Genomic DNA, 72,089 nt, shown 5'->3' with positions numbered 1-72,089 from the left:
AAGACACAAGTGTGTTCACTTTGCAAACGCATTTTTGGAAAGAAGGAAACGGCATGCCCCTCTCCCACACCAAGGACCATATGAAGATTGATAATCCCCTCGGTGGCCATTTGTAGGAAGAGGTAGCAAAATCCATAGAGGCCATGCAACATAGTGAATAGGCATCTGCTATCATCTGCCAAATAAAGCTGCCCCTAAAAGTAGAATTAGCCATACAAGGTGTATCAGTGCCAGGGCAGTTGGAAACAATTCAGTTTGAAACATTTTCAAATTGAGCTGAGCCCTAGGCTTATTTTAGTCTATGCCTAGCAGCTAGAGCTGCTTTCAGACTCAGACGAACCCAGGAAGTCCTCTTCCCAAAGAGCTCTAACTGGGTACCACCAAAGCCGATGGAGAAACCACAGCCAGGGCCCTCTGGCTGAACTGAAGGGAGCCACCAGGTTAAGTTAGGGGCCGCTCGTGTGATAGGAAGGGTGAGCATTTCAATCTATGTCAGCTGTTTACCTGCTTTTTCTCTCCGCTCTAAGTCTACCCTTCTGGAGATGGAATTCCCCGGACTGGCTTCCTATCAGGTCCTGTCCATGTGAGGCAGAGAGTGAAACTGAAGATGGAAGGAGGTAAAAAGCACTTCCTTTCTATGCGTCCTGTTCCTATCAGGGTCACTCTAGCGGGGTGGTGGGCTCCAGGCCCAGCTTCTTGTGGCACTGCCAGTCCAGCCCTGAGGCTCTCTCCCGATAGAGCAGCAGAAATCTGAACACCACCTGGATGGGCCTTATGAAATCAAGCTCCTAGTTTCTGATGACTCTGCATCTTTCCTTTACTTTCCCTCCGTTCCAAGGTGGTAGCTGTTTCCAGTTATTGTCTCAATGTTCCCTTTTTGCTCTTTCAGCCTTTAACACCTGTGTAATGAATTCACAAGGTATTCCATTTTCCTGGCTGGATCCTGACCTGCACAGTAAAGCCTGTGGAGGGTGGGGGAGAGGAAGGAACTGGGTTTATAAGGTCTGGGTTTTCCACTTGTTGGAGGATCAATTAGAATTGAGGCTCTAACCCTGTGGCGTCCAATAGGGTAGCCTTTGAAATATGGCTAGTGTGACTGAAAGAATGAATTTAAATTATTTTTTTTGGTGTCCACTTTGGTTATTGAACAACTTTTTAGTATGTTTGGAACAACCTAGATAAGTAATCCTATTTTTTTAACTATAAGTTTTATCTAAACAGATCAATGATCTCTGATGAAAAGATAGCATACGAATTGAGATATGCTATAAGCATAAAATACATACCGCATTTTAAAGTCTTCATTTTTTAAAATGTAACATCACATTAATAATTTTATGATTCTATATTGAAATAATACTATGTTGGATATATTGGATATATTGGATATAATTCTTAAATATATTATTAATTTCACCTGCTTTTTTATCTTTTTTTAATGTGGCTACTAGAAATTTTTAAATTACATATGTGGCTTACATTCTATGTCTCTTAAACATTTTTTTAAATCCTCACCATAGGACATGTTTTCATTGATTTTTAGAGAGAGAGGAAGGGGGAGAGAGAAAAAAAAAACACATTGATGTGAGAGAGAAACATCAATTGATTGCCTCCCATACAGGGTCCAACTGGGGATCAAACCTGAGACCTTTTGGTGTACGAGACAACACTTTCAACCAACTGAGCTACCAGCTGGGGCACATTCTCTTACATAGCTCTGCTCTAGGCTATTATTCCTTTATATCCTCAATATCCAGGTTCTTCATCCAAATACATTGTGTTAGTTGTTAGTCGTTCCAAGCATGTAACAAAAACCAACTCTGGATAATTTAATGAAAATTAGGCAGCAGAGGGGAAACCTGAAGTTAGAATAGTAACATTTTAAAAAGTCTGAAGAACACAGCACTAGCCAGATTTTAACACCAAAGAACTAACTCAACCTCTGTACGCTTCCTAACCCTTCCCAACATGTTACTGTTTGGCCAGATGGCAAGCAAAATCTCAGAAACACATAAACAGCAAAAGCCAGATAAAAGAATATCCCTCTAAATTCAATCTAACGGTTGCAGATAATTAGCTTATGATGTCTGAGTCATTCAATATGCTTTCAAATTTCACAACAAAGCCATCCAGATGATTACAACTCATTTGTTAGGAGTCAAAGTCCACCAGTCAAATGGAGTGAACATTCTGAATTTGGGGTTGTGGAGCAAGAAATACAGCAAGATAGCATCAGCAATTATACCATACCCTTAAATTGTGCATTTCTGTGTATTTCCACAAGACAGGCTTCTTATTAATGTTTCTTCTCTGATTATAAAAAAACTAGTTTGCATACAGAAGTTTTCTATGTGATATCCAATATGTGTCCATTACAACTGTTTAAATCCTGTGAGAACCTACTGACCAATCAAGTAATGTGCAATTGCTTGTTAAATATCCACTACAAATAAAGCACAGAGTGAGGGCATATGGGCATTGAAGAGGTAACAGCGTCTTCTTGGCAATGAGCTTGCAGACAACTTTGGCTTTGAAGGACTAATACAATATTCTAGTCGGTGGATAATTCGACTCCTGCAACTCTCCTCAGGAGTGTTCAGATTCTGCTCAAAGCTTCTTAACTAAAGACAGATAACCTTGGGAGCTTATCCACTCCATTTTTGTATTGCTTTGATTTTTAAAAAAATACACCCTTATAATTTCTACTCACTGGTCCTTTTTGTGTCTTCCGCTACAAATAATAGCCCTTGAAGTATTTAAAGTCCTCTATCATACTCCCTGTCCTTTTTATTGCAGCTTTGCCCTAGGATGTTGGGTGTGTGGAGGGGGGAGTGGGGTTGGGAGAGGAGGAGGAAGAGTATTCCATAGTGAAATATTCTTAGAAAGTAGCATACTCTAATCTGGTCTTGAAAACACACCTTTTTATTTCAAAGCTCTGAGGATTCCAGCAATAAGGAAGCCCATCTAACTGCACCGTACCAAGCACTTTCCATACCTATTTTCCCACAGAAATCTGATTTCTTCCATTGCCACCCTATTAACATCACACAAGTCAATGGAAATTTTATCTGTCCATTCACTCATTTAATAAATATCCATTAAGCATGTCTTTTGCTCCAGGCATTGTGATATTGGCTGGAAACACTATAGTAGAAAAAACAGAAATGATTCTTGATATCCTAGAGCTTAAAGTCTCATATGAAAGATGAACTATTAAATAAACAATAACATAAAAGATTAATGCAGGGAGTGTTGGGGAACACACTTCAGGTCCTGCTGCTCTGGACCGACCAGTCTCAGATCTTTTGATGGCTCTTTTAACATCACAGTTCCCAGACTCTGGGCTTTCCTGGTCATCATCCTTTGCACATGGTCTACTTTGTCAATGTCCCCAAAATAGGGCCCCAAAATAACCAGAATGCCCCAGATCAGCCTCTGACAAGATAATATCCTCCTCTGTTCTGGGTATTGAGCCTCTATTAATGCAGCATGCTACACAAATATGAAACACTGAAAATAATAATAAAATAGAGAATAGCTTACTGCAATAAAATAAGAGCTGTTCCAAGAAGGAACTTTATATTAATTATCCGTTAAATGGTAGACCAAAGTGATCATCCAAGAAGAAAACTCATCTCCATCATAAGAGACTGGATAAGGCTTCAAGAAATATTTGGTTAGCCATGACTGGTTTGGCTCAGTGGATAGATCGTTGGCCTGTAGACTAAAGGGTCCCGGGTTCAATTCCAGTCAAGGGCATGTCCCCAGTAGGCGGTGTGCAGGAGGCAGCTGACCAATGTTTCTAACTCTCCATCCTTCTCCCTTCCTCTCTGTAAAAAAATCAATAAAATATATATTTTTTAAAAGAAATATTTAGTTAAATCATGATAAGAGGTAGAATTGGGGTAGGGAATACCTAAAATGTTCACAGAAACATAAAATTTAGAAGAGATCTTGGAAATGCAAGCTTAACCAGGGACCCCAATAAGCTGCTTAGAAAAATAAAAATAAATTCAGGATTCAAAACAAATTTGTGCCCTCACCGCTGTTGCCAAGTGGTTAGAGCATTGGCCTGAGCACCAGTGGGTCTGAGGATTAGATGCCAGGGCAAGGGCACGTACCTGGGTTGCATGTTTGATCCCTGGCACCAGTCAGAGTGTGCGCAAGAGGCAATGGATTAATGTTTCTCTCTCATATCAATCTCTCTTTCTTGCTCTCTCCCTCCCTCTCTTCCATTCTCCCTAAAAAAAAAAAAAAAAAAATCAATGGGGAAAAAAAGAAAAAATATACATAGATAGATAGATAGATAGATAGATAGATTATAGATGTAGATATAGATATAGATATATAGATATAGATATAGATATAGATATAGATATAGATATAGATATAGATATAGATAGATATAAAATCTTCAGGTGAGGGTTAACAATGAAAAATAAGCAAATTTGTGACATCTAATCACAGATTCAAAGCTTTACAAAGGTAACAGGTGGCATATCTGAGAATTATGTTTACAGTGGCATTGACTGAATCTTTGGATGTCCTTAGGAGATCAGAGAGACTGCCTTCCCTCATCAATGGAAACTAACAGTGAGTACCAACAGGGCTCCTCATCTTGTCAGTGGTTCGGGTGGGGACAGGAACACTCAGAAGTCACTGGAAAGCAGCATAACTAGAATCTATGCTGGAACAGAGATCTTTAACCTTAAAGAAGTGACTCTTTTATATATTGAGATGACATCATAACTAACATGTCACTGCTCTCAATATGTAAAGCTTCCTAGAAAGTGAAACCTGAAACCCTTGCAGACAGGGAAAAGGGCAGAAGGACTTTCCCATTGCCTACATATCCCTCTGGAACTCTCGGTGCAACCAGCGCTGTGCTTGCTAAAATCTCCCTCACAATTTCCAAAGGAAAGAATAGGTCATTCAGCCCACTCTACTCCTCTTTTGGCTCTGGTTAAATGGTAGAAATATTCAAAGCAATAGTTGGGATGCATTTTTCATTGTTCCTATGATCATTCTAGTTTTCATTCCTTCGTGCCTCCTGTCTCCCCATTAGCATGGATAATTGATAGCTGAATGTAGTACACTGCGCTGAAATCAGTAATATTTAATACAACTATCCTGATTCTATTGAGAACTCCTGACCTCACACTACCTGACTGCAGCTGGTAACATTGAAGGACATGAATGTCCTGTTATCATCATTGTTCACAACTCATTGGTTACACATGAGAAGCCCTACTCTGTTTACTTTTAATTTGAGTTTCAGAAATTATTCTATTCATCATCATCAATGGGGAATTCACAAGGGCAAAGCGAAAGCTATCTGCCCAACACCCTGATGAATAAAATTTTAAACAAGCATCTGGAAAGGTTTTCTGTATCCAGGTAAGCCTTCAAAAGTGTGAACTGGGTAACTGACTGAATTTTTCATATCTAATTCATTTATTTGACCACAGCATTAATTTACATTTCCCTAGCTGGATATGCCAGTAATCTAAATTAGCTGTGAAAATGACCATAGCAACCAGGTATAATTTATTTGCATCCTTCTATTTTACAGGTTTTATAGATATAGAAAAGGAAGGAAGGAAGGAAGGAAGGAAGGAAGGAAGGAAGGAAGGAAGGAAGGAAGGAAGGAAGGAAGGAAGGGAGGGAGGGAGGGAGGGGGGGGAGGGAGGGAGGGAGGAGGGAGAAGGAAATTGATGGAGGTAGATGGAACAGAGGAAGATGAAATGGAAGAATAATGGAAAGGAGAAAGAGAGTCAACAAGCAAAGTATAGAGAAAAACATTTGTCCCAGATCTGATACATGTATGGTACTACAATACCTTCATTAATTTTCCTGTGTTTGCTCTTTTGATTGATGAGCTTTTCTATTGAACTCCTTAATGTGTGAATCAGCAATGTTTTGAATAAATAAAAAAGAAAATTACAGTTACTATCTTGCAATTAGAAAACTGAAAAGCTAAGTGTTGGGGTTTGTATCCCCATGTGGTAAGCTGAAAGTGGCCCCAAAGATATCCAGATCCTAATCATGGGACCTGCGAATGTTACCTTATATGGGAAAGGGGTCTCTGTAGCTATGATTAAGTGCAAGATCTTGGGGTGAGGAGACTACCCTGGGTTATTCAGATGGCTCCTAAATGCAATCATATGTGTCCTTAATGAGAGGGAGATGGAGGGAGATTCTATTATAGACAGGAGAGGAGAAGGCAATGTGACCAGGGAGGTCGAGATTTGTAGTGATAGGGCCAGAAGCAAAGGAATACCAGCAGCCACCAGAAGCTGGAAGAAGTGAAGAATGGATTCTGCCCTAGATAGTTGTGTGGCTCTGTCAACACCTTGATTTGGGCCCCCTGAAACTGACTGAACCTCCAGAACTGTAAGAGAACAAATGCGTGGCGTTTTAAGCCACCAGGTTTGTGGTCATTTGTTGCAGCAGTAACAGAAAACGAATATACCCCACATTACAAACAAACAAAAAAAGTAAGCATCCAGTAGCTTCAAAAATAATTGCAAAATGCTAAGTGTCCCTGGAAAAAAAGGTCCCTCTCCAGAGCCTCAAGACACAGATCCCACGGGTTCCATATGCACCCACTTGAAGACCAAAAGGCCACCCAACTCCTCCTGGGGGAAAGCCGGTGTAGACAGCTATCAGGATGAAAATGATAAAGGAGAAGAATTTGTAACTACTGAGATTACACAGAATATATTTTCAAATACTGTTATGAGTCAAGAAAGATAAAATACCACCTAAAAGTTATGAAATAATGAAACTTCAAAAAAGAATAGAGAAATGAGGGAAGGGGAAAAGAAACGTCTATGAGTGCATGAAGTAGGAAAAGTAAACATCTGGACATGATTATGCTCAAGATAGAATTATGATCAATAATTCTGAAGAAATTTCCAATTTCCTCTGAAATCCTCCCTAAGGGTGAATCAGATTTTCTGTCTTATCTCCTCCAAAATGCACTGGAAGGTGGAAGTCAATGATTGAGAGAGAGCCCAATTAAAACGCTGGATGGAAAGTCAGAAAGCTGTGCATTTCGCCACTGGAGTTTTCAGTAGGAGGAAAGATGCCTGGATTTGAAACAAATCATTTTACAGAAAAGAAGGGTTATTTCCTGCAATAAATCCCCGTCAGGACGAGTTCTCACTGGTGCCAGCGTGGTGATGGATGACGCTCTCTAGGCCGGCTGTGTGGATTGGATTTGGATGGGCCACCAAAAGTGCAGATGCTTATCTAAAATGTATCGGAACCAGCCAATTCTCACGGGCCCGCAAAATTATGCTGGCAATCTTTCACGGTTAGTCTCTCCTGAGATTGCTGGCACTGGACCCTGGGGACTTGGCTGCATGTCCGGTGAAGATGGGTTTTTTCCTTCATATTTTTGGCATTCCTGGTGCAGGAAAACTAAAACACATGTGCACACAGACATACACAAGAAAGTAAATTGAAAACTAAATTACCAAGATTTTAAAACTACCAGCAGGTGCTTACAGAGGGCCTACTATGTGCCTATGGTTCCTGCTCAAAAGAGTTTATAAGCCACTATCAAATATTAAAGGACACTCAATTATAAATGTCATAAAAAAAGAGAATAATCAATTCTGGGCATTTGAAAAGTATTCTTCCCAATTGTGCAACTTAAACTGGACTATATTCTAGAAAAAGATTCAGTAGTCAAGGAACCTACTCATTTATGCTAAAATGAATCACTATTCTTTTATGAAAGCCTACTGTGTGCCAAGCACTATTTGAAAGCATGCATTATTTAATTTTTTTATTTCAACAACACTGTGTAGGTAAGAATTTTTATCCTAAAAACAAAGAAGTTTTATCCTCATCTTACCCATGAGAAGAGCCAAGATATGTAAAAGCTACATTTCCCGAACTTACTTAATAAAAAAACAGCAAAATCAGGATTTAAATCCAAGACTCAAAAAAAATTTATAAAGCTCTTCATCAGTTTTCTCCATGCAAAATCACAGTAGGTGGTTATTTCTGAGAACAAAATGTGAGTGTAGGAGGGAAACAAAAAAGGAAGCTAGTATTTTAGGGTTATTATGTTTTTCCTCTGAAATAATTGTCACGATCTCCATTCAGGAAGCAGGATATTTGGAGGAAAATCACCTTTTCTAAAATATACGTTTTTCTGACTAAATAGATAAAACTTTTTTTTTTGCTGCGAATACAAAGGAAGTCCAGCTTTACCACTGTGCTTGGAATGTTTGCTTTGTTTTAGTTCTTGTCGCATCAGAATGTTTTAAGGACATTCTTTGAGCGTCTCCAATGTGCTAGGAGTGGAGAATTCTTTCTGTAGTATTCAGTTCCTTGGCATTTGTATTCATTTTCTATTACTGCTGTAACAAATTTTCACAAGCTTTAGTGGCTTAAGACAATACAACTTTACTATTCACAGGACTGTAGGACAGAAGTCCAGGTTTGCTAGGCTGGTTTCTGCTCAGTCAGCTATCACAAGTCAAATCAAGGTGTCAACAGGGACTTGTTTCTTTGTTGAGGCTCTAGGGATAAATGAGCTTTCAAATGCATCCAGAATGTTTGTAGAATTCAGCTGCATGCTGCTACAGGAGTGAGGCCTCCATTTCCTGGCTGCTTGGTGGGGAAAGGGAGTTTTTCTCAGCTTCTAGAGACTGCCCACGTTCCTTGGCTCGTGGCCCTGGTCCTCAATCTTCAAAAGTCAAGTCCTCCTCACACCTCTAACCTCTATGCCATCCCCATTTCTGCATCTCTTCTCTGTTACTTCCTCTTCCACCACATCTCTCTAACTCTCCTACCTACCGCCCTTCCTCCTCTGCTTCCCCCCACCTTTTTTACATATAAAAAGCTCTACATAATTATAGCATACAAGTTGATGAGCTCGGAGATGAGTATACACCCATGAAAACATTACTACAGTCTATGCCATAAACCTATCCATCTCCTCCAAAAATTCACTACCACCACCACTATCACCACCACCATCACCACCACCACCACCACCCCACCTTATTTTCCTCCTCTGCCTTTCAAGGCTCACATGATTTTACTGGCTCCACCCACATAATCCAGGGTACTTTCCCTATTTTAAGATCAGCTGATTAGGAACCTTAACTCCATCAACAAAATCCCTTCCTAGCAATATCTAGATTAGCGTTTGATTGAATAACCAAGGGGCTGGACTTTGGGGAGGGCAAAGAGGGTCATATTTAGAATCCTACCATAGCATTTATCAGCCATTTTGTTAATAGCAAGTATTTTACTTTATTGATAACATAAAATTAATTGTATCAGCAACCTATGTGATTTCCACTTCCTACTACACACTTTCTATCCCTGTCCTGACTTCAGGAAGATTAAAACCCCTTCTATGAATAAAGGGCTTGAGTTTTAAGACGATGGGAAATCCTCAAAAACAAGTTAATATTATCAAATAAAAAATTGTAAGCAGATAATTCTCTAAAGAAAATGAAATTTCAAAAACCAGCTCCTATTTTAATTCTAGAAGCTTTCCATTTCCTCTCAGAGGTATTATTATCAAAATAACTCGCTCAATTTCTTCATTCTGTGTTCTTATTGAAGCCCATTTTAGTGCTTCTGTTGGGGAAAATGCTTGCTGTATTTAAAATTCCTCATTCTAAACCTATTAGATTTGTTTTGTTTCTATGTGAGAGGCAAGAGGATATATTTTTGCTTGAAGGGCTTACTATTTGAATAATCCTCTTCTGGTCATTTCTTCTAACATCACCACAGATAATGGTGAAAAAAGAAATTACTCTAGCAAAAATTTTGTTAAGTTCCAATTAGTTATTAAGGCATTGCTGTCCCCTGCTGATATAGAGTATAGACCCACCTCATGTTCACTGTTCCTGGAGTAGAATATGCCTCTCCTCGCGACCCCCCCTTGCTCAGCACACAGGTATTCTTGGAATAACCCCAGCTCACTGCTCAAAAAGGACTTCGCTTCAGCCTCTAATCAGTTTAGCATATAATTAAGAGAGCTTTAGAAATCATCAGTCATCTTGCTTAGGGTAAGTAATAATTTATGCCAAGGGAGTTGGAAAGAATGCTGATTTCATTTATTTTTATCTCCTTGGAGGGAAGGTGGACTGATAAAGCTATGTGCAAGATGGTAAATTTTTAGACATACTCATAAAGCTACATTAAAACAGCAGACCTATTGATGGTTGCTGAATAGTCTTTAATCTCTCTTTGTTCTATTCAGGGGGGGAAAAAAAGAGGTTTTACAGAAATATAAAGCCTGTCCCAATTCTCAACCAGCTGTGGTGATGGTTTAGTTTTTTAATATTTTTAATCTAAACTAGCATCCTCTTCACTTTTTTTTTTACATTCATGAATAAATAGTATGTGGATAGCAGATATTTGAAATGTAGTTATATTTTAGATTGGGTAAGTGTTGGTTCACCCACATATTTTCCTTCTAAGAAATAACACTGCAGCCCCACTTAGAAATGAGCTCTCTCGGTACTTAATCATTTGTCCAAGTGCAAGGTGTGGGCTGAGAGATAGGACGCACATGCTTCAGGACCCCAAGACATCAGGGAAGGCGCGGGCTGAGGGTTATTAATTTGCATTGAGTACACAGGGTGAGCAGGATGGGCCTACCTAATTAAACCATCTCACTAAAGTGGATTCAAAAATCAGCCTACTTTAGCCTTAAAATCAGCTTACCCTACCTTGATCAGGAGTGTGATGAGATCACTTCTACAATGTTAGAAATATAGAGACATCAGTTGTGCAACACTCTTTGTTTGTTTTTTAAAAAAGAGCTCAACTGAAATATTTAAGTTCAGATGAAATGTATCCTTTCATTTACTGAAACTGAGTTCAATGAGTAAGGAACTGTGCCCGGGGGTTATTCAAAGCTGTGGAAAGAGCAAGAGATCACGAGTCCAGGTTTCTCCACTGAGGGTCCTTGGACACTCAAATCTCTCACATCTCTCTTCATTCTTCTCTAAAATGAAAGTTTATGTCTTGACAGGATGCACATGCTTCAGATGCCTTGGGTCTGACAGAAGAACCAATTCAAACAGGCTGAGCAGAAGAGGCAGCTCATTAGTGGGGAGCTTAGGCATTACTTTGACATTGGGTTCAGTTTGACCCAAGGACTTGAACAAGGCCTTGTACTGCACTGTGTTATCTCCATTCTCAAGCACCAGATGGTGATCCCTGGTCTGGCTCACATCGTCTTCACTGCCTGCAGTCCCAGCAGAAAGAGCACCTACTGCCTTCTTCACTAATATCCATATGTCTCTCTGCATCTCATTGCTCTGATATGATCATGTGCTGCTCAGTGGACTAATCCCCAGAGCAAGGAGAATCTGATGCACATCCATGAAATTAGGGGTGATAACAATCCTCCCAGAGGATAGTGGGGCAAAGGTATGCAGAGAAAAACCAGCCCGCTGTGTGAGAAGAGTGAATGAATGCTGGTTTGCCAAAATGGAAGGTTCAGACTAGATCATCTCAATGATTCCTCAGGGCTACTCTTTGTTCTTCTGTTATGAGCTGAATTGTATCCCCCACCCCTTCTCTCCATTTGTTAAAGCTTAACCACCAGTACCTCAGAATGTGACTATTTGCAGAAGGCTCCTTAAAGAGGCAATTAGGGTTAAAGAGGCAATACGAGTGGGCCTTACTCTAATCTGACTGGTGTCCTTATAAGAAAAAAGAGATTAGGATACAGAGAGACACCAGGGATATGTCCACAGAGGAAAGGCTGTGTGGCAGGTTTCAGGAGAAAAAAAAAATTTACTAGCACACTGATCTTGGATTTCTAATCTCCAAACTATGAGAAAATAAACTTGTTGTTTAATGTCCAGCCTGTGGTAGTTTGTAATGGCAGCCCTAGCAAACCAATACATCATCTGAATAAGACACAACCTTTTCCTTCAACACACACACACACACACACACACACACACACACACACACACCTACAAGGCAGTTTTTTGATAAATGCTATGTGAGTGACACATCAGGCCAAGAGAAGGCACAACCCCTATTTCCCAGTGTTTATAGTTAGAGCTCAAGCTTAAGAAGAAGGTAAGGCTTTGTATACAGATTAAAGGAGTGGTTCTCAATCTTCTGGGGCTCACGGTACACTTTCAAACATTAGACTAGGCAGCCCTCATGAAAGATTTGAATTGCATTCACAGTCATCACACTGTTTACATGCGTCCTCCTTGAACACTAGGTCACCGTAGTTGACATTTGACCATCCTGCTTCTGAATCTTCTTGTATTTGGAAAATCGTCCACTTTATAAATCCCAGTAGAGAAGCTGACAATGGCAGGCATTTGCCTTCCCAGCCTTGCTTGCAGCTGGGTGTGGGAGGAGACCCACGTTCTGCTACCCAGACACACCTGCCTGGACTAAGTCTGTAGCTGGTGATAAAAACAAGACAGAACAAGAGGGGCCTCTCTGGAAGTGGTGGCAGTTACAGGCGGCAACAGAGGGGTGCCAAGGTCAACAATGGTGCGGTGCTGGGGAAGGCCAGATGACAGCCGGGTCCATGACATAAGCTGAAGAATCTGATCTCGGTTCTGACAGGATCAGCCCTGCTGTGTGATTCCAGGAAACGTTCCTGGCTGCTGCCCAGACTCTTACCTCCATGTCCAGGTTTCCAGGGGATTGCATGAGCTGCCCCAAATCCTTTCAACAAATTCATTTTGGGCTCAAAATCAATCAGAGTCCTTTTATGATTGAACTAAAAACCATGACTGACAACACTATTTGAGGTGAGCTCTTTACCACCTCGAACTGTGCAAAGTTCTCACCTATTCCAGGAAACATCCAACTTTCCATTGTTTCTATGTATTTTCCTTCTTATCCTCGCTGGGTCTCGCTCTACACAAGACCACATTAGCCACTTGGCTTGATGTTACTCTGCCAAACCAAGTATATATCATACATTTTATGTATATCCTCACTCAAAGATATATATATACATATATATATATACATATATATATATATTCTTCAATAAAAATATATTTTAAAAATATATTTAATGATTTAAAAATATTTTAAATATATTGTAAATATTTACTTTGATTGTATACCTATGAACCATGTGAAGTGAAGAAATCTGCAGAAACACTGAGTTAAAGCATGAAGGATAGATCTATTCCATTTCTGGTGGAAAAGGAGACATAGCCTACGGCAATGTTTACCAGTCTGGTGATCATTAGAATCTTCTGAGAGCTGCTATTTGTAAATATAGATTTTTTTTAATTTTTCAATTATAGTTTACATTGAAAATTATTCCGTATTAGTTTCAGATATATAACATTGTGGTTAGAAAACCATGTACCTTATAGAATAGTCATCCTGATGTTTCAAGTACCCACCTGGCCCCATACATAGCTATTACGATATTATTAACTACATTCCCTATGCTGTAATCTACATCTCTGTGACTATTCTATAACTACCAATTTGTACTTCTTAATCTCTTCACTTTTTCACCTAGCCCCCCAACCCCACTCTCCTCTGACAACTGTCAGTTTGTTTTCTGTATCTATGAATCTGTTTCTATTTTGTTTTGTGTTTTTTATTCATTTTGTTCTATAGATTTCACATATATGTGAAATCATATGGTTTTTGTCTTTCTCTGTCTGACTTATAAATATAGATTTTAAATACAGATTCCAAGTCCTACCTCAGAGAAACTCATTGTGTACATCCAATGCACAGCCCAGGCAGATAAGGTTTTATAATCCTTCTCCTTATCTAAAAAGATTGTACAAATGGCCCAAATAAGAACGGAGGTTCAAGTTACAAAGGGAAACAATCAAGGACTAAAGTATAATATAACTAACAAAACTTGAGAGAGGTGTGATAGAACAGGGGAGAATGACAAGAACTAAACACCTCAACTTTCATGATGAGGAATCAATAGATAATGATTAAAAACATTATATCAAGAAATGGATGTAGCCGAAACCGGTTTGGCTCAGTGGATAGAGCGTTGGCCTGCGGACTGAAAGGTCCCAGGTTCGATTCCGGTCAGGGGCATGTACCTGGGTTGCGGGCACATCTCCAGATGTGCAGGAGGCAGCTGGTCGATGTTTCTCTCTCATCGATGTTTCTGGCTCTCTATCTCTCTCCCTTCCTCTCTGTAAAAAAGCAATAAAATATATTTTTTAAAAAAAAGAAAGAAATGGATGTATAAGCTTTATCACTCAGAATATGGTAGTAGCCATCAAGAAAATTAAAACTGAAATGTTTCAAAGTTCTGGCTTAATTAGTTCCTTCCATTCACAGTCACTTCATGCTCATTATAATCTCTTTTTTTCTGTAACTCTTCATACTTTCTATCTGATACTATCTTTTTATTTATTTCCAAAGTTATAATTAGCCCCATTAGCCAAGGATCTTGTCTGTCTTGTTCATTGTGCCCCACAATTGGAATAGTGCCTGTAGGTGCTAAATAAATATTTGATGAGGAAAGGAGGAAAGAAAAGGAGGAAGGAAGGAAGGAAGGAAGGAAGGAAGGAAGGAAGGAAGGAAGGAAGGAAGGAAGGAAGGAAAGACAGGGATAGAGGGGGGAGGAAGGGAGGAATAAGTAAAGGTAGATATCGCTAGGGAATGGAAGAGCAATAGCAGAATTTTATATTTTATCTAATGTTCTTCTGAACCATTTGAACATTTTTTACTATTAAAATTTATGTTCTAATAAAAATTTTAAATGTTCTCCTAGTAATTCTCATGTGTAGCCAGGTTTGGGCATTGGACTAGAGCATGAAAGAAAATACCTGAAAGTTAAAGGAGAATTTAGAATCAGCTATGGATAGGTAGGGGAAGTGTTGCTAATTTTACTAGTAGGGTTTTCTGTTTTAATATTGTTCCATTTTTATTTTATTTTTGTTTTAATGCTAGGCCTTTCCCTACATCATGTGATGTGAATAACCTTAGAAAGTCGTACCCAGTCTTTGCCTAGCACTTTACAGTTATTCATTCCTTTATTGGAAAAACTTTTCCAGATTGTTTACTCTGGTTGGATACCCACTTCAGACCATTTTCAAATTCAAACACTCCGCAGATGGATAACATACATTATGTGATCAGTATCTTAGCATGAACCTCTTGCATTGTTTAATTACCTTCTCATTCTGCTTAAATGCCAAAACACGGAAAAGGGAGATAAATCTCTCTGCAGGACTCCAGCTATGGCTGTTTTGTGCGGTGAATGAATGATGAATTTGACCTTCTCTTTTCATCATTTGCAATCACACACAGGCTGAAAGCAAATATGGAACTTAAAGCTCCACCCTCTTTTCTCTTTCCAGAAGCTGATTTTAATATCCAGGTAGTGAAGCTCTTTACAGAATCTGTCTCACATCTGTAGGAATCCAGTTGGGAGCCACTGTCATATATTCAAGTGGACTGAGGACTCGGTATTTCAAAGGGAAGACAAAACAAGTGGTGGCATGCCTTGCTCCCACTGTGCACGCCTGCATCTCCTCCGCTCTGTGAGAGGAAGGCTGGATCTTACTGAAAGTGCCACCTCACAGAGGCTGCCTCGGTACATCCTCAAAATCATGCCCCTCCTGAGAGAAAGATTGGGAAGCTCTTCTGCTCACAGATTCAGGGCTCAAGACTCAGCGCAATGGAAGGCTCCAGAAGTACCAGGGTCTGATCTCAGGACTTACCATACATGGTTCCAGAGGTAACAAGGTCATATCACTTTTAATTATCTGTTTCATCCGTTTTCAGGTGAGCCACTTTTTCTTCTACATATGCTACTTTGTCTCACTTTGCAGCCACAACTGAGAAGATGTACACACTGCAATGATTCTTTTTAATTAAATATGCCTGCATTCTATATCCAAATAAGGTTTACCCACTTAAATACTGGTCTTGGGAAGCCAAAAGTTCATTCCATGTATGTGCCACATGTCAGAACCTTTTCAAAAGTTTTCCTTGGAAATTATTTCAGGGTCTGGAGTATTTTTAAAGAAGTTCCTATTGGCAGTGAGTAGTTCTTTAGAAATGTAATTGACTTAGAACAGCAATTCTCAAAGTTTTTGGTCTCTGAATCCTTGACACGGATAAAAATTATTAAAGATCCCAAAGAGTTTTTGTTTGTGTGAATTGTTTTATCAATATTTACCATGTTAGAAATTAGAATAGAAATTTAAAATTTTTATTTCTTTTAAATGACCATAGTAAGCCCATCAAATGTTAACATGGGTAACACATTTTTATGAAGATAATTACTACATTTTCTCAAACAAAAACATTTTGTGGGAAATGTAGCATTATTTTACATTTTTTGTAAATTATTGTAATGTCTGGCTCAATAGAACATAGCTAGATTTTTATATCTGTTTCTGCTTCCAATCTGTTGCAATGTCATTTTAATTGAAGTATATGAAGAAAATCCAGAATCTCACATATACATAGTAGAAAAGGAAGGGTTATTTTAAGAATTTTTTTCAGATAATTTTGAAATTCTTCTATTACGCTATACCAAAATTTAACAAATGTTAGTTTTTTAATGGTTAATTACAAAGTGAAATTGAAAACCATACCAGTTGCCTGGCCACTGTGACTCAGCGTTTGAGTGTTGACCTATGAACCAGGAAGTCATAGTTTGATTCCAGGTCAGGGCACATGCCAGGTTGCAGGCTCGATCCCCAGTAGGGGGCATGTAGGACACAGCCAATCAATGACTCTCTCTCATCATTGATTGTTTCTATCTCTCTCTCTCCCTTTCCCTTCCTCTCTGAAATTAATAAAAATATATTTTTAAAAAGAAAACCATACCAATTAACTTGTCATATTCTTTTCCATTAAATTTTATTGGTCTGTCTTGCACTTTGAAAGAACGCTTTTTCCATGCATAATTCTGTAACATCATGCATTGGTTATTTGGAAAATATTAATCCACTGAGTTGTGCAGATCTTCCAAATATTGACATATTTCATTATACAATCATATCATGCGCCATAAAACCTCTGGAAAACTCCACTGCACTCTCGTGAGAGAACTGGAATTTAAAAGGCAAATAACCTCTCAGTATTATTATATAAAATAGGTTTGGCTTCGTGGACCCCATGGAAAACTCCCCAAACCCTCAGAGTCCCCAGATCACACTTTGAGAACAATTGACTTAGAGGATGAGCTAACGGTTTTTCAGAGTCAAACCTTATACTGTATGTTGTGTTCCCAAGTTACATAACATGAAACATGTGGTTTAGGAACTTAATAAATGCAGCTACTTAAGCAGTTTTTATGGAAAAGTTAATTTTTTCTACTGTTGTCAGGTGTTCTAATTAACATCAGGTTTCATCTCCTCACATTATGTAAGAGAATTCATGATATTGGCACTCTTTAGGTGCCTGGACTGCCCTAAATAACACAGCCAGTTAGAAACAGCTAGGTCAAAGTCCACAAAACTTAACACAGACAACAAAAATATCTTCAGTTTCCAAACCCTAGATGGTGATCCATTTACTTTAAGCAATATTCAAAAGGACCATGTTTAATTTAAGAGATAATGTGGATATCTTAAGGGATTTACTGGAGGGAAAAAAGATTCTATAGTCCTAATACAAAAATTATATTTTTTAAAATATATTTTTATTGATTTCAGAGAAAGGGAGAGGGAGACAAAAACATCAATGATGAGAGAGAATCATTGATTACCTGCCTCCTGCACGCCCCGCCGCCCCCCGCCCCCCCCCCCCCCCCCCCCCGCCACACACACACACACACACACACACCAGGGACCAAGCCAGCAACCCAGGCATGTGCTCTTGACTGGAATTGAACCCAGGACCTTTCAATACTCAGACCAACACTCTATCCACTGTGCCAAACTTCTTATCTGTTCTCTCCTTTTAAACTGTGATTTATTATTACAAAATTTAAGAGCTATGAATAACTGAGGTGTTCTAGTTCAATAACCTAATTTTACAAATGATGAAAGTGAAAATCAGAACGTCAAAATTGAAGAACTACTCTAAGGCTGGGTTGAAACCTAAATCCAGGTTGCATGACATCCTATAAAGAGTTTTCTGCATAGTCTGAGAAGGTTCTCAAAAGAAAATTCCTCATCCTCCTTTTTCTCATTTATCGCTCAAACCAAATTGAAATGTGCAAAAAGGTAATTCAGAAATATTTTAGACTTTTTCCCTCTAAAATCAAGTACATACATCACTTTTCAATTTTAAGTTAAAATTTTGTAACCCACCAGAAGCCACAGGTGACATTTTATTAACAAGGGGCAAAGAAATGTTGAAATAATTTAGTGGAATGCCTACACACTGCAAAATAACCACAATCAGAAAATTACTATCTATTTTATCTGCCTTGGTGACATTCATCCAAATGTAATAAACTAAGGTTCAGGGTCTTGAAATAGGCAATAAAAATGATAGTTAAAAAATGACTAAAGATAGGTGGAGTGCCATTAATTAAGCTATAATCCCTTTGAAATCAGTCATTACCGGCAGTTTTTTGCTATGGGCCATTAACACTCTAACTAGCAAGTCATTAATAGTGGTAATAACCAATTCTGAGGGGATTAATGCTTGAATAAACTATATATAATGATTTTTAAGCTTTGTAAAAATTTTCACACTTTTGTGTTAACCTTTGAATAATAAGTTAGTATGTGAATTAGCTAAGAGTATTACTGCCTCACTTATTAAAACATAAATATTTACCTCTCTCCATCTGTCTATCCCTATTTGTCTATCATATCCTTCATGTTTGAGGATGGTGCTCCTGACATGCCAGGATGTTGAGGGTTTTGCTAGTCTCTTTTCATACAATGTCTATAAGGACTTGTGGTGGTTTGCAGCTGCCCTCACTCATTAAAAGCCCAACATTACCATTGACTTCATCTTTGAAAGTTCAAGTCCACTTGAAGTCATTTTTTTCATGACTTCAAATTCATCTGGGTCACTTGGCCAGTAATGTAGACAACCCCTGTAGTTCGCTTTGGGTGCAAAGGGCCACACCCAACACAGAAACAGACGCAATGTAGCAGAGCGGGTGGGTGAAATGTTTCCTGATTCTTTGATCTGTAGTGGTAGCCCAGGAGCAAACACCTTGGCCTACACTCCCTCCTGTTTTCCTTAGGCCACTAGGCTCCAGCAGCGATCTGGTAATAGCTTTTACCATAGTTGCATGATCATCGTAACTTGTTATTTTTCCTTCACTCTGGATCAGGGACAGGAGTTGGGGGTAGAGATATTGGACCTCTCTGATATATTTGATTAACATCACAACTTGACTTTTAGATAATGTTACAAATTATAAAGCAATATTGGGTAAACTTATACCCTCTCCCCTAAAAGAATGATCCAAATAAGGAAAAATTATCGGGTACATGAAAGGATTCTGGAAAGAAAGAAGAACAAGAGCCGAGAGAAGACAACCAACCTTCTTCAAAAGAAATACAACATCTTCTTTGCTCAGAAATAGTGTTAAGGCATAAGAATATTTTAAGTGTGAGATTAGTGTTATCTACAGTATTCAAGGATATTCTGCCTCTGTGAGATTGATAAAATATATGTGAACAACCCAAGATGAAGACTGCCACTTAGTCACAGTAAAATAAATGAAAAGTAAATTCAACACAAGAGAAAATTAACAAATGAATTAGAAGATACATTTGAAAAGTTTCTTAGATGAAAGGATAAAAATACTAAGACTAAGTAGATAAAGCTACATAAAATCTGGAAACTTTGGTACATAACCTACTTTCATAAATTGAATTTTTAAACTGGGAATATAGATGATGTATTATAAAATTATATAGCTGAAACCTATATTATTTTATTGATCAATGTCACCCCAATAAACTCAATTTTTAAAAAACTGGGAAAATATTTACCAAAGAAAATCTGGCAAAGAACTAACAGCCTTAACTTTAAGGAATTCATAGCAAATAATTAGAAAACACTGGCTCCTATAGGTTAGTAGACAGCAAGAAATTCAGAAAAGTGACAAACATATAAAACAATAACTACCCTTATTAGTAATCATAGATACAAATTAAATTAAAAGAAATATTTTCACTATCAAATTAGAAGAAATACAAAAACCTGTAATACAAGAAGCATAAATGCAGTCAAGAGCAGTCAAAAACATGGCCTCCTGGAGGAATGAAAGGAACCAACCCAATTTACCTTTTCTCAAAAACCCAATTTGTTGATTTGGAAATACAGCAATTTATTTTGAAATCAACGAATCTAAAAGTCTCTATGAGAATAATACAATGGGACTGACACTCCAAAGGATCACGCCAAATCTTTTGTTCCAAGGCAAAGACCAAAGGGACAAGCTCAGGCCCCAACTTTGCACACGTAACCAGGAACATAAAGACTCTATGCAACATGGGGACACCCCAGATCACTAAGTCTTGGAAGAGTGATCCCCTCAAATCCAGGAGAAGACTGGCCAGATTGGATGGGAGGATGGAGAGGAACAAAGTGAGTTTGTTATCTGCCACAATACACTTCCCCATTTCATTAGTTCTGTTCCAGCAATGGATACTATCCTCCTCAATCATAATAGCTCAATATGATTTCTAAATCTATCTTATATACCACTGTGCTCACATATAAAAATTAGAATACACTGTCCCTCTATTTATGAAGATGTTCAAATATTCCGAATATGGTTTCTAAATAGGATTTCATTACTAAAGAGAAAAAAACTTTTGTTTCTTGCAAGTTTTAAGGATAGAAGCTGAATACACCTTTGAATAGAAATTGTTCCTCCATTTGAGCTCAGCAAAAGAAAAAAAAAAAAGACTTGATTCCCTGATATGCCTGAGTGCATCATCTCTAAAAATCAAATGTTATATTACCATCTATTGAAAAACAATATTAATGAAGCCTTATCTTGTGAGCTGCAGGAAGTTTGAAAGGTCAATCAAAGCCATAGTTCAATACAAGATCACTTAGAAGTTCAAAGACAATATCATATTACTTACAAGTCACAATAATAAACTCGGTTGTTTCACTTATTTAAATTCTCTTTTATGAAGATCTTCATACATCTTCTCAACTATATTAGTCCCTGATGATTATATCTCAAGGATATTCAAATCCCAGCCTAACAAAATCACCAGAAAATAACTTAAAATGTACTCTTGGCTGTCTTTGTAATCCTGAGTTGGTAATGTGAAGGATTATTTATAGGTAGGATGCTGCATTTTCCACTTTGCAAATAAGCTTCAAATCAGTAGCCCATTTGCTGACTTGAATTGGGTGACTGAATCTTAAGCAAATTAGAACCATCAACCTGGAATAATTCTTGAACATGTTCAAAAATGGGAGCAACCTGAATGAATCTAGCAAACATAATGTTGAGTAAAAAAAAAAAAAAAAAAAAAAAGCCTGACCTAGAATACTGTATAATTCCATTTATATAAGTTACAAAGCAGATAAAACTCCAGTGTGCAATTAGAAGTCAAGAGCGTGGCCACCCCCAGCAGGAATAGTGATTGTAAAGAGGCATGACGGGGTCCAGGATGCTGGGAATGATCTGTTTCTCGCCTGGGGACTGGTTGCGCATGCATGTTTATTTTGTGAATGTTTATGAATCTGTCCACTTTTTCTGTATGTGTCTTATACATTAATAAAGTGTTTTTTTAAGAGCAAAATATGGACTTGGGCTGACTGAGTTCATACTTGCTAGCTGGGTTGATTTTGATCAAATTACTTCATCTGAAAAGCTCATGCCAGTAAAATGCAAATAAGAGTAGTATCTACTTCACAGGACTGTAGGGAATATTAACACTCAACCATAAGGTAATAAACAGGGTTCCCAAAATTCACCTGGGTATGAATTCACATGTCATGTTGAAAGGGTAATCAAACAACAGGGCAAGCTTGTGCCACTCACCAGCTGGGAGCTCTGGGAATCCAGCTATTTAAATCCACTTCAATCCTGGCTGTAGTTTGTCATCACTTGATGGCAAAGGTCGGCTCTGTTTTGAATATTAATAGCGACAATTCTAGATTCTATGGATTGCCAGGATTTCCAAGACAAAGAGTTAGTTGGTGCCCATTTTGTCATCCACAAAGAAACTGTGTTGGAAGAGTCTAAGGTTTCTACCTTACTGCTTCCTAAGCCAACATCATCTTCCATTTCCCAACTTAACATGACGCTCCCTTCCATTTTCCCCCTCTTTGAAGCGACCTTTAAACCTCTCTTGTTTGAAAAAAATATATACAGGCTGGGCAGAGGACAGGAGAGAAACATCAACCCTTGAATATCTGAGTTTGCAGTTTGGAGGATGGGAAGTTATTAAATACATAAATCATGTGAACAACAAGCACTTAAGGAATGTTAGCTATTTCCCCCCTCCTGCCTATTGCAAGACTTCTGAACCTCCTCAAGATTTTTCCCATCTCTTTCCTGTAGTCCTCAGAGTCCATGTGGGATTCTCTGCCACGTGCTGGGTCCCGCCATCCCTAAGACACGGGACTAACAAACACAGAAATACTTTGTGTTATAGCATCACTGTCCTTAGGAGTCCTCAAAATACTGCAGCCCGCTAGCTTCCCTGACGAAGAAAACATGCCTTGCTTCCCCTTTTTGATTTGAGAAGGAACCCTGCCCTGCAGAACAATGCCTTACAGAGGTTCGGGAGGAAAGCAGCTCTAAAGTCTTGGGGTATTTGGAGGACTTTTTGTTTTATTAATTTTTCTTCTTTTTTATGTGTACACCACTCTGTAGTCCAAAACATCATGGGGACTTAACCACTACACGGTAAGGGGCTCAGCCCCTTCTCTCAGATGGCTTGTATCTCATTACTGGCTCCAGCTAGACTGTTTCTTTTCTTAGGATAATTTCAGTTCCTGTTACAAACACACTCCTAGCAAGCTTGTCATTCAATTAGACACACCTAGTTCTGTCTGATTCCCAAGAATGAATGCACTCGTCCTCAAGGAGAAGTTTCTCCCCAAATATTTTACATGACGTACCGCTGGCTTTATAAAACCCAGAGCTTCAAGAACATGTCATACAGCTCTAAAGATGGCTATCTGAACCAGGTAGATCCAACGGAAAAATGGGAGGAAGACTCTGGGACCCGGAACAGGCTGCAGTACTCAGCAGCCTGAGTGCAATGGATAATCATCTGTTCTACAAGCCCGCATCTTCCTGATGCGCAGCACAGGATTCACCCAGAGTTCCCACAATTCTGAGGGCATCCACTGTACCTCCACCACATCTCTCCCCTCAAGGAAACATACTCGAATGTAAGAAAGTTTAAATGATGTTTAATTATAGATGTGACCTTGACAGAGCTCTAAGCTGCTAGAGCATAAAACATTCTCGAGTTTTAGTTCCTCCTCATTAAGAAAATATTACTTGCAACCCACTGCACCACCGGTGGTTTGGTCACTAAGTGCGTGACACTCCTATGACAGTCAGACCTACACCTGAACAAGATTCAATTCATCAAGATTCCTTAGGTAAAGGACAAACACCCAAATCAAACTAATGTGGGGGAAAGGGGTGAAATTTGCTAAAAGTATATGGGAGAATCTCACATGGAGGCAGGAAGGGCAGAGTAAAGCTAGGCCTCAGGGACAAGCTGAATGCTGCCTAGACTTTCTTGTTTTTGTCTTTCATATCTGCTTCTTTCTCTCCTGGAGATCAGTTTCCTTCACGATGTAGAGAACATGGACACCCAAGCTGTGTTGCTCTCACAGCCAGAGAGGGTTCTCTCCCCTTGGTTACCATGTAAAAAGCCATGGAAGAATAGTGATTGGCAGTGGTTCTCAGCAGGTGTCCACCCCCAAACCAATCAGCAAGGGCCATGGGGCCTTTTCCCTGGATACAGACACCCTTGCAAACCAGCCCAAGGCCAATGCAGAGAAGGGAAGATTATTTATATCTGTTACAAAGATACATTTCTGTCTGGATGTGGCATAGTTTCTATCCTGATTATGGCATTTACAGAATGCAGGTGGTGAAACTAATGGAAGAAATCACAAAGGAAGCCAATATTAGAATCAAAGAAGTAAAGACCAATAAGTGGTTTTCTCAGTTAAAAGAGCCAGGCCTTAGGCTTAAATCAGAATCGGATTGCGTATCACAGCAGTCTGAAAGTGAGTGAAAGGAAGTTGTTTGTGACAGTCTGATGACTCCCCAAGACAAGGCACTGATCCCCATCTTTAATAATAACCAACAATAAGCACACTGCAAGACGCTCTTCTACTCCTAATATTATGGGTAAAATTGTGCAGGCCAAATAAAATGCAATTACTGCTTTAGGCAGAATGGATGAAGCTCCTACACATTAAAAAGATTCAGTAGGTGAAAGACCTAAAGAAGAAAGATGTAATAATGTTTTTTATGATTATTACTTCCATTGTTATTATTTTGTTTGGGGTTATTATAATTATTATTATGATAATTACTTTTTTATTGATACTTCTCTTTACGTTTATCTTGAGACGGAAACAATAACTGCCCAGCTCCCCTTGTAAACGTGCCAAGGGAGTAGTTGGAAGTAATGATGAAAAAGTCTTTTTCTTTTATATTAGTCCAGCTATAAAAGGGGTGGTGACTCTTTGTGAAAAGGTAGCTTCTGTCGCATAAAAGAAAGTCAGATTTTTCTCCAAAGCTGTTCACTCAAATCTGGAAGTCACTTCTTCTTTCTTATGAAAAGGCATACTTGAGTGATTATCAATCAGATCTTCAGAACGTCCTTTCCTCATATAATATGCAGAGTTAATAAAAGGCAAGGCCTTGGTCTCCGTGCGGGGCCTCATTTTCCCCCATGTTCCAGTGCTCCGTTGACTCAGTTGATTAAAGAGCTCACGGAGCAAGGTTTCGTGTGATCCCGTGTTTTTCAGAAGAAGGAGAACAGGAATTAATTGATCTTTTGTCCCTGAATAATGCTATGTGATGGAAATTTAATAGGAGCTGGTAGATTTCAATATCACCAGGAAGCCACAGAGAACTTGACATTTCAATTTGTTTCTGAATCACTCATATAGGAGGAAAGCCAGGAATATACATACGTTAATAAGCTTTCTGACAGAGCAATGAGGAGGAGAGAAGGGAAGAAAGAACTACACGGGTTGTTCAGCCATAGGAGACTCAGCAAGAAATGAGTTTGAGCTGTATAGGGAGATTTCTTTTCATTTGTGTTTACGAGCTGGGAATAAATAAGTGTGTGACTCTGGAAGATTATTCGACTGAAAACCCAAATTTTAAAATAATGCAGATTTGCAAGATTTTAGGGGGTTTGGGGAACTTCCTTGATGTCACCCCCACCACCACCCCAGCTGTGGCATCAGTTAGCTACCTGACATGGGCCTGGGCGTCCCGCCCGCCAGCCTCCCGCATCCTCCTGATGAGCTCACACCCATCTCTGTAGCACTTTTCTCCTGCCCGGGTCTCAAGGCCACCTCAACGCCCAGCCGCTCTAATCACAGCAGGAAACAACCCAAGCAACCCCCTCTCTTCAAGGCAGTAGTGTCTGGAGTATTTGCGCTCTCGGTGGGGGGAAGACAATGCTTATTTATCAAGAATGACCTAGTTATGGATTTTCCTGCCTCATGCAGCCTCCTGCCTGAGCAGTCCTTCCACAGAGCACCCTGCCTGCCAGAACCCTGAGTGCCACGGAGTGTACTCGTTAGCAAACTACGACTCCTAAACTGAATAGAGAAATTGATTTGTCCTCATTTACCTTGCAGATCTGCCAGATAAGTCCTCCTTAACTAACCTGGATAATTGACTGTGTAGAAAAATTTGCTTCAAGGTTCTTATTATAGGGTGAGAGTCAAGAACATTTATTTAAGAGAGTGTTGTGTTTATTAAAATATTAATGTGCACACAACTTTTCAAGAAAAACCATCTCTGGCATAAAGAGAGCTCTGCCAAACATACACGCAAACACCCGCACTTGTTATACTCAAAGAGATGAAAAATGGACCATTCGACCACATCCACTTAAGATGCCTCCATCATGGAAACTAATAAACCGTTAATGCCATCTCTGTGCTGTGAGGTCTCTACACCTGGGACAGCCTATGTGGATCGTAATTAATCATCATATATCACCAAGCTCCACTCGCTCCCTAACAGATGAGCCCTCTGCAACCTTCATGCTTTCCCCACTTTTGTTCATCTGTGGGTATTTTCCTTCAGAGTACTAAACAATTGAGCGAGTCTGTATCTCAGGCAACTTTTCTTTTCTTTTTTTCTTTTTTTTAAATATAGAGCTGACTGGCTTTTTTAAAATATATATATTATTGATTTTTTACAGAGAGGAAGGGAGAGAGATAGAGAGTTAGAAACATCGATGAGAGAGAAACATCAATCAGCTGCCTCCTGCACACCCCCTACTGGGGATGTGCCCGCAACCTAGGTACATGCCCTTGACCGGAATCGAACCTGGGACCCTTCAGTCCGCAGGCCGACACTCTATCCACTGAGCCAAACCGGTTAGGGCACAGGCAACTTTTCTTACAGTTTTTCCTTTTTGTTTGAATTAACAGTAGCCATGTCCTAGATGGTTTGGCTCAGTGGAAAGAGCATCGGCCTACGGACTGAAGGGTCCCAGGTTCCATTCCATTCAAGGCCATGTACCTCAATTGCAAGCTCCTGGCCCTAGTCAAGAGCATGCAGGCGGCAACCAATGAGTCTCTCTCACATAAGTGTTTCTGTCTCTCCCTCTCCCTTCCACTCTCTCTAAAAATCAATGGAAAAATACCCTCAGGTGAGGATTAAAAATATATATATATATTGAAATATGTGTGTGTGGGTGTGTGTGTGTGTGTGTATGCGCACACATGCACGCGCGCCAGGTATAGCAAGCTGAATAATGTCTGCCCACCCCAAGATTTGTGTCTACATCCTAACCCCCGGACTCTGCGAGTATGTTTCCTTATGTAGCAAGGCAGTTTTGCAGATGTGAGTAAATTAAAAGTCCTGAGAAGAAAAGGAAAGGGAAGGAAAATTGAGTGTAATCATTTCCTCCTCACCTTTCCTAGTGCAAGTTCAATGGTTTCTAAAGTTGATGGATTAAGAAATAAAAGTAAAAGCAAAAATGGTTATGAGAAGTCACTTCTGTGAAGGACCGTTGTGGATGGGGTAGAATATGAAATAAGCTTATTTGTTAAACTCTTCTGAAAGGTTTCAAATTGTTTTGCACAATGTACCTTATACTGCTTTTAGTCATAAGACAAGCAACATAGAGAACATTGGCTAAAAATGAAAACTCCAGAGCCAAAACATGGGCTCAAATCTCAGCTCTGCCACTTCCGAGCTGTGGGGCCTTGGCCAAGGTTGGGCCTTAACCGCTCTGTGCCCCGTCTGGAGAATGGAGGCAATAAGAGAACCCACTTCACAGAGCTGTTATGAAGATTAACTTCCTTTCAGTGTGAAAATTTGAAAGCATAAAAAAGTATAAATACGATGTTACCCGCATACCCAATGTTCAGTTTTAATATATTTTATTTCATTTTGTTTCACATTGTTGGGTATTTTTTTAACAAAATAAAATAATACAGCCTGGCCAGTGTTGCTCAGTGGTTGAGTGTCGACCCACGAACCAGGAGTTAATAGTTCAATTCCTGCTCAGGGCACATGCCCAGGTTGCAGGCTCAATCCCCAGTAGGGGGCATGTGCAGGGCAGTCGATCAATGATTCCCTGTCATCATTGATATGTATATCTCTCTCCCACTCCCTTCCTCTCTCTGAAATCAATAATATATATATTTTTTTTAATAATAATAATAGAGATACAATAAAGACTCCTGATTGACCCTAGTACACTCCCTCCTTCCCTTTTGGAGGTGACGATCATCGGGAGTTTGGTATGCATCTTTTACATCCTTATTTTTATATTTTTACTACATATACATGAACAAAAACAATACATAGCATTGAATATATATTTATAAATTACATAGATTGTGTTTAAAATTCTAGATCCATTTTCAATTTGTTTTTTTCTTTATGTTTTTAAAGTTTATCCATGTCACACACACAGGTATAGTTTCAATCACTTTTATCTGCTTTATGATATTCCATCATTTGATTATACTATAGTGTATGTATCTATTGCCTTTTGGTGGAAATGTATGTTTTCCCTGTATAATCTCTTTCTGCTCTAAAATAGAGTTTTAGCAGTTGTCATTATGAGCACTTGCATCAAGTCTGTCCTAATTGATCTCTCTGTCTATTTACTTCCTAGCTACTTTCCCCAGTACCACCAGAGTGATTTTTCTTACATAGATCACACCCAACCACTGCTTAAGAGCTCTATCATCTTTTAAAATAAAATACAAGCTCTTTGGCTTTGCATATACATCCTTTCAGGGGCTGGCCTTTGCCCGGTCTCATTCCCTGCCACTCCTCTTATTCTCCCCACACATCAGTCATAGCGCACCAATGTGATTCTGAAAGCACCAAGCTTCTCCATTCTAGGCCTTTGATGATTCTATGCCCGTTTTTTCTATTTCCTAAAAAATTTTTCTCCTTTCTTTTTCCTCCTTCACCTTCTCAGATGTCATCATCACCATCGTCTTTTTCTCCTCTTCCTCCTCCTCCTTCTCTTTCTTCTCCTCTTCCTCCTCCTCCTCCTCCTCCTCCTCCTCCTCTTACATTCATTCATTTTATTTTTCCCTACACTGGAAGATTCCTCTGTCCTCTGCAGGCAGAACTAAATGCACTTTCTATTTTCTGTTCCCATAATAAATTGTGTGTAACTCTATTAAAGTGCTTATATATGCATTGTCTTTTTTTCCCAGTGTTCCCCCACTGATCTATATATTCCTGGTAGGGAAGGACTGCATTCTAGTCAACTTCCTGCCCCCAGCATTTACTGCACTGGAAAGAGTAGAAGCTTAATAAATGTTGATTAAAAGAATGAATTGATGAATGGAACTTGATGGCTATAGCAATTGAGAACAGTCAAATATTTTTAATAAAGAAAAATGGAGAAACCTGGTATCGGTGCTTGAAATTGCTTAAAATGGAGATCGGAGGCAGGAAATCAGGTTAAGAAGGTATTGCACTGTTCTAAAAAGGATTCACTTTGTGCCATTGCTTTATATCAAGGGATATGATTTAAATGATGATATGTCTTAACATGTGTAATACCAAGCTAAGCTATAACAGGCTCTAATATACTTAGGCAGGAGGCTGGTTACAATTATGTTCAATGTAATTGCCTTTCACATGGTAGTGTGTTGTGCCCCAAAGCCCCATCTTCATTCCCACCCTGGGACATGTGTCATTTACAGTTTCTCAGCCTTCAGAAAGCTATTCCCTGGCAACAGACTGCAAGCTTCTAGAAAGGCCTTAAGGCACTCATTCAGGGACTGCCGTGTGCTAATCAGTGTTTCTTAAAATGACACAGAAGCTTTGTATTAGAGAAATTGTTCACTTATTAATGAAGCTTTCCTAAATGCAAATGTGTCCACGTGTATGACATCAACTGGGCAACAGCTCAGAAAGTTTGTTGTTCATCCTGCACAGGAACAAATGAGAGATGACAGTAGATTTCAGAGCTAATAGTCTAAAACAGTTTTAATAATAATGGATGGCACTTATGGATAGTGCACCAGGCTTGGGTGAGAACTTCATGTACATTATTTCATTTAATCTCGACCACAAATCTCTGAAGCAGGTACCAATCTCTATTCTTACCAAGTGAGAAACTGGGGCCTTAATGGGTTACATAGCTTTCTCTGGATCACACAGCTCATAAGTGATAGAGCTGGATTTTCACCAGGTGTTTCTGACTCCAACACCTTTGCTTTTAGCTGCTATTATGACATTATGTTGGCAGCTGCTTCAACCACAAGGGTCTGCCTCATGTATGGGGTCAAATCCTAGCAAATGTTTTTCATCTTATCCATTCTCCATTAGGAAAATTACTGAAGCACGCGTTGGGCTTTGGATGCTGGGGCTTCATTTCCTCCTTTCTAACAACACGCTGGTTTTCCCAGTACTAAAGCCAAGAACTTCTGGATGTTCCTTCCAAGTCTTTCCTCTTGCTACGTCAGGGATGGCCATGAGCAAAGCTCAACTCAGTCAACTCCTCTCCCCTGGGTCCCTGAATTACCAAAGGGCCTCAAAACTAAAGATACCACTGATGTTCGTTCATTCTAGGCCCCGGGTGGGAAGATCACTGAATAGGTCCCCCAGGCCTGGTTCTTCATTCTTCCTGTCAATCTTGTGAGGGCTGCATATCCTTCTAAGGAATTCTATTTCTGTTTAGAATGTCCAGAGTCATCTTCTGTAACTTGCAGCCAAATAATGGAATCAGCTGAGATGATCTCCAATTTCTAGGAACATTTCCCTTCAATATCTCCTTATGGAGGACAACATACCATAAGGCAGACAAATGAACTTAATACTACCCACAAAGCTGTGTGAGAGTAAATTCAAGTTGTGAGTGTCCTGTTATGACATCAAAATCATAATCATTTCTACTGTGACCACACAGGGGTCTCCCTCAATATTAGAAGAGAATCCAACATCTACCTTCCCTGGCCCCCTAGCCTCTTTGCTGAGCAGGGCAATGAGGCTGAAACTTCTGTTGCCAGTTGCTTTGGACATGGGGGAAATAGGAGAGAAACAGTGGTGGTGATCTCAACTCTTTACTTTTCAGACTCAAGTAATTTAGATTATTGAGATAGTAAATATTTTATCACCTAAACCCTTAGTGGCAAATGTAAGTTAAACACATTGTCACTATTTGTTTCATATATATATATATATATATTCACATTCTTCTAGTCCTAACAAGAAGATAGCAAGAGTGAGTACAACCTGCATGCTAGTAATAATAAATCAATCTAGTAATCTAAAATAAGCTGACTGAAAAAACACTTCTCAGAACCTGGACTGGAAAAGTGAGGCAAGAAACAGGCAAATAGGCTGTGTACAAGAAGTAAGAGGGCCATGAACAGAAAGCCATTGGTGTCTGGATATGGCAAATGGTAGATATGAGAGTTAGAAGTTGAAACCAGTGATTTTGCTCTGTATCCAGGATAGCTAACACAAATGAAACGTTGCCCTCATCAGTTAGAAAATCATTATAAAATGACCAGTAAATGGGCTGAAAGACTGTTAGTACTAACACCAATGTTTTAACAATGGCCATTCCAAGTAATGAGTTCATAGGTGATTTTTATATTATTCTTGTATCTTCTGAATTCTACAACAGTCAATGTTCGATTCATTTTTTATGACTTCTTAAAATATTCAATGACAACATATTTTTGGAAACTGTATGTCATGTAACAAGCTGGTTCCAAGATTCTGTTATTGCTCAGCGCATCAGGATGGCCCAGGACTTGGGGATCACTGTGTGCGGAAAGCTCAGTAATGTCTACTCAACTAGAAACTATTTTCTCTGCCACCTTTAAAGTATAAAAATAAATGATACCATAACCTGTATTTCTCCTAATCCCATTCTGCAGCCCTCCCTCCAGGGATCTGCTGATAAAGTTGGCCAACTTACCCATCCTCATCCTCAACATTTACTCTACCAATATCTATAGAGTATGTTCTCCTTGAAATCATTGTCATTCAACACAGAAATTGGGTTTTGTTGTGGACAAATTTTCCTGGGCATCTTCAGCCTTAATTTTATGCAACAAACATTTGGGTCTTACAGTGGTTAAAGGAAGTTAACTTTTCTCTGCTACATGGCATAAATATACTGCTCATTGCCCTATTTAAATGGCTACTAGCTGGTTTGGCTCAATGGATAGAGCATCAGCCCGTGACTGAAGGGTCCCGGGTTCAATTTAGGTCAAGGGCAGGTACCTAGGTTGCAGGCTCTTCCCCGGCTCCTCCCTGGCCAGGGCCTGTGCAGGAGGCAACCAATCGATGTGTTTCTCTCACATTGATGTGCTTCTCTGTCTTTCCCTCTCTCTTCCACTGTCTCTAAAAATTATTGGAAAAATATCCTCCAGGTGAGGATTAAAATAATAATAATAATAATAATAATAATAATAATAATAATAAAATAATGGGTACTCCAGTGGCCAGAAAAAAACAATTTTAATTTTTTTTCAGCCACAAAGAGAGGGGAGATTTATGGTGTGAGATAAGGAAAGAGGTCCTATTACTTTGTCTCCTGGGCTACCTGGCTCAGTTAAATATGGTAGAAGCCTTCCTATCTGATAAAGTGGAACTATTATTTGGTGGTCCTACTGATGTCATTTCTAAATATACCACACCTGGCATCATGCTTATCTCTGACATTTTGCTTTTTTAAAATTGTAAGCAGAACTCAAGATACCTGCAAAGCTCTGGAGTACAATAAAATCTGTTACAATTGTCTTACCTACACTATTCCAATCAATGTTCTTTTATATTGATTCATCTTTAAGTCTTTCATCTTCATTAAGTTATTTAACAATAACACTGTTTGCTTCACTCTCATAGTAACCATTTTGTAATATTTAATTTAGCACATGTAGCGTTGATTTGTGCTTTGCCCTATATTTGGCTATAATGACAAGACTCTCCATTCATACATCACAACCACTCCAATTAGGCATCCAGATAAAGGTGATGCCTCTCTGGTTCTTCTTTTTCTATCTGAAGTTTTACTGTGATCTTGGCACCTTCTACCATTGCATCAACATGCCCCTCAAGCGTCACTCTTGGCCCCTTAATATGACCTTCTTTCTGTCCAGCTTACATTATAGAACATTGTGCATCCATACCCAGTAATCTCAAAGAGCTCTGCTCTTGTCCTCCAGGCCATTCAATCTGAACCTCAGCATAAGGCCTTGGATCCCTGGTTGAGGTTGGACAGGGAGATACTGGCCTTCGAGTCAGTATTTTTTTTTGCTGTAGGTTCAACCGCTTTAATAGAGGAGTAACTTTAACATCCTGGACCAGCACTTTGCATCCCCATTCTGTTCTGGCATCATTGCCCTTACAGGCTGGGATAGAGAACGGAACTGACAGACTGTCTTAGTGGTGGCAGCTGTTGGTACTACATTAGATTTCTCCCAACCTCTGTAACTTGTCAATAAATCTTTCATAAGAATCATATTAATTTTCTTTCACTTCATCCCAGGTTTTATAGCCACCTAAACAGTTATGCCTGATTTTTCCTTTCCTATTTCCCTGTTCCAAGAATCAGTTTTTCTCTCTGGCCATTTGATTTCTTCTAAATAGTCCCCCAAAAAATTTAATTGATTTGAAAGAGCGAGAGAAACATCAACTTGTTGTTCTACTTATTTATGCATTAATTAATTAATTCTTGCATGAGTCCTGGCCAGGAATGGAACTCAAAGCCTTGGTGTATCAGGATGATGCTCTGAGCTACCCAGCCATAGCTAAATAGTCCAAATTTTCTTTGGCAACTGCAAGAATAAAACTTCCATGCCTTTGTCTACTCTCCTTTCCTCTTAGTGGAGGGTCAGTTCTGGAGCCCAGATGGAAGGTGCTCCCCTAAGCACAGCAGGGCAACATTTGGGGCTGCTTATCTCTGAATTCGACATAACTCGTCCAGGGCTGCTGCTTCCCTACATGCCCAGTGTTAGCAGGGCTACTCCATTTCACCGCTAATAAGGATACCCGATTGGTTCCTGCCTTGACACGGGCTCCAACCCTCGCCCCCTCCTCACAGGCCTTACTCTGACCCCTGCCAGTAATTCTGAATGCTAAACTGCAGCAGGTTGTAGACTGGTCCTCTTATCTAACATTCCTCTCCATTCTGCAGACATTAACCTGACCATCCAGAAAAAATTCCCAGGCAACTAGTGACACTTTTCAGCAGAATGACCCAGCTCTTTTACCCTGCAGTGCCTGGTTTCCAAGAAGTGAGGAAGGGTTAACACCAGACTACTGAGAAATGACCCCTGAGGCCATCTTTTCAAAGCATTGAGGTTTTTTGGAAGCAGCAATGTTGGGATAAACATGGGATTTATCCTGTGTCTGTCTTGTTTGCTGTGTAAGCCCTGAGCCAGGGGTGTCAGGGGAGCTGTAATTTGGTGTGCGAGCCTTGAGCCTGCATGCTTAGAGAGGTATAAAAGGATGGTGGGGAATCACTTGCAGCATTCATGCACACTCCATGGGGGGAGGGGCAAAGAAAACGTGCCTTGGGGAGCTGCTGGGATTTCCAGGGAATTGAGATGCTCTGCTGCTGTATCCTGCCTTGTACCTTCTGTAAAGCTGAGTAGATGTGGTAGCAGATTAAACCCTATGTGTCTTGTGCCTCTGGTTGCCATCTTGACCTTGTATCAACCACTGTGGAGGAACAATTCAGTTATCAAGTATTCTATATATTTAAGAAATTCTTTTCAATGGAAAGTAATTAAACATCAGTGTCATAAGAACATTGGTTATATCTACATTGTGTTCCTATTGTCCTGCTGAGTTTTCTGCCTGGGCAACCAGCTGCCTTGGCCCCACTACCCATGTCTCCACCCTTCAGGGTAAGGCTGTCTGTCAATTTTCTACACTTTGATCAACCAAAGCAGGTTTTCTCAGAGCTCCTTATGGGACTTAGCAAGCCCTGTGTCATTCCTTAGGAACCAAGGCTAATCCATGGGCCTTCCTCGCCTCCCCTACCCATTCCATCTAGAGCCCTGTTTCCTGGCCTGTCAAATGAAGTAAGTAAGAATGATAAAGAAAAAAGAAGAAATACAGAACTGGAAATCAATCACCCTGGCAACCGTTTTGATAAAATTTGATTCATACAATTCTCTCAACATTTCTAAACTCTAATTTGATGTTTGTAGAGAGTAAGTGCCTCAAAAGCAGGGACCTGTTTTATTACTCAGTTTGTATGAATCTAATACCTAAATCAGCTGGTACTAAGGTAGTGGCAGGAGCAGGGGTGGGAGGCAAGGGGAGTGTTTGCTTCTATTTGGGTTTTTAGTTGAAGCCAAGGAGCTGCTGTTGTTGTTATACCAGTAGTCTTTAGGGAGATTCAATAAGTTACTTGTCTATGGCTGATGGGAGTTTTCTTCAAGACTATCAATATAATGGGAAAAAGTCTAGTGGAAATGATTCTAGATAACAGCCAAGCTGGCAATATTGTCTCCGTCAAACAACATCAGAAAGGTTCCATTTCCCTTTCTGTCAATAGCAAATTAAGCACCTTTATAGCTGGTCAAATGGCATTTATACCTAAGAAGAAAGAGAAGAGAAACACTAACAAGTTATTTCACTTGCTCTGGTTCCTGATCAATGTCTACACTTTTACCAGTTGCCACATAGATCAGAACCATGCCTTCAAACATTTTTTTTTACCACAACCAACTAAGAAAAACTTATTTTATATTTTTCTTTGCATTTATTTTCTATGTTTTCCATTTTTTTTATACTTTTCTTGGTTTTGAGAGAGAGAGGGAGAAAGAGAGAGAAACAGCGATATGAGAGTGAAATACCCGCTACCGGTGATTGAGCCCACAACCGGGAATGTGCCCTCACCAGGAATCAAACCGGCAACCTTTTGGTGCATGGAACAATGCCCAACTAACTGAGCCACACTGGCCAGGGCCATTTATTTTTTAATGCAGGCTGTGACCCTCTAAATCAGCGGTTCTCAAACTGTGGGTCGCGACTCCTTTGGCGGTCGAACGACCCTTTCACAGGGTCGCCTAAGACCATCCTGCATATCAGATATTTACATTACGATTCATAACAGTAGCAACATTACAGTTATGAAGTAGCAACGAAAATAATTTTATGGCTGGGTCACAACATGAGGAACTATATTTAAAGGGCCAGAAGGTTGAGAACCACTGCTCTAAATTGATTTCATGACCCACAAAATAGGGTCTATCCTCTAGTTTTGAAATCATTGCACTAGACCACATGAGAACTTTCCATACACTGTTAAAATTCAGTAACTATTCTTACCCAGGTTTAGTTTAGATGACTTAGTTGATTGACCTCTGGGAAAACCTCAAGACTCCTACCCTCTCATTCTAACACACTCCTCTCCAGAACAAGGCATTAGGACTCAGCCTAGTGAGTGGAGTGTCCTAATGGATTGAGTTCAGGTTTATGTAGGAGAAACGGAACTTCCCCTGGGAAGGTCTGAGACAAGCAAAGGGACACCGCCTCGCTAGGCCTTTGGGAAAGTCTCTCACCCGTTTCCCTCTGCTCTTCTCTGCTGGGGGATGTTTGGGGTGGTTCTTCCACACATTGGAGTGGCAACATTTAAACTTCAGATGGAGCAGGCAGAGTAGTGCCTTCAGTCCACTTGGGTTTTGGCCATCAGGTGGAATAGAGTAGGTATTGTTTCTTAATGTGGTGTTCTAAATGCCTGAGATTATGCTTTTCTCAATAATTCTTTTCTCAAACTGTCAGAATTCTATCAACTAAGGTCTTAACTTTCGAGGTTTCTTAAGTTTCTGTCCCACCCACCACCCCATCCCCAAAAGCTTCAAGGCTGCTGAGGACAGTGTATATGCATGTATTAGCCTGGGAAGTCATCTTATAATTATCCCCTGCCTCATTTTTAGTGAAGAAAATTATTGTTTTGGATGAACTTGAATGTGAGGAAAGACAAGAGAAAAGGGATATTTTTTACCTTTTAAAACCTGACATCTGTGGGTTCTTTATTTACATGGTCAACTATCTAAAAATTAAAGATCTCTAAGTAATTATGTTATATTCAAAGTTATCTCTATGGAGATATAACTTATTTAAATCCGAGACAGCTATCCAAGCTCAAATACTGTTCAATTTGACTCAAGCCCAAGGCACAAGTGGTTGAATAATCCTGTTAGGTTCTGATTTGTCCACTGGAGAAAATGTAAGCCTTGTGAAACTTCTCATCACTAAATGATAACTCACCATAGAGTATCTGCTTTAGAAAAAATGCCCACTAAATATTTGTTGAATGAATAGAAACAAGATAATAAATAAACAAGTAAGAGGTGCTGAGAAGGAAGGGGAGGAGTTGGCTCTAACAAAGTGTGACAATAACCAGGAGATACAGGAGCCCTGAGGGTCTATTGGACCACGACCCACAGACTATTTAAGAGCTGCCACTTCTACTGATGCTCCTACCTGGGTGGAACCTAGCAACGTGCAACCAGAGGACCAGCTGGGCATCCTGAAGGCCTCCACCGACTTCATACTCCTCTAAATAACTGCAACAATTGCAAACATTTATCGAATTTGAACGATGTATTGAGCTTAGCTCCAAACACAGAATTGGACTCAGTCCCCATAAAGCAAGTCTCATGAGCTACCAAAACACCATCAAATAATGACTTTCAACTTAATATCTTGAGACAAATATGTGTATGACCACAAAGGTTAAGAGCTCTGCTCCCAATTACTACAGAGTGCCAGTCTTCTTTATTTTTAATCATCTGTTTTACTGCTACTGTGTTGTCAGAGTCATCACCATGGTGCCTAGCACATTTGTTATACAGCTAATCCAGATCTTTATCAAGTGTGAGAAGTGTGTTCATTTCCCCTCTTAATGCCAGGCTCCCTCCATGAATTGTCTCTGACAGTTGAGATGGGATGAATGCTGGGTAGGTTTAATGAGAAGCCACCATTCCTGTCTGAAATCCTTTCATTTATGGACCAGCTTGAACATGAATATGATCAAAGCATTTCAAAGAAGCCAGGACCACTATTTGCACTAAAGCAAGAGTCAATCCAAGTAACCCATCCAAGAAAGAAGGGCTTTTAAAAACAAATGTAAGAGCCTGTCTCAAAATTTAAACAGAATGGCAAATCTTAGCCTCGCACGCTGTTTGTTCACCAAAGAATGAAGATAAAAAGGAGCTGCCCATCTAGATTCCCTAGTTTTCTTCACACAGCTCAAAGACCATTTTCGTTAGCAGTACTTTGACAATGGAGCTTCGTGTCATACTCAGAACACAGCATGGTGATTTCAAATTGGTAAATCATATGCATGTATTGGTATCTGAATGTATTAAATCACTAAAGCAAAGCAATATTTCAATGCAAGCGCATGAGTACGCTTCAGCAAAAAGCTGCCAGCAATCAGTACTACACACAAAAGGGAAATGTCAGGTTCAGAAATTTTTTGTCCTGTGTAATGATTGCGGTCTGTCTTATAAGTTTTTTGCATTTACCGTTTGGAGAAAATCCTACTTTGTTTAACTGGGTGACTTGACTCCAACTGGAGCTCATGATTTATTTTTTTTTTTCCTGAAGTTTTGTTGGCAGAAGGTAAACAAAGCTGTTATTTTTAAGTCTGCAAGTGGTTTTTCTACTTTTCTGGGAAATAAGTCTTAAATTCTTCGGGTGCGAATAGCTCTATGATTTGAGATCATTTTTTCAATTAAATGTTTGGTTATGCAAAGATCTTATTCTGAAATAGAGGTGACAGATTTGGTGTCACTACATTACTCGAGCTGGTCATTGTAATCGGCTTCTTTACAGGAAGCAGCATAGTTTAGTAGTTATACATTCAGATCCTGGAGCTATTACTGCCTACATTCAAATCCTAGCTTCTTCCATTCACTGGCTATGTGACTTTCTCACAATTTACTAATCTCCTTGTGCCTATAACACTGGATAACAGTCCTCCTCATAGGTCTACCTGGGATTATATGAATTGATATAGAAGACATTTAGAACAGAACCTAGAAGGTGATGACCTCTACATAAACACTAGCTTATTATTCTCCGTTGATCAAGTTTTATCCCACAGATTATTTCCTTTTAGGAAAGAAGAAGAGACAAGCTCAAGGGCAGGGAGATGAAGAGACATTGACAATGGGGCAGCAGTTTGGGGCTGAGGACAGAGTCATAGATAGTAGCCCAAACAGCAGACATGCCTGGTACCCGTTTAGATTTCCTCAGCTGCAATCACTTTTGATTAAAGTAGTCAGTTAAATTTCTTTAATTTTGCAGCCTCATCTCAACCATCATTGTGGGAGAAATGATCTTTTGAAGAAAGAAGCAAAGACCCAGAGCTGGACCATGGGCTGAGGAGGCAAAGAACAACCAAAATAAATAAATAAATAAATAAATAAATAAATAAATAAATAAGTAAATCTGAGGGGGCTGGGCATATGCCCTGAGGATTTCCAGGGATAGGTAGATTGAGGATTCTGATAGAAAGCTTAATAAGCAGGATAGTGACTTGTACCCTAAGAATTTGAGCATAAAATGGAAACATGGCCTTATTCTATGATCATGGTGGGTATTTTCCTTCTTGGCTGCCTAGTCCCATTTCCAATGTTTGAAGGATTCTTATAAACACTTCGAATGCAAAGAGTGCCCCACCCCTTAACTCTAGTGCCAAATTATATGTGACTTTAACTGTAACTCTTAATTTGATGATAAAGAAGCAAGGCAGGAAAGACTCGTTGTGGGAGAGGCCGCAGCAACACACACTGTTGGATGCCCAGGCTGCGGTGTAGGTGGCGGCAGATCCCCGACCTACAGGTCCAGGATGTGATTTAGGCTATGGTCCTAGTTGCCTGGCCTCCCTGCTTTACTATCCTTGTCCCAAACCTGGCTCTTGCGACTTCCTGTCATTCCTAAGCCCTACCTAATGTCCTCAAAATTTTTTTCTTGTCTACTTCGGTTAGTTCAAGTTGGTTTCTCTTGTTTACAACCCAGAATCTTAACTGGTGCAATCAAGTCACCTGGATTGTTCTTGAAACATGATAATTTATTAGGGGGCTTCCTCATAAACAGAAAAATAAAATACCAGGAGTAGAATATTTTGAAAAGGAGAATTAAATTTGGTTAGAAATTACAGCCTTACAAAGAATTATCCTGCCAATTAAATTGCCAGGTCATAAATATTTCTCTGGGCTCAACAATTTCCATCCACCTGCCCTTAGCAGGGCCATTGTGATGACATCTCTGATCAGAACATAATTAGCCAAAAGTATTGTACAGCTCATCAGATCCACAAATATGTACTAACTCCTGTTAGCTTTGACAGCCCACTGATAGCCACACTCCTATTCCAATGATGTCCTGTGAGCCCCAGAATCTCTGCCTGAGCAGCCCTCCTGCCACCACTGTGCCTCTCAGCCATCCAGGTCAGCACTGGAGCAATTACCCTATAGCTACTTGTCTCTGCCAAAAATTTCACTGTAGCAGAAAGAGAACAAAACAACAAAAAAAAAGATATTTTTATAAAGCTGAATTTATTTAAAGAATTGGCCTTTCCACTACTTTCACTATAGAAAACAGTATGGAGGATCCTCGAGAAATTAAAAATAGAACTACCATGTGATCCAGCAACCCCACTTCTAGGTATATAGCCAAAGGAAACAAAATCATTATCTCAAAGAGATATCTGTATGCCCGTGTTCACTGCAGCATTATTTACAATAGCTTAGATATGGAAACAACCTAAGTATCCATTGGTGGCCAAATGGATAAAGAAAATGATTCTACACTAGAATATTATTCAGCTGGACATCCTGCCATTTGCAGCAACATGGATGAGCCTAGTGAGCATTAAACTAAGTGAAATAAGACAGAAGGCAAATACTGTATGGTATCACTTATCAGTGGAATCTTTAAAAAACACACACAAAGTCTTACAAAAACAGAGAGTAGAAAAGTGGTTGCCTGTGGCTGAGGTTAGGGGAAATAGGGAGTGATTGTTAAAAGGATACAAACTTTCAGTTATAAGATAAATACTACCTGAAATCCAATGTAGTTCCTGGTGACTATAGTTCATAACATCGTCTTGTATAATTGAAATTTGCTGAGAGTAGAACTTAAATTTTCTCCCAAAAAAAGGTAAATATGTGTGGTGATGGATATATTAAAGCCTTGATGGGGGAATACTAGTACTTTCGTAATATATGTGTATATCAAGTTATCACATTGTACATTTTAACTATCTTACAATTTTATTGGTCAGTTATACCTTGATAAAGCTGGGAAGGGGAGGAATTTAAAAATTGACCTTTTTAAAAAAATAACTATGTTCCATGCTACTTTTTACTTCAAAACTGTTCTATTCTTTATGAAATAGTGATTAATGCAAGTGATCATTTGAACAGGATTTGAATATATTATTTGGCAAAGTAAAGAGTTGAAAACTCTATTTTTCTCACTAGCCCAAGGAATCCAGGAGACTTGGAGCCACTGATTCAGAGAACGCCCCCATCACTCCCCGCAAGTCCTCTCTTTCCTGCCATGGTTCGCACTCAACTGATTCCCCAGCACACTCCAACAGTGGAACTTTTATTAAAAAGAGAAATTCCAAGAGACTACTGCAAAGACAGTAATTAGAGACTCTAGCCATGGAGAAGCATATTGAACACAAAGTCCCTACTCCCTAAGGTTTTATAAGGGTGGAATTGATCTCCTTCAGCTGGTACCCTTACAATCATAATGTATAATCAATTTGAATAATGAAAAAATATGTAAATATTTATCATTCATTACTGCTTCAAGAAAAAAAAATCTATTCAATTTACATTCTAAATACACTGGCTAACGTTTGAAGACCCTGGAGAAAGATATCTGAGGAGAGAGCTGGCAGAGGGTGTGAAAGTTAGGGAAAGTAAAAATAAAGTAAAATCATGATTTGTGATTATCATCAGGGGAGCAGAAAGGAGGAAGAGCAGTGGTCAGAGAGAGGAATGAAGTAGCTCCAAAGGATATCTGCTCTTCTGTTATCCCTACATTTGAGCCAGGGAGAAAGGTAGATGGATCACATTGGGTGCTTCATTTGAACAATTACTGAAGGAATTGCCTCCAAAAGTGATGAGCCTCCCATTACTGGGATTGGTAAACTGAGGCCAGATGAACCCCAGCAGGGACAGTGCTAAAGGGACTCTTACTCTAGGTGAGAGGGTCGACAGCACTACCTACTTTTTCAGGGGTAAAAACACCAGCAATAGTGCCTGAAGAGTTAAACCAACTAATTTTACATTTTTTAAAAAATTGCAATATGGAGCGTTTTATAGTTATGAATAAAGAACCAGCTCGTTATATATCACCACCAAACAGCGACTCTCCCCAAGCGCTCTGCCTAACAGCGTTTCTACTCAAAGGCAGTGCAGACCGGGGAAGCCATTTATTACAGTGTCATCTCTTTTATGAAACAAATATTTTTCAGTATTCCTTTAATCACAAGAGACCTTCTTAGAACTAACACTTCAGTTATAAGCGTGTTAACTAAAGCCAGTTAAAGCCAGTCAGGGGCCGAGTAAAAGATTTCATTTTGTTCGCTAGTTGCTCTGTCCATTATCCCCTTCTTCACATCATTGAAACTCCTTACCCCAGTGGTTCTCAACCTTCCTAATGCCGTGATCCTTTAATACAGTTCCTCATGTTGTGGTGACCCCCAACCATAAAATTATTTTCGTTGCTACTTCATAACTATAATTTTGCTACTGTTATGAATCGTAATGTAAATCTCTGATATGCAGGATGTATTTTCATTGTTACAAATTGAACATAATTAAAGCATAGTGATTAATCACAAAAACAATATGTAATTATATATTCAATATGTGTTTTCCGATGGTCTTAGGCGACCCCTATGAAAGGGTCGTTCGACCCCCATAGGGGTCACGACCCACAGGTTGAGAACCGCTGCCTTGCCCAATTAGAAGACATTCTGTAACAGGGTTAGTTATTACATGGCTGAATCTGACAGTTACAGTGAATAAAAACAGAAGCTTTTTCAAAGACCTGCTATGTCCCAAAGAGCTCAGCATGGCTTAACTGATCATTAAACGCAGAGTAAAACCAACATTCATTCCCTGTGTAGTAGAAGGAGCTATATGATATGCCACTATAGATAAGATACAGAAAATGGATCGAACCATTTAGTACATCCCCATTACTCTGTGTGATTTTCCATTTTACAAATAACTCACTTTATTGTCTCATAAAATTATTAGAACAAAGCTATGAGTTGTCAAAACAGGTATTATTATCTCCATTTTAAGTCAAACATTGAGCAGCTGGTGAGCCCATGATTGTAAAACTATGAACACTTCAAACCCAGTCCATGGTCCTTTCCTCTGACCTTAACTAAAGAACCAGATCTGCATTTTTAAAAGCATTCCAAGATTTATGCATCTGAATGGTTATTAAATCTCCTTCCCAGCGGTCACAGCTTGATATTTAGACAACAGCAACTATCTGTGCTGTAGGAACAAAATTACATATTTGGAAGCCAGGGGCCCTTCCCAATCTCAAGGATGGTCTTTGGATTTTTTTCAATGGTTGCAAATCTTTGTCCATATTTCTAGCTGGGCAACCCAGGACTAAACACATTGCTGTTCAATGTAGTTTTGCAATTGGTAAGAAACTAAATAAATTACCACGTTCTTATTTTCCTGTTTCATTTGTTTTAAATCACAGAATAAAAGACCACAAGTTCTAAACAATACTCCAGTTGTTTTGTACATTCCTCTCCACTTCCAGTTTTCTACTAACTTCAAGCTCAGCACATATAAAATGCAAATTATCTTTCTTCCAAATCTATGAACCTTCCCTCTTTCTGAGAATAAACCCTCTAGCTTTCCAAATCCTGGACACTTTCATTCCCATAATTCCCCCTCCCCTTCCCATGCTCTCTTGACCCATGAAACCATCCATTCTAATATGTAAATATATTTTTATAAGTATATATTCCTGAAAGATATTTTTATTCATTTATTCAACAAAACATTATTAAGCACCCCTTTTATTTTCTGGGTACCGGTCCTATGAACTGGTATAGGAGTTGCCTTTGCTACATAACAAACTATCCCAAAACTTAGTGGCTTAAAAATAACTATTTGTTTTGTTCATAATTAATCAGTATCTTAAGCTGGGCTCAGCTGAGTGGTTTTCTGCTAGTCTTACTAGTCTTAGATGACCTCTGCTGGGCTCTGCCGTGCTTTGCCATGTCAGCTGGGGAGCTGGCTCTCATATCAATGGTCTTCAGCTGAGACAGCTAATCTCTGCTCCATCATCCAGGGTCTCTCATCACCCAGGAAACTAGCCTGGGCATCTTCACATGGCCATCTCAGGGCCCAAAGAACAGCAAGAGAGGCTAAGCCCCAATGCACAAATGCTTTGCACCTCTAACTGAATCACACTATTTTCCCAGTGGCCAAAGCAAGTCACATGGCCAAGTCCAGAATCAGTGTGGAAGGGAACCACCCACTCACAGATACAGGAAGATGTCATCAAATTATCATCTATGATTGCAAGAAATCTATTATATTGGAGATTGAATTTGTTATACTTGTTCTCCTATAAGCCGATACAGTTTAAACAGCTTTGGTAGACTTCCCTGGATGTTTTTCCAAGGGAGAGGTATTTGACAACTTTCTGTCTTCCATGATCTGGTTAGAGTCTCAATCCTTTTTGGAGTTATAAGTAAATTATATTTTCCTAGAAATCCCATTTTTATTTATTTTTTAATAATTCTTTATTGTTGAAAGTATTACATATGTCCCCTTTCCCCCACCCATGGACCCCTTCTAGCCCACCCCCGCCCCCCACCCCAGGCCCTCACCACCCCATTGTCTGTGTCCATGGGACATGCATATATGCATACAAGGTCCTTGGTTGATTACCTCCCACCCACCCACCCTCCCCCACCTATCCTCCCTGCTAGGAATCTCATTTTTAAAAACATTTTCAAATTTGTTTGTAGAAATTTGAGCAAAGTAATCTCTTGAGTTTTAAAATTTTCTTCTCGTGGTTATTTGCCCTATAATCACTGCTAATTTTTCATATTTGTATTTTCTCCCTTTTTTCTTGGTTCAATCAGCTTTAAGTTTATCAAATTTATAACTTATTTTTTTAAATGAGCTTTGATTTAATTTATTAGTTCTGCTACTTTTCTATTTTCTAACTCATTAATTTATTCTTGTATCTTTATTAATCTTTCTGTGCACTTTCTTTTCATTTATATTATTGTCCTTTTCAAAATTATTGAGTTAAATGCTTAATTCAATTTTGTTTCACTCTGATTTTTTTTTCAATGTATTTAAGGTTGAATCTCCTTCAAGTACCAACTAGCTGTGCCCCATAACACAAACATTTTACTATCGTTTTCTGAATGTTCCACAATTTTGATTTATATCTTGTTTCTGAATTGAGGTGAATTTTTAAAGTTTTTTAATTTCTAAGAGGTAAAGGCTTTTGTTTTGGGGGTATTAATTTCTAGTTTTTCTATATTGTGATCAAAGAATGTTATTTGTGTAATTTTTACTTTTTTACTTTATTGTGACTGTATATACGATATATACCATATCTTCTTGATCTATTCATCTGTTGACAGACACTTAGGTTGTTTTCATATTTAGGCTCTTGTGAATAAGACCACAAAATAAAGGAGGAGGGGGACAGATATTTCTTTAATACCTGTTCCCATTTCCTTTGGATAATAACTAGAAGTTGAATTACTGGATCACATGCTAGTTCTATTTTTAGTTTTCTGAGGAACCTCCATGCTGTTTTCCACAGTGGCTGCACCAATTTGCGTTCCCACCAACAGTGCACAAGTGTCCTCTCTTCTCCACATTCTCACCAGCATTTGTTATCACTTGTCCTTTTGGTAAATAGCCGTACTAACAGGTTGAGGTGAAATCTCATAGTGGTTTTGATTTGCCTTTCCCTGATGATTTTCTCTCAGGTTGTAGTGAGAAGGCAAATCTAGCAGATAAACCCCCTTCTTGCTTGTACAACATAACCACACCTTAGCTTCTGTAATCTCGCTTGCCTCTTGCATCAGCCAACCGCCCAAACTGCAACAGGTATGGAAAGTCTCCAAAATACCCAGAAGCTTTATTATGTACTAGTATAAAAGACAGTGGGACCTGAACAAGGGGCTCAGCCTTTGGAGGTGACTCTCCTGGGCCAGCACCGGTGCGGAATAAAACAGTATTTTCTGATCCTCCGAGTGCATGCAGTTTGTCACTTCCCACCTACAGAATTTCTGCTGTAACAGTAGCTGCCTTTTCATTTTGTTAATTACTTATTTTGCTCTGCAGAAGCTGTTTAGTTGGACGTAGTCCACTCATTAATTTTTGCTTTTGTTGCCTGTGCTTTCAGTCTCATATCCAGGAAACCATTTGCCAAGACTTGTGTCAAGGAGTTTTTCCATATGTTTTCTTTGGGAGTTTTACAGTTTCAGAACTTATGTTTAAGTCTTTAATCCACTTTGAGTTAATTTTGTGAATGGTGTAAGCAAGATAGAAAATTTTAATTTTCTGCATATGTTAGGTGAACACTAACATTTATTGAGTGCTTATTCTGTACTAGATAATGTTCTAAATATTTTAGCTAGATTATCTCATTATCTCCTAGTACTGTCCTTGTTAAAACCCTCATCTTTCACTAAACTACTACAATGGCCTCCTAATTTGTCTCCCAACTTGTCTATGTCCCACTCAAATTCTAGTTGTGCTCTGAAAACTTCAAACTATGTTACTGAGGTTACACTCCATCAAATCAAATTTACTGAGGGTAGAGCCCAGGAAACTTTACTTTTATAAAACACTAGAGGGCTGATGCACGAAATTCGTGCAAGGGGCTCGGCCTCTGCCGCTGCTGTGTCTGCCTTTGCCTCAGTCCCCACCGCCACTGCAGCTGCCTCTGCCTTGGCCCCAACCCACCACAGTGGCCACCACTGTCTCTGCCTCAGCTCCCGCTACAGTGGCTTCATCCAGAAGGTCTTCTGGAAGGACATCTGAAAGGGCTTCCAGTCTAATTAGCATATTACGCTTTTATTATTATAGATGGATAATCATTATGCAGACAAAGTTTTAGAATCATCAACCTACAATATAAAGTCATGACATCTTTTAGATACAGCAAAGTATTCCATTTTTAAAGAAAAATCTATATATATAAAACCCTAATATGCAAATAGACCGAACAGCGAAACAACCAAACAACTGGTCATATGACAAGCGCTGATCAACAGGGGTGTGCGTAGAACATGGCGGGCATCAACAGCAGGTGGCAGAGCACGGAACATGGAGGGCATCGGCTGCAGTGGGATGGTGGAACAGGTGAGCAGGGGCGCCAGACGGCACCAGTCGCTGTCATTGGGGTGAGCCTCTGGTGGTTACTGAAAATTCTTTGCTCCCACGTGCCGTAGTCCCTCCCAGCACTTGCACCTGCTGCCAGCACTGGCCTCGCTCACACCCACCACCAGCACCTGGCACCAGCCCCGATCGCTTGGCACTGTCAGCAGGTGAGATCAGCAGCTGCTGACCATGGTTGCCCCTCAGGGCTTCTCCATCTCCCCCTGCTCCTAAGGGGCGATCGGGGCCGGCAGCCACCTCTCGCACCAGCCGGCGACAGCCCTGCTCGCACCTGCAGCTGACACTGAGCCACTGCTCAAAACTGCTGCTGGTGCCCGGCACCAGTCCCAATTGTTCAGCACTGTCAGCAGTTGCTAGTGGTGGCTGCTGGCCCTGATCACCCCTGAGGGCTTCTCCGCCTCCTCCTGCTCCTGAGGGGCAATCAGGGCAGCAGCCACCACTCGCACCCGCTGATGGCACCAGCCCTGCTCACACCCACTGCTGGCACTGGCCCCAATCACTTCATTAGCACATGGGAGCAGTGGAGGCAGGAACGGGGCTGCCGGCAAAGAGGGGACCGGGGGCTGTGGTGGGAGTGGCCAGGCGGGGGCACAGAGGATGGGCCGAGACCTGCTCCTGTGCCCACTGCAGTCTCACGGCCCACAGTTCCTTTAAAGGTGCACGAATTCGTGCACTGGGCCCCTAGTATAGTTATAATTATCTAACTAATAAGTTAATGTTGGATAATATTACTTGGGTAATAAGTTAATATTACTTGAAAAGAACAGCAAAAATAATCCCCCCAAAAAATGAGGATAATTTAAGGAACCTCTGGGACAACTTCAAGGGCAACAACATTCCCATCATTGGGGGTGCTGAAAGAAGAGAGAAAGCAAGAAATTTTTTAAAGTAATGACAGAAAACTTCCCTAACTTGGTGAAGAAAACAGACATACAAGTCCAGGAAGCTCAGAGAGTCCTAAATAAAATGAACCCAAAGAGGCCCACACCAAGACATCATAATTAAAATGCAAAAGGTTAAAGACAAACAGAGAATCTTAAAAGCAGCAAGAGAAAAGCAGTTAGTTACCTACAAGGTAGCTCCCATAAGACTGTCAGCTGACTTCTCAAAAGAAACTTTGCAAGTTAGAAGGGAGCGGCAAGAAATATTCAAATTGATTAAAAGCAAGGACCTATAACCAAGATTATTCTATCCTACAAAGCTATCATTTAGAATCGATGGACATATAAAGAGCTTCCCACACAAGAAAAAGCTAAAGGAGTTCATCACCACCAAAACAGTATTATCTGAAATGTTAAAGGGTCTTCTTTAAGAAAAAGATAAAAAATATGAACAATAAAATAGCAATAAATACATATCAACAATTGAATCTATAAACAAAATGAATAAGAACAGAAACAGATTTCTGGATACAGAGAATATTTTGTTGATTGCCAGATAAGAGGGGAGTTGGGGGGATGAGCAAAAAGGTGTAGGGATTAAGAATTACAGATTGTTACAGAATAGGCAGGGGATGTAAAGTACAACATAGGGAATATAGTCAATAAAATTCTAATAACTAGGTATGGTGCTGGATGAGTGAAAGATTTATTGGGACCATCACTTATTAAGTTATGTAATATCTGGTCACTGGGGTGTACACATGAAATTAATATATGTATGTCAACTGTAATTAAAAATAAAAAATTAACCCTGGCCAGTTTTCTCAGTGGTTAGAGCATTGGCCAGAGGCCTGAAGTGTCAAGGGTGCGATTCCCGATCAAGGGCACATACCCCAGTTGCAGGCTTGATTCCTGGCCCTGGTCAGGCAACCAATTGATATGTCTCTCTCTCACATCAATGCTTCTCTCTCTTGCTCTCTTACTCTCTCTCCCTCTCCTCCATTTCTTCTACTCTCTCTAAAAATCAATGGAAAAATATTCTCGGGTGAGGATTAAAAAATAATAATATTAATAAATTAAAAATTGAAAATAATTTTAAATATTTTTAAATATATTTTTATTGATTTCAGAGAGGAAGGGGGAGAAAGAGAGAGTTAGAAATATCAATGATGAGAGAGAATCATTGATCAGCTGCCTCCTGCACACCCCACACTGGGGATAGAGCCCACAACCTAGGCATGTGCCCTAACCCGGAATTGAACCTCCTGGTTCACAGGTTGACATTCAACCACTGAGCAACACTGGCCAGGCAGATTTAAAATATATTTATATTATTTGAATAATATATAATACAGACATACAGAGTAAAAAATGAAAGTTCCCCTTCACAATCACCCAACTCTCATTTCCCTCCCTAGAAATGACTACTGTCAATATTTGGTTGGCAAACATTCAGTCCCCTGTTTATTTAGATCTATTTATGTGCACACAAATACTATAATATGTGTATATTAAAAGTAAATAGAAGTCTGCTTTGCTCTGTTTAGTGACTGTATCATGTTGCATGTGTGTATCTGAGATAATTTCTTTAATGACTCTGACTGATATTTAGGTTGTTTCTAATATTTTATTTATTATAAACAATACTAAAATTAATCATTCTTTTGCATGTGCCTAAGTCTTTCTTTACGTTTAATTCATAGGAATTAAACTGCTTAGTTAAAGCATATGTACATGTATCAATTAGGAATCTTTGGACTACAAATGATAGAAAATTAAGACCAGTGTATGTGAAGACGGAATTTATAGGCTGGTTTAAGTCAAACTCCAGGGAAAGAACTTGTTTTAGGAGAGGCTTGATTCAATGGATCCCATTTCTTCCCTTCTTTCTCTTTTTCCTTAATATTCACTTCCTCCTGAGGATGATTCACCTCCCTAATCCCAGTTAGCTGCCAATAGCTTCTGGGGAAATGTTTCTTCATTACATCCAGCAAGGAGTACTTTGGCCCTGAATGCTATGCAAAGCTCCTGAGTTTCTCTTTGATTTGATGAGCATGGGTCATATATCCACTCCTGCATCATTAATCATTGTGGCCAGAGAGAGACAGATTGTCCTCACTGGCTTAAGTCATATGTCACTCCTCTGAAGCTGTAAGTGGAACCACCTTACCTGGAAGTGCTTTGATTCCCAAACAGAAATAACAGATGGTTGGAATGAATGTCCACCAGAGTGAATTATTTATTTAGATAGATCAAGGTCAAACTGCCTTCCAAAAATTTACTCTACCACCAACCATGTAGGAAAATGTTTGCTTCTCAATATCCCAACCAAATGTTTCTATTATTTATATTTTATTTACATTTACTTAATTTGGTGTTGATGGCCATCTTTTCTTGTGTTTATTGGCCTTTTATATTTCTCCTGCAAATTATCTATTTCTAACCTCCACTGATATTTCTATTTTTGAATGATTTATAAAAGCAGTATATACATTCTACACAATAATCAGTCACCCATTAAATATGCTACAAATGATTTTCTCTGTATGTTACTTGTCTTTTAATTTTATCATGACTTTCAATGTACAGAGATAATTTTTAATTTTTATGAGGCTATATCTGTCAGTCCTTTTCTTTTATGGCTTTTGCTATTTATGTCTTGTTTAAAGAGGTCTTTTCCACCTCCTTATAAAAATGTGCTCCAATATGGTCTCCAAATATTTTTATAATTTCTTTTAGATTTGTCTGCTTAACTCATCTGAAGTTTATTTGTATGGATGGTTAATGTAATAGCTTACTTTTCCTTTTTTTCTGAATCAATAACTAATTTTCCAAACACTATTTATTGTGTAGGTTAGGCATTCCCCCATGGAATTGAAATACTACCTTTATTGTAACCTAAATTTCTACAGATGATACATGGATCTGTTCTGGTCCCTCTATTGCACTGATTTCCACTCCAGTCCACCCCCCGTTTTGATCATGTTTGTAGCACACCCTTTTACCATAGCATTGCGTAGCAATAATGTCCATAGAACATGCCTAAAACCTAACTCTTTAGAATGAGATATAAAACTTTTTTAAGATATGATCCCCCTTTATTTCTCTGGCCTCCTCATCCATCATCTAGCCCCATGCCTGCTAGATTTTAGTAAAACCAAATGTAAATAATTCCAAACAGACATGATTCTGGAGCACTGCTTGGTTCTTTTTCTTTCTTCTTCCTGGAATATCCTGTCCTCCTTCCTTACCTTATTGACTCTTCCTCGTCCTTTAGAACTCAGCTCAAATTACTTATTTACCTTTCTTGAACCCCCAGGTAAGCTTCTTTCCCCTCTCCTCCTGTTTTCAAACTGTGCCAAATACTTCTATTAGACAGAGATAATATCTTTATATGTGTCTTTCCCACCAGATTTCTTATTGCAGAGATGATGTTTATTCTTCTTTATACTTCCAGTACATAGTATAGTCCTTGTACAGAGGAAATGCTCAAAAAATAGTTGTTGAATTGAGCTATGTTCTTTTTTCATTTTATTATGAGTTATATTCTATAAAGACACACCTCTACCAGTGGAATAAATTTATCTTCTTGGAGACTAAATTTGCAAGACAAATTTATTTTTAAAAAATCATGTCAGCCCTGGCTGGTGTGGCTCAATTGGTTGAGCATCATCCCATGCACCAAAAGGCTGCTGGTTTGATTTCTGGGCAGGGCACATGCCTGGGTTTCGGGCTTGATCCCCAGTAGAGGGCATGCAGGAGGCTGCCGATCAACGTTTCTCTCTCACATCAATGTTTCTCTCTCTTCTTCTCCCTTCCTCTCTCTCTCAAGTTAATAAAAACATATTTTTCAAAAAAAATTCATGTCAGCTCCAAAAAAATATCTTATAGTTGAGAAAATTTCCTAGCATCTGCTACAGAAATAGGTTACAAACAGAGCTCTAGCTAAAGTATCTGATAACTGAAAGCAAAGACTTTATTTGATCCACATCATAACTGTTAAAATTCATTTTGTTTTTTATTAAATTGGAATTTACTTCTTTCTACATACTTCTCTTAAAGTTGTCTATGTGAAATTCATTACCTAGAAATTTTGAGAAATTCTAAAATTCAAATCAATTATTGATTATTTGCTAAGTTTCACATATATGGTACAACTATATCAGGGGCTTGAGAAACAAAAAAAATAAGTATCATTGTCTGTTAGGGAAAGAAACCTATGTGAACAATAAAAGCTAAAATGATTTATCAATACTAGACTAAAATTATATAGAGGATTCAGTGAGCATAAAGAATTCTTTTATTTGTTATAGAACTGGACCAGGAAAATATATTTTGATTACTTTTAATAATACTTGAAAAAACTAACATTAGTGCTCTTCTTTAACAAAAAGTTCTTATGGCATCCAATATTCTCTTCTTGCCTAAAATGCATGTTTTTAAAGAGTTTTATCACTGAAGCTTGAATTAAACTACATTGATTCTAGGATTCAGGCATATCCGAAGGACTGATGGGACAAACCCAGAAAAAGTATTTTATTATAAGAGAACCAGGAACCTCCTGAGTAGGGAATCCTAAGCAATGAGAATGAAGAAGCAAAGTTTCATTCATCCACGGACAAGAGGTCAGAGTGGGAGGGAAAGAGTGACTTTGAGCATCGCAGAAATTCTATCATTCCCACCCCCCTGCAGCCTCCCTTCCATTTGTGCAGATCCGCTTTCAAGAGTGTGAACCATTGTCCTTTCTGAGTCCTTTCAGAACAAGTGTCAATGCTCCTCTTCATCCCTTTTCCATCTCTCACCCCAACAGGAAGCCTTTTATGACTGGTCAGGTTCTTTGATGCTAATCTGTTATGTGACCTTGAACAAGTTACTTGACCGTTCTGTTCCTCAGTTTCCTCATATGCAGAATAAGGTTTATAATAGAACTTACCAACCAGAATTAAAAGATTAGTCAAAAAATTTTAAACAGAAAATTTAATCAAAAAGAGATTAGAATATTAATCAAGGATTAAAAGAATTAATACATAAATCGCCAAGAACAGGACTTGACACAGAGTGAGCTCCCAATAAATGGCCACTGTTATTACTACCCCTCCTCTCAGTAAATTTCTCCCCCACCCTTTACTTTCTCCTCTTCCTTTCTCTCACTACACCAGGCAAAATGGCCCTGGGGGCCTTTTCTGTCCTTCTGCCACCTCCCCCCTCAACCCGAAAGACTTGGAATGGGTGACCATCTTCGCTCTGCAATAGACTTTAGTGGAAACATATTCTTCTCTTAGACATTCTTGGCTTATGTTGATTTTAGGCCTCTGACGCCACTTTGTGAGGGCAGAGAGCATTCTCCAAGGAATCTAGCCTAGCTCTCGGTGCTGTGTCACAAGTTCTCTGTGAGGTTCAGCACCAAAATGACAGGAGGTTTAGAGAAAAATCACTTTGCCTGTTTAATTAGCCTTTGCTTGTATTCTTGTACAATGGCTCAGGGAGAGGGAGCTGATAAAGGGAAGGACCAGGTGTTTGTGAGTCCCTGAGCCTGCTATCAGCCAATTCTCCCACCTGCCATCCTCAACAATTCTGCTGAAATCATCAATAGGAAGAAAAAATACTCTCATAGTATTTAGAAACAATCTGGTTTCATCTGTTATTACTGGTTATAAGAAATATTGGTAGCAGTCTCCGTAGCTATTTATTGAACTGTATGTTTAATCCAATTTGTATTTCTCAACTATGCCTAATCAACTCCCCTGGCTCTACTAGACACTTTTCAAACCCAAATAAATTGTTTTCTGAATTGGGAAGTAAGAAAAATTTAGATTACTTACTTAAATATTCTATTCAAATGAAAAGTCTGGATTTATGTTGGTTACTACCTATCTCAAGGGTTCTAGTATAGCTTAGGAGCTCAGCTGAAAGTGCCCATCAAAGTGTCTGGTACCAACAGTGAGCAGGCATTGAGGACACAGGTAGACATGGCTTCTCCAAGTGCAGGACTTTCTTTACACTATAGGATAAGATAGAATATTTAAACAAGTAATTACATTACAATATGGCATATTGATACATAATACAGCGACGGTAATGTGCCTGAAACACTCAATACTTGTTGAATAAATGAATGAATTACAGAAGTATATTAAATACAAGAAATAAAGCACAGGGAAAGAAGTGAAGGATTCTGATAGAACATGGGGAGGATTAAAAGACAATATCTGAGTATAAAGGCCAGAAGCACTCAGGAGAATAAGGATAAGGTGGAGTGTTATTACTTTAGGAGACCACACATCTGAAAATACAGAGAAGCTTTAAGTAATGTGATGTGTACAGAAAATGACAAGTCTCTCAATAATGTTAAAGAAAAAAGTGCAAGAGGCATATGATGAAAATTGAGCTAATGAGACAAGAAGGGGAAAGAAGAGGGAGTGGAGAGGGGGGAGAGAAGGAGGAAGAAGAGAGCACCCAAACATTATTTGAGCATTTTTCATATATCATTTCATAAAAATATCATAAAAATCTTATCAGATAACTATTATTACTAATAAATTTCCTTTCACAGGTAAAAAACTGAGACACAGAAAGGTAAATTAAGTTGTTAAAGAAAAACAACATTAGTAAATGGCATGCTTGTTTGGCTTCTGAAATTTTCATGTTTAACAGGATCTTTCTATTTTTGCTATTTTTTATTGAGGTACAATTGACATATAACATAATTATTTGATATTTTTATATACTGTGAAATGATCACCACAATAAGTCTAGTTAACACCTGTCACCATACATAGTTACAACATTTTTTTCTTATAATGAGAACTTTTAAGATGTACTCTGTTAGCAACTTTTAAATATTCAATACAGTATTATTAACTATAGTCACCATGCTGCATATTACATCCCCATGACTAATTTATTTTATAACTGGCAGTTTATACCTCTTTGGCCCCCTTCAGCAATGTATTTTTAAAGTTTACCTTTCCAGCATTTTTAGGATGATTTTTCAGATTATCTTGTCAAATTGCTGGGAATTAATTATAATCACAGTTTAAAGGCTGGATTGCAGAGGTGGGATTCATTGTGCACACTCTCTCTCTCATGAATTATTAATTTTTCCTTCTCAACTTGGTCCTTCCCAGCTCTAAGAAATACACTATAATATCTCCTATCTTAAAATAAAATCTGTTGACCCCTATAGTGAATGTTGCTGGTTCCCCTCCTTGATCCTTTTCTTTTTCCTTGCCAAGTTGGTGGACCCATCTCCAACTGCTATGCTGACTGCTGATAGTTCACAGCTGCTCCATTCTTTGGAGCCCTGGCCTGGGCCAAATGGGAGCTGTCTTGCCCAAAAGGTTACACATTCCCACTGGGAACAGCTCAGATAAACTCCTTGAAATAATCATCTAAACTTGCTGTCTCAGACTCTTCAACTTTTGTTCTCTCTTGAACCTACACAATAAAATGTTCATGCCTATCACTCCATCAAAACAGCTCTTGGCCACAAATGATCTCCACCTTCCTACCCCAAAATGTAGTGTTCTGCAGCCACTCACTCAAACGGTTAGCTTACCTTGGGCATTGTTGATTACTCCCTCCTTAGAACACTGTCTTCTCTTTGCTTCCAGGACACCAGGCTCTCTTGTTCTTCATCCCTCACCCCTCCTTTACCTCATTTGCTACTTCCTCCTCTGCAATCTGAGCTCTATACAGACCTGGGCAAAAGTAGGTTTACAGTTGTGAGTATAAGAAACACAGTTTATTCTTGAATACATTTTATTTATTAATTATTGTATTATTTTCCATATGAATAACTATAAAACTACTTTCACCCACCCATGTACTTTGGAGCTTCCTCAAGGCTTAGTCCTTGAACTCCTTTCTTCTTCATCCATATTCATTCCTCGGATGGTATCACCCAGTCTCATGACTGACACTTCCAAACTTACATCTCTAATCCTGACTTCTCTCCAAATCCCAGAATCATATATCCAGCTCCCACTCAACATATGCATTTGGATATCTATAGGCACCTCAAATTTAATATGTTCAAAGCCAAACTTACAATTCATAACCCATACTCCAGCCCAGATATGCTTCCTTTCTCACATACACCCATTTCCACATCTCAGTAAAAGTCAATTCTTCTCCAGTTGTTTAGGCCATAAACCTTGAAGTCATTTTTTTTATTTCTGTCTTTCTCTTATACTCTACACATAGGCTCTGTCAAGAAATCAAATCAGCTCTGCCTTTAAAATATATCAAATATTAACCCTTCTTCAGTGGAGATCATTTGCTATTACTCTAGTCCATTACACCATCTTATTTTGCCTTAATTATTGAAATATTATCTAACTAGTCCCTTCCCTCCACCCTTGTACATTACAGTCTATTGTCCACAGAGCATCCAGAATGATATTTTTAAAATTTAGGTCCACTAAAAAGTAGCAAGATACAAAATAATACTCAAAAATCAGTGGCGTTTTTATACACCAATAATGAACTAAGAAAACAACCCCATTTACTATTACCACCAAAAATAACGAAACTAGAAATAAACTTAACCAAGGAGGCAAAAGACCTGTACTTAGAAAACTATAAAACTGTTGAAAAAGAAATGGAGGAAAGTACAAACAAGTGGAAGCATATACCATGTTCATGTAAGTAAATAAAAAGCAACCCTTCTTATCTGAAAGTCCTTTTCCACCTTTCCTTACTTTATTTTTTTCTCTATCTTGCTCATCACTTCCTAACATATTATGAATTTCCTTGTCTTTTTAATTGCCTCCCCTGCCTCACTGAACATAAGGTCTTTAATGTGGGACAGGTATTTTTGCTGTTTTGTTCACAGCTATATTTTGAGTGCCTAGAATAGTACTTGATACATAATAGCATTCAATAAAGATTTACTGAATTAATTAACTAATTAATAAAAGATCAATAAGGAAGCTCTTGAAATATTTCACCATAAGATGAATGCGATATAGATGAATGAGATCTAAATGAGGAAGGTGGCCATGGGAATTGAAGGGATGAAGTGGCATAATGACTGAGACACAGTAAACAGGATCAACAATATGAGGTGTAAAAGAGAATGAATGTGGGGAAATTATTTTGAAATATTTTCCAAGGTGAAAGGCAGAATAGGATAATGGTGCTCAAAAGCAGAATAGAAAACACAAAATTAAGAATCCAAGGGCAAACACAGCAAATCTACATTATAAGAAGCAGACAACTTCTATGTGGGCAGCAGGCAGTTGGAAATTGGACTTTATTAACAAGAAAGATCAGCTCTGGAACTGTGGTTTTGAAAGTCACCAAGATATGCCTGGCCAATGCAGCTCAGTTGGTTGAGCATCACCCTGTTGCCAGTTTGATTCCCGGTCAGGGTACATGCCCAGGTTGCGGGTTCAATCCCCAGTCGGGGCATGTGAGGGAGACAACCAATTGATATATCTCTCTCACATCCATGTGTCTTTTCCTCCCTCTCCCTTCCTTTCTCTGTAAAATTAATAAAAATATCCTATATAATAAAGAGGTAATATGCAAATTAACCCTCATGCCCTCACAAGATGGCTGCCTATGACCAGGCCGGCAGGGGAGGTTAGTGAGGGACAACCAAATGACTGAACGAGCAGGCTGCGTGGAGCGACCAAGCCAGCAGGGAAGTTAGTGAGGGATGAACAAATGACTGAACAGCAGGCTGCGTGGGGTGACCAGGTTGGTGGGGGGGGGGGGGAGGGTCATTAAGGGTGACTAGGCTGGCAGGGGGTCACTTGGGGGCAACCAGGCTGGCGGGGGGGGCAGTTGGGGGCAATTAGGCTGTTGGGGGGGGGGGGCAGTGAGGGGCGACTAGGCCGGAGGGGGGGCTGTTGGGAGCGACCAGGCTGGCAGGGGGGCAGTAAGGGGTGACCAGGCGGGCGGGGGGGCAGTTAGGAGCGACCAGGCTGGCAGGGAGGGGGCAGTTGGGGGTGACCTGGCCAGCAGCAAGGGGTAGTTAGGGACAATAAGGCAGACAGGCAGGCAGGTGAGGATTGCCAGCGATCCAGGATTGTGAGAGGGATGCCCAACTGCCGGTTTAGGCCTGATCCTGATCGGACATCCCCTGAGGGGTCCCGGATTGGAGAGGGTGCAGGCTGGGTTGAGGGGACCCCCCCTCCAAGCATGAATTTCATGCACCGGGCCTCTAGTATATATATATTTTTAAAGTCACCAGGCTAGATTGTCATTCAATGCCAAATGAATGCATGAAGTTGTCCAAGGAAAGAGAGTATGATCAAGAAAAAGGGAAGAAGAAAAAAACCTGAGAACAGTTATGTATTTTAAGTGTCCAGTGACAGAGAAACTAGTGAAGGAGACTGGTAGGAAAGAAATAAAAACAAGAATGTCTTAAAAATTATTGCAATGCGTGGAAAATAACAATAACTGCTGTATGAACTAGAAACTTTTTTAATCTCATCAAAAATCATTAAAGTAGAAGTGACATAGGATTTTCATACATTCTGAAAAGAGTGAGCAAATGGGGTACTTGTGCCTGTCAATCTAAAAACATGGAGATCCTGTGAGCTCCTCCCCCGTCTTCCAGATCAGTTCAGCCACTAATGCATTTTTATGACCCACAGGACTTCTGTACATTCCATACAGCCACTTATACTTCATTATATCATTACCCTTTGCCTTGGCTTTCAACACTCACTTCTCTAATAATGTCCTTCTAGTTTTACAAGGACTCATTTCATTAACCCTTTCTTGTTAGAGAAATATAATTATTTGTGGTCACTACTTTCCCACCGTCTTAGCTGAAACGTTTTGTTCTCTGTGTGTAATTAGCAGCATTTCAGGATTGAACGCCTCTTTCTGCCTCCTCCATCTTTGGGCATAAGAAATTATCTTTTCACCCTAAGAAGGTCTCCAACAATAAGTAATTCATGATGTTTAACTACTCATATATTTTGTACCTAACAAGCTCTCTTAAACAGGGATGGAAATGGTAATTATTTATCCTGGGAGTCCTGTCAAGGTTATTGTTAAATCATGGCCATACTGTTAAATTGGACCAAGAGGTTCCTCCCTTTTCCGTTATTGATCTTATGGGTAAATTACCAAAAGAAATCCATTGTGCTATTGGCTAATTTAATACCAATGCAATATATATTAAGTGGAATGTGAGTAACTTACATCTTATTTGTAATATGCTGCAGATGCAAAAATTTGAAATTTATAGCAATGTAATATAGATGAATAAATACAATTTCTAATGTAATATTCAGTATTCATAAATATGCCAACTTGAAAATTACAACCAGCAATTACAAATTTTATAAGGAAATCAACAGATGCAGGCACTAATACTATTTCTCAGGGAAAGGGCCTATCTTGTGTGGTCTATCTTCTGTCCTAACAAGGAAAGTTGTAGTATGGTGGGAAAAGGACCACACAATTTACAATCACTATATTTCAATCTCCTGGTTGTTGAATATACAGGTTGGGTGAAATAGACAAAAAATATATAGTTCTTTTTTAGAATTTCCAGATCTCTCCAAAAATTTCTTATCACTTTACCTATAGTAGATTTAATGGAAATGATGAACCTCTAGCAAGTTGGGAAAGAGAGTGTGAGTGAAAACAAACGATCAATATAAGGAATGAAATCAGGGACTTTGCTAAACCATCCTGCGAACATTAAGGATAATATTATGAACAATACTATGCCAATAAACTTGACAATTTAAATGAAATGTACAAATTTTTGAGAAACACAATTTCTAAAATCAACCAAGAACAAATACAAAATCTGAACAGCTCGCTAATTAATTTTTGAAAACTGAAGTCGTCATTTAAAAACTTCTCACAAAGAGAAGTTAAGACCCATATGGCTTCATGAACTCTGACGCATTTAAGGAAGGAATAATACTGAACTTAAACCAACTCTTACAGAAAATATAAGCGTGAACACTCAATTCATTTTAGGAGCTCAATATGCTGATGCCAAACCTGACAAAATTAATGCAAAAAAACCTACAGCCAAGGCCGAGTAGCTCAGAGTATCAGCCCTATACACCAAGGTGCAGGCTTGATCCCCAGTCTGGACACATGCAAAAATCAACCAATGAATGCATGGATGGGCAACACAACAAACTGATGATTCTTTCTCTCTCTCAGTTTTTCCCCTCCTCTCTCTCTCTAAAATCAATGAGTGGAAAAAAAAATTTAAATACAATTTATCTAAAAAATGAATAAATTCTATTAAAAAAGAAAAGAAAACCAACATACCTCAGATCGCATGTACAAAATTCCTCAACATTATAATTACAAATCAAATCTATCAATATAGAAAAAAATAAAATAAAACATGGCCGGTAGAGCTGATTCCCAATAATGCAAGGTTAATTCATCAATCAATGCAATTCATTACATTGCTAGAATTTAAAAGTGAAATAATCTCAATAGATGTTGAAAATTATTTGTTAAAAATTAACACACATTCAGATCTCATAATAAAAAATGAATCATTTTCCTTTAAAACTAAAACAAAGCAAGAATATCTGCTCTTGCTAATACTAGTATATAGAATTATTCCATTCATTTTGGGAAGAAAGTCACATACAGGAACCTTTATATATTGGTACCCACTGTCTATAAAAAGTATGCAGGGATGTTTTCTTTGAAGGTTACTACAGTAGTTCCCTGTGGCGAATGTCTGACTATTACTGGGTGTGCTAGTTATTGCCTTTCAGTATCTAATAACTACAATATGAATTGTTCTGATAATTACACCATCCCTTATAGTAACAGACATACTAAGGTACCAACTGGTTGGTTTCTGATATGTGGGGTAACTGTTTACTCATATACTAGAGGCCTGGTTCACAGATTCGTGCACCAGTGGGGTCCCTCGGCCTGGCCTGCGGGGATTGGGCCAAAACCAGCAGTCCAACATCCCCAGAGGCATCCCAGATTGCAAGAGGGCACAGGCCAGGACAAGGGACCCCACCAGTGCATGAATCCGTACACCAGGCTTCTAGTATGCATATAAGATCTTTGGTTAATCTCTTCCTGCCCTCCCCCAACCCCCTTCCCTCTGAGATTCATCAGTCTGTTCCATGTTTCCATGCCTATGCATTGAGTGTCTGCCCCTGTTGGTCAGTGCTCAAATGGTCCAATAGTCACTTAGGCTTTTATATATAGACTAGAGGCCCGGTGCACAAAAATTTGTGCACTCAGGGGGGCTGAGAGGGGGGTCCCCCAGCCCGGTCTGTGACCTCTTGCAGTCTGGGACTCCTCGGGAGATAACGACCTGCTGGCTTAGGCCTGCTCCCGAGTAGCAGAGGGCACGCCCAATCCCCCTGGTCAGGCTCAGAGCAGGGCCGATCAGGGGGTTGGGGCGCCGCCACTGTCACACTCAGGGCAGGGCCGATGGAGAGGTTATGGCTCTACCCTGCGTATGGCTCTACGCAGTCACTGGAGCAAGCAAGCCTCTATCACCCACAGAGCAGGGCCGATCATGGGGTTGGGGTGCCGCACCCTGTCACACACAGAGCCGCAGAGCGATCAGGGGGTTGGGGCGCTGCCCCCTGTCACGCTGATCCCGGTGCCAGGAGGCCTCACTGCTCCGCTGATCCCGGTGCCAGGAGGCATATTACCCTTTTACTATATAGGATAGAGGCCTGGTGCACGGGTGGGGGCTGGCTGGTTTGCTCTGAAGGGTGTCCTGGATCAGGGTGGGGGTCCCCACAGGGGTGCCTGGCCAGCCTGGATGAGGGGATGATGGCTGTTTGCATCTGGTCACACCCCCTTCAGGGTGGGGGTCCCCACTGGGGTGCCTGGCCAGGCTGGCTGAGGGGCTGAGGGCCGTTTTCAGGCTGGCGGGTGACTGAAGCTCCCAACCACTCCTTTTTTTCTTTTTTTTTTTTCTTTTTTAATTCTGGGCCAGCTTTAGCTCTGAGGCCTCGCTGCTGAAAACATTGATACAATGTTGCGGTCAGGCTGGCTGAAGCCCGGCTGAATAAAGCCGGTTTCTGGGGTTTTGTTTAGCTTCTATATTTGCAACATAGTTGCTTAGAGTTGCAGCTGAGAGGCCGGCAAGTCAGGCGGGGAAAGTTGGAGTCCGCAGTCACTGGAGCAAGCAAGCCTCCCTGTTCGCTTCAGTGCATGGCTGCCAGCTGCCATCTTGGCTGACAGTTAATTTGCATAAGGATATGCTGATTAGCCAATGGGAAGGGTAGCGGCCATACGCTAATTACCATGTTTCTCTTTTATTAGTGTAGATTCCTGCCAACAGCATTGAAAGGCCTTGTTCCTTAGGACAGCTTACTGCCCCAGAAACATCACAGAGTCAAAACTGAAAGAGACCTTCTCATGGCCCTTGCACTGGACTGCAATGACTATCTCCAACTGTGGAGCCCTGCTGAATATACTGCTTTAACCATTTTTGTTGTGCTGGTAATGGTGTGCTCCCTTAAAGTAGAAGTGACCCAGGTGGCCTGTAGCATGGTAAAAGCCTTGAATGCCACTTCCAGGGCTCTACGAGATACTGGTAAATCAAGATCTGAGCCAGGTTGGGAAGGCAGGTCTAGAGAATTGGGCAGCAATGCATTATTTGCTGTTGTGGCATATTCACGGTTGTGAGGAATTTAAAGGAATGTGTTGTTTTAATCTTTCTGGCAATTCTCAGTTGATAAAAAACATATCCAAGTTCCTGCATTTTGGTGTATCCCATCCCTGGGAACCGCTTTCAAGGCAGAAGCAAATGAAATCCAATAGTATGAGACTTTTCACCTGAAACTAATCTCATAGACATGAGATGCTAGAAATAGCAGTGAGGAAATGTTAGGGGCAGAAATAGAATACAGTAGGTCCTCAGGTTACGTCAGAGATCCGCTCCTACAGTGCGATGTAACTAGATTTTTGCTGTAAGTCGGAACCCACCTACATAAGCACCTACGTCACTCACATGGAGCACATACACAGCAGTAATGATGTGAAACAGTAAAAAAATTTAAAAGAAAGATAACAATTCCTCACCTTTACTTGTGGTAAATAAATAATAAAAAAAACATAAAGCACATATGTACATACGTTGAAATGACAGAACTTTCTTTTTTTATAAATACTGTAAATGGTAGATGGCAACTTAACCACGAAACGACATAGTAACCCAAAGACTGCCTGTACTGGGAACTAGTTATGGCTATGGGAAACCATGATTGCCTTGTGTTAATTAAAGAAAGGACATTCTATCCTGGCTGGGAGTTATACACCCCCAGGACCCAAGAGTCAACCTTGGACCTGGGAGTCGACCTTGGAATATGGTCCATTCTCATTCAAGAACTGCCTATTATCATGGAAAGATTAACAGCCTTACTGCCCAAACAATGGAGTCCCACTCCAGCCCGAATTGCTTACTTCCCAATTCCTGTAATCCCTACTTCCCCCTGTAATATTTGTCCTACCCTATATAAGCAGCTGGCTTATGGGGGGCTGAAGAGCATATTTTTGTGGATGACCTGCTGTTCTCCCATACTACTAGTGGTATTGGAATAAATGCTCATACATGATTTAAAAAAAAAAAAAAAGAATATCTGCTCTAACCAATTCTATTCCTAGATTAGACGGTTCTAGATTGAGAAATAAAGCAAGCAAAGGAAATAAAAATTATAAAGCTTGCAAATAAAAATAGAAAGCTGTATGTATGCGCAGACCATTTGTTTGCATACATAGAAAATTCTGAGGAACTTATATACCCTTAGAACTAACAAGTGAACTTAGGAAGGTCTCAAGACACAATATCAATATACACAAATCAATTGTATTTCTATAAGAGCAACAGGTAATTGAAAATTAAAATTTAATAAGCAATATTATTAGCAGTAGCATTAAAAACATACAACATTTAAGAATAGATTTAAATGTGCAATATCTTTACACTGAAAACTACAAAACATTTTGAAAGAAAATTTTTAGAAGTATAAGTTAGTATAGAGATATATAATGTTCTGTGGAACTGAAGACATATTGTTAAGATGTTAATTCTATGCAAATTCATCTATATATTCAATGCAATCCCAATAAAAATCCCAGAAAGCTTTTTTATAGAAATTAACAGGTGGATTTTAATATTTATATGGAAAGTCACAAAACAGTATAGTCAAAATTCTCTTGAAAAATAAGGATTTACAGACATTATAAAATTACTAGAGGCCTGGTGCACGAATTCGTGCACATTGAAAGGAAATTAATTAGAAGAAATATTTTGGAGGCCAGGGAGGGATCACGGGAGAGCTGCAGGGAGTGTCCAACCTGTCTCGCCCAGTCCCGATTAGCCGGACCCCAGCATCTGCCCCCTGGTGGTCAGTGTGTGTCATAGTGACTGGTCGAGCAGTTGACCAATCATTCGGAAACTTTGGCATATTAGGCTTTTAAATATATATATACTAGAGGCCCGGTGCACAAAAATTTGTGCACTCGGGGGGGAAAAGGGGGTCCTTCAGCCCGGCCTGTGCCCTCTCGCAGTCTGGGACCCCTCGGGAGATAACGACCTGCTGGCTTAGGCCTGCTCCTGGGTGGCAGAGGGCAGGCCCAATCCCTAGGTGCAGCCCCTGGTCGGGCTCAGAGCAGGGCTGTTTGGGGAGTTGGGGTGCCGCCCCGTCATGCACAGAGCAGGCAGATCGGGAGGTTGCGATGCCACCCTCAGTCACGCTCAGGGTAGGGCCGATTGGGGGGTTGGGGCACCGCCCCCTGTCACATTCAAGGCAGGGTCGATAGGGAGGTTGTGGTGCCACCCCCTGTCACACACAGAGCAGGGCCCATCAGGGGGTTGGGGCGCTGCCCCCTGTCAGGCACAGAGCAGGGCCCATCAGGGGGGTTGGGGCTCCGTACCCTGCAGGGACAATCAGGGGGTTGGGGCACTGCCCCCTGTCACGCACAGAGCAGGGCCCATCAGGGGGGTTGGGGTGCCGCACCCTGTCACACACAGAGTCACAGGGCGATCAGGGGGTTTGGGCGCTGCCTCCTGTCATGCTGATCCGGTGCCAGGAGGCATCGTGGCTCCGCTGATCCCAGTGCTGGGAGGCATATTTCCCTTTTACTATATAGGATAGAGGCCTGGGGTCGGCTGGTTTGCCCTGAAGGGTGTCCTGGATCAGGGTGGGGGTCCCCACTGGGGTGCCTGGCCAGTCTGGGTGAGGAGCTGAGGGCTGCTTTCAGGTTGGCAGTTGACTGAAGCTCCCAACTGCTCCTTTTATTCTTTCTTTCTTTTTTTATTCTGGGCCAGCTTTAGCTCTGGCTCTAGCTCTGAGGCTTCCGCTGCTGAAAGAAGCTATCTGGTTTGTTTGCGTTCTATAATCAAAACAATGTATAACTCCAGCTCTGAGATCCCGGCCGGCTGAAAACTGGTTTCTGGGGTTTTGTTTAGCTTCTTATTTGCAACATAGTACATAGTTTCTTAGAGTTGCAGCTCAGAGGCTGGCAAGTCAGGCGGGGAACATTGGAGTCTGCAGTCACTGGAGTAAGCAAGCCTCATGTTCGCTTCCAGCTGCCTGGCTGCCGGCCGCCATCTTGGCTGACAGTTAATTTGCATAAGGATATGCTGATTAGCCAATGGGAAGGGTAGCGGTCGTACGCTAATTACCATGTTTCTCTTTTATTAGTGCAGACTAGAGGCCTGGTGCACAAAAATTTGTGCATTGGTGGGGGAGGGGGGTGGGGGGTGTCCCTCAGCCCCACTTGTGCTCTCTCACAGTCTGGGACCCCTCAGGAGATAACCACCTGCTGGCTTAGGCCCACCCCCCCGGTGGCAGATGGCAGGCCCGATCCCTCGGTGCCTGCCCCGCCTCCCCGGGTCGCACACACGGCAGGGCCGATCCGGGGGTTGTGGCACAGCCCTGGGGTGGGTCGCACACGGGACGCCCAGGCGGGCCAGCTGATCACTGCTGCCCCACCCAGCCGCCCCAGGTCGGGTCACACACGGGATGTTTGAATGGAGGCCGGGCGGGCTGGCCAATTGCTGCTGCACTGCCCGGCCTCCCCGAGTCGGGTCACACAAGGACGCCCATCGCCCTGGGTTGCAGATAGCAGGCTCAGATGGTCGCAGGGCAGGCAGGATGGCGCTGTCCCGCCCTGCCTGCAGTATGCAAATTAGCTGCTATCTTTGTTGGTGGTTAATTTGCATATCGTGCTGATTAGCTAATGGAAGGCGTAGCAAAGGTACAGTTAATTACCCTGTTTGTCTATTATGCTATCTAATAATAGACAAACAGGGTAATTAACTGTACCTCTGACACGCTCCCATTGGTTAATCAGGGCGATATGCAAATTAACTGCCAACCAAGATGGCAGCCGGCAGCCAGGCAGCTGAAGCGGACAGGAGGCTTGCTTGCTCCAGTGATGGAGGCCAATGTTCCCTGCCTGCCACTGCCGGCCTCTGAGCTCCACTCTAAGAAACAATGTTGCAATTACAGAAGCTAAACAAACCCCAGAAACCTGCTTTCAGCCAGCCGGACTCAGAGCTGGAGCTGCAACAGTGTTTCAATTATAGAAGCCAAACAAACCCAGATACCTGCTTTCAGCAGCCGAGATCTCAGAGCTGGAGCCGAGCCTCAGAGATAAAGCCAGCTCTCAGTTCCAGTGACAGCCATAGAAGGTAAATAAATCCCAGAATAAAAAAAAAAGAAAAAAAGGAGAGGTTGGGAGCTTCAGTCACCCACCAGCCTGAAAACGGCCCTCAGCCCCTCACCCAGACTGGCCAGGCACCCCAGTGGGGACCCCCAACCTGAAGGGGGTGTGACCAGATGCAAACAGCCATCATCCCCTCATCCAGGCTGGCCAGGCACCCAAGCGGGACCCCCACCCTGATCCGGGACACCCTTCAGGGCAAACCAGCCGGCCTCCACCTGTGCACCAGGCCTCTATCCTATATAGTAAAAGGGTAATATGCAAACTGACCCTAACAGCAGAAAGACTGGGAATGACTGGTCACTATGACACACACTGACCACCAGGGGGCAGACGCTCAATGCAGGAGCTGCCCTCTGGTGGTCAGGGCACTCTCACATGGGAGGAGCTCTGCTCAGCCACAAGCCAGGCTGATGGCTGCCAGTACAGCAGTGGTGGTGGGAGCCTCTCCTGCCTCCTCAGCAGCGCTAAGGATGTCCGACTGCAGTTTAGGCCTGCTCCCCGCTGGCAAGTGGACATCCCCCAAGGGCTGCCAGGCTGCCAGAGGGATGTCTGATTGCCATCTTAGGCGCAATCCCCCGTGGAGCGGGCCTAAGCCAGTAGGTGGTCATCCCCTGAGGGGTCCCAGACTGCGAGAGGGCACAGGCCGGGCTGAGGGGACCCCCCCCCCCCAAGTGCACAAATTTTTGTGCACCGGGCCTCTAGTATGGTAATAAAAGAGAATGTTGCACTGTGTGAGAACAGACAAATAGATCGGTGGAACAAACTAGAGATTCTAGAAACAGACCCACACATGTAGAGTCAGATGATTGTCTACAAGGGTGCCAAAGAAATTTAATAAAGGAAGTATAGCCTTTTCAGCAAATGTAGCTGGAACAACTGAATGTAGATGAGAGAGAGAAAGAAAGAGAGAAAGAAGGGCAGAGAGAGAGAGAGAGAGAGAGAATATACTATACATACATAAATAGCATCAACTCTTATCTTTTGCCATACACATAGATAAACTCAAAATGGACCACAGATATAAACATAAAAGATAAAACTAAATATTTTAGGAGAAAATCTTCATAATCTTGGGATAAGTAAAGATTTCTAAGATAGAATACACAAAAAATAAATCATAAAAGAAAAAATGGCAAATTGGACTTTCCCAAAATTAAAATTTTGCTCTTTGAAAGACACTACTAAGGAAATGTAAAGGCAAGCCATTCATTTGATTCTCTTTCTCCATCTTCACATGGCCTACTTCCCTGTGTATATTTCTTTGTTTCTTCCTCTTTTTTAAAAAAAATATATATATTTTATTGATTTTTTACAGAGAGGAAGGGAAAGGGATAGAGAGTTAGAAACATCGATGAGAGAGAAACATTGATCAGCTGCCTCCTGCACACTCCCTACTGGGGATGTGCCCGCAACCAAGGTACATGCCCTTGACTGGAATCGAACCTGGGACCCTTGAGTCCGCAGGCTGACACTCTATCCACTGAGCCAAACAGATTAGGGCCTTCCCCTCTTTTTTTAAGGACCAGTTGCTAGAGTTAGCTTTGCTACCCCTCCAACCCAGCTGTAACTAGTTATATCTATAAAGATATGTTCTTTTGCAAATAATAAATAAGGTCCCATCCAAGGGTCCAGATGGATATAAATTTGGGGGAGGGACACCACTCAATCTCAATTTAAATTAAGTGCTGAATTGTTTGGGCATAGGAATTCAAAGAAAGATATGATCACTGTGATCTGAAAAGGGTAGAGACAGTGTCACTGGATGGTCAGCCCTTGAGTTTTGCTGTGGAAACAGGAACATTCAGGTGAGGCAGGTGCAATGTGATCAGGAGATGTAAGCGGAGGGACGCAGAGACTGGCCTATCTGACAGCAGAATCCAGCTGAGGAGTGGAAGAAGAGGTTGCATAAACAGAGTGTAGCCAAGTTATGAGAGTCCTTGAAAGCCCGGCAGATGAGTTTTGGCTTAACCCAATAGGAAATAGACAAGGGCTGTAAATTCTCGGGCAGAGAAGTGGCAGGGTAAGAGCGGTGTTTTGGGAAGATTACGTTGACCGTGTGCTCCGATGGATTGGAGGCAAACGGGACTGAAGGCTGATGTACTTTGGCTTTCTGTTCTGGATACATCTATGGTAGCAAGAGATATGAAGTTTAATTTTAAAAGAGAAAATGTACCACTACCATTACTCTTCTGAGTCTTTGTAAAACTCCTCAGCTGATTCCAAAATGGAAAAGTAGCCCCAGTTGGCATTGCATTTGAAAATGCTAATTGTTCCCAAGCTTCAAATTCCTGTCTGGGGAAGGATAGGGCAGAGCTTACCTCCAACCCTCGTTACTCAAAACACATCAGCATCGCTCAAGAGCCCGTCAGACATGCAGGCCCCATCCCAGATCTCTGGGCCAGAGTCAGCACTTGAACCCAGTCCCTGGGAGAGTCATATGCCCTTAAACTTCATATTAAACTTGGAGATGCGCTGCCATGGCAAACTTCAGTTGAATGCCTGTAGTTTGTGAAAATTGGGACCTATAACTGTTGAAACTGTTAGGTTAACTTGAACAAAACCAATTGTGAACCCTGAGCTGCCCATGACAAGGCTGTCACATGGAGGCACGCGCAAGTCCCGAATTGTGGGTCTTGCTCACCCACTTGCCCGTCTCCCAGGGAATAACTGTTACACGTATGAAATGGAGCATCTGGCTGCCTCGTGAAATGTGTCACTTAGTGCGTGTAGATGAAATTGAGACATCTGTTTGTCTCCCCACCTTCCTGTGGACTCCTGCTCTAAAGTGACACTTTTTTTCTCATTTGAAACGTAGCTTCCTATGGCGGTGGCTTCACTGACTTGCTGCACAAATGTGGGAGAAGGAAGTACCAGATCAGTGCCGACAATGAAAACCTGCAGGTAACCCACTAATCCAGAGCCTGGATGGGCCGCTGGCCATGGGAACATGGTTCCAACCCAGCTGAGCCATTTTTTCCCTCTGGCACTCCGTTCCCTCATTGCAAATGTCAGTGGTTACCCAGGATGTCAACAAAGTGGGAAATATTCGCTAAGTGTCCCCTCTGTGTTCAGGTTGCTGGGAAAAACTGAGTTTTCAAGACTGCACAGGAGCAGAGCGTCTTATGCTTTAACATATATACATGTCATGTGCAGATCGTGTGAAAACACACATGCTTAATCTATAGATCTTGAAGGCTGCGATTCTGCATCTCTTCTTTTTCTTTTTTTATAGCTTTATTGGGGTATAATTGATAAATGAAAATTATATATGTTATGATGCACAACTTGATGTTTTTTAATATGTTTTTATTACTTTCAAAGAGGAAGGAAGAGGGAGAGTTAGAAACATCAATGATAAGAGAGAGTCATTGATTGGCTGCTTCCTACTGGGGATCGAGCCCACAATCTGAGCATGTGCCCTTGACCAGAATCAAACCCAGGACCCTTCAGTCCACAGGCCAACGCTCTATCCACTGAGCCACACCAGTTAGGACAGCACAACTTGATGTTTTGATGTACATATTCATTGTGAAATAATCACCACAATCAAGCTATTAACATATCCATCACCTCACATAGTTTCTAATTTCTTGTGTGTGTGTATACAACACGAAGTTGTTAACTATAGTTACGTTGGTGCACATGAGATCTACAGAGATCATTCACCTTGCATAACTGAAATTGTGTACCTTTGGACCAACATCTCCCCTGACCCCCCTGCATTTCCAATAGGCTCACAGATGATGATGATGATGCTGATGGTCTGAGGACCACACATTAAGTAGCAAGGGCACTCACTTGGCAAAGTTACATCAGACGCATAGGGAAATGGAATTATGGTAGAAATATGGAAAAATGGAATTATGGTAGAAATATCTCTGTGGGTGGGAAAAAATAAAATCAAAGATAATAAGAGGTATAAACAGACCTTGAATAGAAGAACAGAAAACGTAATTTTTTTAAGTTGATAAAAAGAATTTATGAAACTATCAAAGGAGTTTTACATATATTAAAACTGGGTTAGTCTAGTAACCTAGTATCTAGTTGGCAAAACTTCTCCTTGAGACACCCACAGCTAACTGCTCTTGATGGGGATATTCAAATCCCTGGGCCAGCAGGATGATAGGGAAAAAATATTGACTCTGGCAGGCAAGATCTTCCTCACTGATCCTGGACATCTGGTCACTAAATCTTTCAGAAGCGCAGATTAGAGATGGTGCATTGAAAACCCTTCCAGCAGAGGCACCAATCGTGATTTTTAAATGAGTATGGAAGCCAGCCAATCTCTCGCCATCGGATCTGCAAAACCACATTATAATTTCACTCTTGCAAAGAGAAACAAAAGGAGAAATTTTTACCAGACCACGTTTTTCTAAGACACTGAAGGGTTACCAGGGCAACAACAAAAAAAAGTGAAATAAAGACACCTTTATTCTCCCAGAATGCATCATGGCTGAACCAGGTCAAGCAACTTTCAGTGAGGTCACTTCCATATGGCAACAGGGAATCTCTGCAGCAAGTTGAACCCAGAAAACAATTACTGGGTGTCCTGAAGATGCTCGTGGGGTGATGACTTTCTAAGCTGGACAGTTGGCAATCATCAGAACTGACACTTAGGTTTTCGTAATGAAGTAAATGAATAGCTATACACACTCAAGTCATAAATTATTTGAAATTTCATGATATACCTTCACTGAAAGCAAGCTTGAAGAAACTGAAGGCAAGCCTAGACTCCTCTCACAATTTGTCTTCCTGTAACAATGAGGCCCAAAAAAGAGGGTGCAGGGACAAGAAAACATAAAAATCAAAGATCAACTCAGAGAAATCTCTCAATGCCATCATCCTGCCACCTAATTCTGTCACTATTAGGGAAAGCAGGTGATGGAATTAATTAGTAACACAATGCAAGCTGTCAGAAAAACTCTATTTTCCAATGGGAACAGGTCTGCTTAAATTGCTGGAATGAATTTACATGCCTTCTTATAGATTCTGCTTTTGCCTCTCCTGATTCAACGTGAAGGTTAAAAACGGGTCTTGACCTCCTTTACCCGAAGGAGTAAATGCTCCCGTGCCTGACTTCCTGTGGGGCCCTGGCGAGGAGTCAGTGCCTGAGTCTGACAGGGTGGGCCTGCTCCCCTGACCTCACTCCCCACTCACACTTCCCACGGTGGTGCTTGGGTGGAGCTTGGAAACAAGAGTGGGGAGACAGTAAACCCTCCCTCCCTCCCGCTGTGTCCCTGGCAGAGGCAGCAGGTGAGACCACAGGGGCACTCAGCCCACATGACTCTCAACATTCCCATAAGCCCAGCCTTGACTCAGATGTGAAATTGGCTAGGAGGCAGGGCCCCAAAATCCAAAAATATACATAGTAGTATCTGGTGTGGAAAGTGGGGAGCATCTAAAATACAGCTGCAGCCCTAGCAGGCTTTGCTCAGGAGTTAGAATGTCAGTCCTCAGAACGAAGGGTTGCAGGTTCAATTCCCGGTCAAGGGCACATACCTCGGTTGTAGGTTCGATTCCTGGCCCCCGTCTGGGTTCGAACGGGAGATAACCAATCCATGT

This window comes from Myotis yumanensis, unplaced genomic scaffold (assembly GCF_028538775.1).
Source record: "Myotis yumanensis isolate MYYU_CA2020_CCGP unplaced genomic scaffold, mMyoYum1.0.hap1 SCAF_3, whole genome shotgun sequence".
Taxonomy (NCBI): Eukaryota; Metazoa; Chordata; class Mammalia; order Chiroptera; family Vespertilionidae; genus Myotis; species Myotis yumanensis.
Note: the sequence above shows the minus strand (reverse complement) of the source record.